Source organism: Eublepharis macularius, chromosome 8 (genome assembly GCF_028583425.1).
Source record: "Eublepharis macularius isolate TG4126 chromosome 8, MPM_Emac_v1.0, whole genome shotgun sequence".
Taxonomy (NCBI): Eukaryota; Metazoa; Chordata; class Lepidosauria; order Squamata; family Eublepharidae; genus Eublepharis; species Eublepharis macularius.
In genome coordinates, this window is record NC_072797.1 from 41012519 (window position 1) to 41073466 (window position 60948).

The 60948-nt window shown below is 41.7% G+C and overlaps 1 protein-coding gene across 2 annotated transcripts; it reads left to right on the forward strand.

The window, feature by feature from the left end:
• Positions 1–26287: 26287 nt before the first annotated feature.
• On the forward strand, positions 26288–59123 carry POC5 (POC5 centriolar protein). 2 transcript variants are annotated; one of them, XM_054987021.1, is made up of 13 exons: positions 26288–26347; positions 28711–28808; positions 29875–29977; positions 42927–43037; positions 43869–44062; positions 47649–47825; positions 49459–49575; positions 50862–51041; positions 51377–51539; positions 54667–54839; positions 55200–55310; positions 56621–56797; positions 58655–59123. In XM_054987021.1, the coding sequence occupies exons 2-13, from the start codon at positions 28725–28727 to the stop codon at positions 58799–58801; spliced, it is 1737 nt and encodes a 578-aa protein (XP_054842996.1). In that variant the 5' UTR covers positions 26288–26347; positions 28711–28724; the 3' UTR covers positions 58802–59123. The 2 variants fall into 2 exon arrangements, with proteins under 2 accessions (XP_054842996.1, XP_054842998.1); XM_054987023.1 differs by lacking the exon at positions 42927–43037.
• The last annotated feature ends 1825 nt before the right edge of the window (positions 59124–60948 follow it).

A 60948-nucleotide genomic window follows, 5' to 3' on the forward strand; every position in this document is an offset into this window, starting at 1 on the left:
TAAGGGAAAAGGGACAGAGGGTGGGAAAGCTGTTGGAAGTCAACAAAAGGGGGGGAAAGGGAGGGGGTTAGAAACGAAAAATTAGGGGAAAATTGACTGTAATGTAAAAATAAAAATGTTCTAACCCAATAAAAAATTTTTCAAAAAAAAAAAAAAAAAAGATTCCTTTAATTGCACACGTTCAGTGAGGTTTGCACAGGAGAACTTGGTACATTGTGCCTATTATTCCTTCTTGATCAGCCGTGGGAATGTGAGGAAAATGAAGAAAATACAAAATATTTAATGACATTTTATGTATCAATTCTGTTCCCCAAATATTTAATTCTTTTCCTTCTAGTGTGCACTGCCTTGGCAAATGAAAGGAGATTGTGGGCAGTGTCCAGGGACGTCATGGGTTGGGGAGGATGTGATATCACTTCCAGGTGATACCCTAAGCTACTTCCTATAGCTTCACTATGGCCATCTTCCATTCCTCAATTCCTTGGAGGCAGGAAATTGGGGCTAGGGGAAGGTAAAGTGGAGATTCCCCCTCCAAAACACTATTCTGTTTCTGTCTCCTTCAACACCCGTCCCTGTTTGTTACCTTCAGGGGCTCGCAGCAGTGGCTTGTGGGTCTAGGGAGGCTTGCAGCCATGGTGGCCGCACTACAAGGAGGCAAAGCACACTCCTTGCCCCCAGAAGCTGCTTGGCCAGTGGCTTTTGAAGCTGCCAGCAGCCAGGATGGGCCCTACTCCTCCAGCAACAGTGTACTACTTCTGATCCAGCCATTTGTAATTCCAGCCAGGTTGCTTTAAGCATTCTGTCATCACTTTGTTTCTGTGAGGCCATCTGGTCATCCTGTGTTCTGTGCACACACAGACATCAGGGAATTTGGAGGGGTGTGTGTGTAAAACTTCAATATCTTTTTTTGGTGCCCCAGGGTTGCAGAAATATCCCAAGTGTCCTCCAACGCACAGGATTAAGTATCTGCGCATCAGGGGCACTTGGTAAGTAGATATATGATTGGGCCTTTACTATTTATTTCCTGGGTAGCCATTTGTATTTCACTCAGTAAGTATAAACATATTAATAAATCTGCTGAAGATGGTTGCTCAGTGACGTCTCTGAACCACAATATCTCTACAATGATTTCTTATCAAAAGCACCTGCTTACAGCAAATGGTTGTGTGACAGTTACTCTGTGATTATCCATGATAAGCCAGATACAGGACACTGGCTCCTCCTCACCAACTGAAGAGATTCAGAAGAGGCTGAGCATCTGGACCACCCCAAAGGGAGACAGCTGAGGCACCCCTAGGAACTCCCTTCAGTGTCCAGGAGTCCAGGGAGATTGGATCAGCTCTCTTGTCCTGGCACACAGCCCTCCCTCCTTTTTTAGACCCTGACACCACCACCCCTGAGCTCACTGCCACCTCCAAGGTCTTCTCTAACTGACCTCTCAAGGCTATGAGGCCAAGAACCACCCCGTTGGAACATTCACCTCTGTAGCCACACACAGTGCCTTTAAGAACTAATTCCTAACTTGCTCCTACAAAGGTGGGGCTTGCATCCCCTTCTCCTTGCAGGAGTATTTAAGGCCTCAGTCCAACCTCAGCCTTTGCCGGAACATCATATATGATTTTTGCACTGTTGCCTCCAGCCCCGTTATTATAATACCTTCCTTTGCTCGTAAACCTCAGCTGTAAGCAGGACACCTTGGTCTAGAATTGCTATAATTCATTCATATGGTTATTAAAGAGAGTCAAAATGATGTTGCTGTCAAATGGTTGTTTTCTGTGTTAACCTCCTCTCTCCCCCCCCCCTCCCCCAGACTTGGCTTGTAGCTATTTTAATGGGCTTTGAAGGGAATTGCAGCACAAGCCTATGCAGAGCAAACTGTCAAGCTCTATTGATACATGTGGTAGGAGGAACATTCCAACTGAAACATGGCTGGTAATGGGCCACCATTTCCTGGTTGCATTGCCATTTTAAAATGGCACCTCCTGGCTTACTGCCTGTAGTTGCAAATAGGAAACAAGATCAGGACATGTTTAATTAAAAGTTGAATACTCTGTGAGACTAGTATGACACCGAGAGAGAGCATAAGCTCATAATTTCCCCCCTTGCAAGTGTAGACATTTTTAAAATTACTTTCAGTCCCATTAGTGCGTAACAATGAAATAGCACAATTGACAGATCATTTTTTTAAATGAAAAAGTGATGGGAGTGCAAAGAAGAAAAGAGATATGGAAATGATTAATTTAAGGATCAATTACACTAACAGTGCTGGGGAGTCATGGCTCAGTAGTTTTTCATGCAAGAGACCCCAAATTTATTCCTGGCATCTTCAGTTAAGATCAAATCAAGCCTGAATTTTCTCTCAAAGCTAAAATGACTAAATTGAGTCCATCGTACTTTGGTCACATCATGAGGAGATGAGGCTCACTGGAAAAGTCAATAATGCCGGGAAAAGTGGAAGGCAGCAGGAAAAGAGGAAGACCCAAAATGAGATGGCTTGACTCAATAAAAGAAGCCATGTCCTCCAGTATGCAAGATCTGAGCAAAGCTGTTAATGACAGGATGTTTTGGAGGCTGGTAATTGCTGAGGTTGCCATAAGTTGGAAGTGTCTTGACAGCACATATCTCCAGTTAAACCATCTCAGGGCCAAGCTACAAGTGACGAATGACACTTGAACAGCAAGTGGATTGAGTGGAAGGCAAGTGAACAGAGAAAAATACACTTGCTGTTCAAGTGTCATTCGTCACTTGTAGCTTGGCCCTCAGATAACAGGTGCTGAGACAGACCTGTCGTGGTAGACAAGAATGAGTTAAATGTTTGTAGGGAGGAGCTCGTAAATGTTTGGGACCATTGTTTGTAAGCAATGGGGGGATCCATCTTCCACAGTGGAGTTCTGAAGGGCACTGGTAGCTGTCCTCTGAGGGAAGGACCCAAAGACTCTGAAACAGAAGAGACTAAGGTCTTGGCACTACCCCAGGAGGCATCTCCTGGGCATCTCCAGAAGCCCCTTTCAATATCCAGGACATGTTGGCTCTCTCACCTGGGAGATAGCCATGCCATCCTCCTTGGGCTCAAGACTCCAAACCCATCACTCCACAACCAGCAGTAGCCCAAGGCCTCTTCTGAACTTCCCTCTCAATTCTTATGAAGGAAAGGAGCATTCCTGCCCTGCCACTGGAACCAAGCACAAAACCTTTAAAGTGTCAGTTCCACACCAGAGCACTGACACCTGAATACATGCCTCCCTGCAGGAGTAATTAATGCTTTGGTCACCCTTCAGCCATTGGTGAAACAACATCTATGTTTCTTGCTTGCTTGAATTCAGCCTCAGTGATCCCATCCTAGACCTGGGAGCTGGGATGGATGCCCTCTGCTGTGACTCTGCTGGTCCCTTCTGTAACCTCAGCCTAGAGCCGGACACTCTTGTCCCACAGGGTCTTGAAACAGAGCAAGAGGGCTCTGTTGCTTAAGCCCATGTCCTTGAGAATCCCATAGCTCTAAAAGGAAGTGGTGCGGGAGAGATTTTCCCAGGACTGGTTCAGTGGGTATAAATCTTGCAAGACACAATGGCAAATCAGAAAAAGAAGGCTGTCTGAAATGGGAAGAAAGAGACTATGGAACTGAGAATCGGCTTGGTTCCTCTGACTAACACACCAGGAAAGGGCACTGCTGCCAAGAAAACCAAGGACAGAGAAGGAAAAAGACCTGCATGAGCTGTGCAGACAGCTCCTGTAGAAAGGGCTGGGGAGACACCTGGCTAATTCTAATGCTTTCTCTGGCTAGCTGCCCCCCTGTCTAGGATGATGGAGTTTGCTTTGCTGCAGGGAGCAAGACAATAACATACAGTCTATGTGGATGTATGTGTACATCTCTCTTGGAAAAGATAGTTAAAGGATTACTGCTGGTGGCCATGAAGAAACAGTCCTGTCTCATTCAGTGGGATGTTTTCTTGAGTAAACATACTTAGGATTTCATTGTTTGAGGACAGGACATTATAGGTAGCCACTAAGTAGCCATTTTGTGGACCTAGTAAACTGTGCAGGATATAAATGTTTTAGATATTAAATATGGTGTGGTGGGCCATAGCCATGATTTTACTTCAGCTGACTGGATTTCTTTCAGAAGCAGGAAAGGAAGCAAGACAAAAGCAGATTTCTCAAATATCTACATAAAATAGAAGGCTAAGATGATGACCCCCTAGAATGCATCTCCAACTGAAACCAAGCCTAAGTTTGTACAACTGTATTTGTACATATTCATCTATCTTCACTTGAACTTCCAGAAAAAAACAACACAGGATGAAGCTCTGCAAAAACTGGGCTGCATTTTTTAAAACACAAGTATTAATAAAACAGGACAACCCAAATGATGATGGATTTGTCATATTCACAACTGCGTTAAAGTTTTTCCTGTTAAAATGTGAACAGGTATATTTTCTTTTCCCCAGAGTTTTCCTAATTTCTCAGCAACACCTACACTCCTTTACTCTTTTCATACTCTCTGCCAGCCTAACAGGCATTTCTAGCAGAAAGACTCATACAATTACCTAATGGTGCAGAACAAGCACGACGGCCCTCTCTGCTGCGTGCCCCATTTCAGCAAGGATATGTTCAGTATGACTCAGAATGAATCAGACCGTAGAAAGAGAACAGCAGTCTCACAAACAATGGATGACAGTCTACAATTTAGAGCCAGAATACCACACTGCCTAATCATCATTACCCGACCGCCAATTGTACTGTTCATTGTATGTCTGTAATAGAATTTGTGTGTATACCCATGGTTATGCCCAGAAAAATAAAAGCTGTTGATTAACAACACTGATGCCTAAATCGGCTATGATCGGTGGTTACAAAATTCTCTGCATTATTAAAATCTAATAGTCAGTGACATAATAGAACAAAATTCTTCAGGCGACCTTTTCAGGCACTGTATTGAGAGAGGACACACACATCTTTGCTCATATTTATCACAGTCTACACTAAACAAGCACCCTCCTAAAATCCATTTCCTGCTCCTACAAGATCATCACAAAGATGCACTAAGCTCAGTATTCTAGACCCTGATCCTAGACAGTTGAAAATGATCTGTAATCCACAACATCAGGTCTCCTAGCTGCTCAGAATTAGCAAGCAAACAAATTTGACCCACAAGCTTTTCTACTGCTCTCTAAGTATCCCCAAGGGTGCTCTGGTCCATTGGTTGGTGCAATGAATCTTACTGGACATCATAGTTAAGCCCTTGCAGTTCCTTCCCTTAGTGTGCAGTATGAACCCTTGCCTGATATGGAACAGTTAGCCAGTACAAGATTTACAGTAGGCTTAAGTCCTGACCCAGGGAGAGCAAAATATCAGAGGGACTTTTTTTAAGAAGAGGGAAAGCAAACATTAGTGCAAATATTGTGATAAGAAGAGTAGTAGTAGTAGTAGTAGTAGTAGTAGTAGTAGAAGAAGAAGAAGAAGAAGAAGAAGAAGAAGAAGAAGAAGAAGAAGAAACAGTGTTGCTTACCTGTAACTGTTGTTCATCTAGGTCTTCCGTACAGGTACACATGGGACTGCGCATGCGCAGGCCTGCCGATCTCAGAGGTTTTTTATAGCTCAGAGCCCTCAGAGCGCTAGGGGGCTCCCTCACCCTTCAGCACGACTGCACAGCCATTTTTTCCGCCGAAAACGGCTCCTAAAGGGCGGGGCACCCCCAACATACCCTCAGTCCTCTTTTGCCACCGTACTACAAAGGTAAGTACTAAGAGTATTAGCGGGGAAGGAGGGAGGGTGATTGTCCCCTTGCAACCTGCTGAGATGGTCCACCATCGTGTTGTCTACACCAGGAATGAACTGCTTGTAGCCATACCGAGTGATCTACAGCCCAGTTCCAGACCTTTATCGCCTCTCCGCCTAGAGTAACAGATGCAGTGCCCCCGTTTGTTTATATAAAACATGGTGGCTGTATTGTCTGTCAAAGTCTGGACTGTCCTGTTCTTCACGAGATCTGAAAAGGAAATCAAGGCATACAGCACTGTTCTCAGTTCAAGCAAATTGATATGTTCCTGATGCTCCAGTTTGTCCCACCTCCCATAAATGTAGGACTCATTGCAATGCTCACCCCAACCTAGGGTAGATGCATCTGTCATAACTGAGATCTTGGATTGTCTATACCCAAAAGGGATTCCCTTATACAAGTTGGAATCATTCATTCACCATTCTAAGGAAAGGAGGACTCTCCAAGGAATACTAAGCTTCCTGAGTCTCTTTCTCCAACAAATACAGAAATAAACCACAACTGTAAGGGGCCCATATGTAGTCTCACCAGGGGTACAACAGCAGTGGTAGATGCCATGTACCCCAGCAAGACCTGGATGAGCTCAGTGGGTTGGAATCTACACCTCTTAAATTTCTTAACCAGCGTTTTTATTTTCTGTGCTCAGTCAGTGGGCAGAAACCCTGCATTGTGCACCCGGTCCACGACAGCCCCTATAAATTGGGTAACTGTGGAAGGGCAAAGTTTCAACTTCTTAAAGTTAACAAACAAGCCCAGTCTTTGGCAAGTAGATAAACTGAGTGAGATCTGCCTGTTCACATCATCAGCAGAACTCCCCATAATCAACCAATCATCTAAATAGGGAAAAATACATTAGCCTTGAACCCTAAGGAAGGCAATGGCCACCACAACACACTTTGCAAAAACTCTCGGGGCCGTGGATAAACCAAAAGGGAGGACTCGGTACTGGAAATTTTGAGTACCATAAGTAAAATGAAGAAACTTTTTATGTTCATGAAAAATTGAGATATGAAAGTGTCTTTCAAATCCAAAACCCCAAACCATGACTGTGAGGGTAATAGAATCAGCACCATCTGTAAGGTTGTCATTTTAAACCTGCGGACCTTGACAGATTTGTTCAACTCGCGAAGGTCCAGGATGGGGCGGAGACCGCCATCCTTCTTCTCTATTACAAATAAATTAGAATAAAACCCCAAAGGTGAGGTTTTGTTTGTCACCTCTTCAATAGCACCCTTGTCTAAGGGGGCTGAGAGTTCATCTAGCACCCCAGGTTGACAACTTGGAGTAGAGAAAGTAGGGAGCTGGAGACAAGGAGACTGAAAAAATTCAACTTTATAACCATTTCTAACTATTTGTAAAACCCAAACATCAGAGGTGATATTGCACCGTTCATCAAAAAACAAACTCAGCCTGTTCCCAAAGAAAGAGTCAGGTCCCTGTAATTGTCAAAACTTGTGGGACTGGGGTTGTTCCTTGGCCTGTTGTTGATGACCTCCCTGCTTATTCTTGTGCCCTTGCTTCCATCTCGAAAAGGACGATTTTGGGCTGTGGTACAATCTCTGAGGCTGGTAACCATACCCTTGGTATGGGTGAAAACGTTGATTTCGGCTCCTCATAAAAGGCCTGTATTGAGGCCTATTAGAAGGTTGTTGGAACACTCCATATGAATGTGCTGTGAGTCTATCCTTGCGCTTCTTTGACAAATAGTTATCCGTCTTTTCAGAGAATAGAGTCTGTCCTTCAAAAGGGAGGTCCTCAGAATACAAGGGGTGGGAGCAAATCCAGTAGCGGAAAAGGGACAAGTACTTCAGAAAGAAATCCAAGATTCTGGGTGCACAGGGGAAGGCTACTTCCAAGTCTGTGATCTCCGCATTGACAGTGACATTCATAGGTTGGTTCGTGTGACTATAGAGTGTTATGGATGCCTGGACTGCTTGGTGAACAATGCTACAGAACTTTTTCCTCTTGCGAAGGTAGATGATGCGACGATCCAAGATTTTCTCAACTTCGTGCAGCTCAATGTTTTTGGAGTGTTTTTAGGATCAAAAGAAAAACTTAAATGGTAAAATGGAGGTTATGGAGTTCCCAACTGTTTGTTCTACAACTAAAGTAATGCGATGGACTCTCTGGGTGAGGATTCAAGTATGCCCTGCCCTACCTGCGGAGAACAAAAGGAAACATCATCAACATCGGCAGTCTTTATGTTGACCTTGGATTTCCAAATGCCGTGGTGTATGCCTCAACCAAAGTAATTCTGAGATGACAGGAAAACCAGCTATTAGGCTCTGCTTGTTCTAAACTTTGGTTTGCCGAACTTCCTGGAAGCTTCTGCGCCTGTGTCTTTAATGGCTGCTTCATCTGCGCATGAATCTTTTCACAGTAAAGAAAGAGGGACAAGTTTCCCCTGCAAATCTCTTCATCTTATGAAAAGCTTTACCTACTGATCCTTGTTTAGGAAGCTGTTAAAGGCAGCAGGCCCAATTGGCGATTCTTAAACCTGCCTGTAACAAATGTCCAGTACATGTTTAACACAATGTAAATTTCTTTCTCTTAACACCACTTGCCAATCAGTACAGTAAATGACACACATTTCCTAGAGGGGGGGGGGGAAGGAAGGTCCTCGACCTTATTCCTAGTCTCTGCCGGTAGAGCTGTGGTCCTCAGCCACACAAACCTACGGAGCACAACAGTAGAAAGTAGAGACCTGGCGGAGGTATCAGCCATGTTTCGGCCCACATTAATCTGGTGGCGGGATAGATGGGCAGCCTCCTCTTGAATCACTCGAAGGAAGACTCTCTGATCTTCTGTCAGTTGTGGAATGAATGTAGCAACCTTATTCCATAAAAGCAGTTGGTATGCAGACATCATTGCAGCATAATTAGCAATTTTAATTCCAAAGGCTGCAGAGGTATACATCTTACGTCTCATGTTGTCAATCTTCCTGCTCTCTTTGTCCAAGGGGACAGACAGGGACCCCTGCTCAGGCTTCGCTTGCATGTCCTCGATAACTAAAGAGGACGGAGGGGGATGAAGAGACAGGAACTGACACTGGTCATCTTTGACCCTGTAGCGATTTTCCACCTTCTTGTTCGTAGCCGGGGTGGAAGCAGGCTTCAAGTTCAAGCCCAGGAGAAGTTCAACTAAGCCCTCGATCATAGGAAAAGCAACCGCAGGAGTTGAACCAGAATATATGTGTTTTAAAATCTTGTCCTTAGAACGTGGTTCTGTAGAAGCCACTTCAATTTCAAGGGTCTTAGACATCCATTGAAGGAGCTCATTTTAAGCCCTAAAATCATGTGGGTGAAGCCTCCTCGGACAGACCGATCACACCCTTACGTAAGTCAGATGGAGGAGAATCATAGGACTTTGAGCATCGGAACCGATCCTCATTCTTAGCATCCAACAGCCTTGGGGATCGCCTTGAACCCGGGTACGAACGTGCATGTACTGATAGAGATCTAGAACGTTCTCTGTACCCATAATCAGAAAAGTAAGAACTCTCTATGATAGTGGTGCAGAGCCGGGTTGTCCCAAAAACAGTGACGATCATAAGACAGACTACCCCTTCCCTTGACAGAAGGGCTATCCAGACACCTCGATCGCCTCTTTTCCTCCCCGAGATGAGTGCAAGGTCCACGACTCCCAAAAAGGGAACTTGAAGCGTCCCGAAGGAGTGGGTGGCTTCTCTATCAGGACTACGTCCTCCTCTGTCAGGCTTTTAGAACACGTGGTACTGGAGGACAGATGGTCACCCGATTCTCTATGTCTCTTTGCAGGTGGGACGGAGTCAATGTCATTCCGAGGATCCCCTGATGGAGAAGAAGAGAGAACGCTCTCTAAAATCTCCTTATCCCATTTAGAAGGTTGATGCTTCTTCTTCTTTTCCAGAATGGGACCAGACGGTAACACTGCATCGGCTCTGAGAAGACTGCTGGTCCGAAGCCGTTCCACTCTGAGGCATCCTTGGTTCCAACGGTCTTGGAGTTGCGGAACCTTCCCATGGAGTTGGAGAGTGAGAAGCAGTTGCCATCAACATTGAGGGAGTACAAGGTGGTCTCGACTCCAGCACGCTCGGATCCGAAGAAGTAGGTAAAGTCCGTTCCGAAGGACTTCGCACCTCCAAAGTGGTTGGTTCCAACGGGCAGGACTTGGTGTGGGCCAGAGAGGAACACGAGCGAGGTGTCTTGGCCCCTGAAGAACTCGGCCCAGGCTGGGTAGACTTTCCAGAGGTGGTAGAAGGCACAGTGGGAGGATTGGTTGCTGGCATGGTGCGCTGCCATAAAGAAGCTTGCAGTCTACCCGCCCTTTCTGCTCTGGCCTTCGGAGTGAAGGTACAGCAGTGCTTTCAAGACTGCGTGTTGTGGGTCTCCCCCAAACAATACAGGCAATTAGAATGACCATCAGACTGGGTCATTTTTCTATTGCACAAAATGCACCGTTTGAATAAGGCTTTCTCTGACATTTTTACAGTGGAATAGGAACGTCATCAATGAAGAGCTACTACTAGAACCTCTAAGGTCAGCGTCAAAAGAGGAACTGAGGGTACGTCAGGGCTCCCCACCCTTTAGGAGCCGTTTTGGGCAGGGGAAACGGCTGCGTAGGCGCGCTGAATGGCGAGGGCGCCCCCTAGTGGCTCTGAGCTATAAAAAACCTCAGAGATTGGCAGGCCTGCGCGTGCGCAGTCCCATATGGGACTGCTTGTGACTTGTACCACTGATCTGTAACAATCACAATAAAGGGAGTTCTATATTTCATATGCTCACGATTTTCATCATGAGTGGCTCAGAATCTTATTGGCATCCCTTTGATTCCCCCCTGCCTTTTACTGTTATCATGATTTTAACACTTATGTTTGACAGTAGTACTAAGGAATCTTTATCACGTCTGTTCTAGTAAGACTCAGCTTAATAGCTGTTTCTCGTCACAGTTTCTTATGTATTCCAGTCACATCTGTCAGTTCACTGGTGCCTGAATAGTATGATGTGTTGCCACCTGCTGTAGATGCAATGAAAATTTCTTCAGCAAAAGAAAAGTACAACAGCTGGGTATGCCCAGCTCATTCAGTGGATTGAAATCATGTTTATAATGGGAGAAATGGTCTTTAAGTTGCAAATGCATTATTAAAAATGACTAGAATAAGTGAGAAGTTGAAAACGCAACTCGCAAGGCTGACAATAAACAGTGCTGATTATTGCATAGTCCATAATAAGAAAATTCAACTACATTTGTATCTGCTTTTAAATGGAGAACTAAGTTAACACTGAGGTGGAACCAGTCCCTATACTATAACTCCACTGAGCAAAGTTTATTATTTTTTAATTTATTAAAATATTTATACTTTACAACTCCTCCTCCCTTATTACCCTACCCTGAAAGCCCCCATAACCTGTCCCCTTTTCCAATTTCCTTTTCTTCTTCTTACTCAGCAACTAGTCTATCTTTATCTGCCTTCCCCCCATCCAGGTTTTCCTGCTTCCCGCCGCATGGCTGCCTCTCCCTGGGAAAACTCTGTGCAGTCCCAGCTGCTGCATGGTACTGGTTACCACTTACCAGCCATCGGGCCTGACCCAGCTGTGCAAGAGGGAGCCTTCACTTTCCCCTATATTCCCTTCCCCATGCCAAGAGTGTGCCACTGGCCCAAATACACCCAGTGAGCTTCCACAGTAGAGTGGAGATTTAAACCTAAGTTTCCCAAATCCTAATGTGAAACTCTAACCACTTTACCACACTGGTTATTATGGAATGGCTGCTGTTGAACAGTAGCAAACAGCCAGGACTGGAAGAATTATGTAGTTTATGAGTTGGAAACTGCCTGGTATTTGATGCCAAAGTGGGTCCCAATTAGTTCTCCCTCAAAAGCCCAAACACCCTTTTAAAGGCCTGGCACCCTCTCCCTGCCTTTGACTGACAGAAACCAAGGTCTGAAGGCTGGCAATACTGAGTACCACTGAAGGCACTCATTTCTTAAAGCTACATTTATTTCATTTCTTAAAGATATACATGCTGCTTCTATCATTTTGGAAGGTTTAAATCTCATAATGTTTTATTTTGAGGTTTGTACAAAGATCTGTCTTTTCTATCCATTCTCCAATCTTCAGATTTACATATCCACATATTTGGCCATAGTGAAAATTAGATATATTGATTTGATAAGCTAAGCAATTATTCATGTTCATGTAACAAATAGGCATCTATTGACTGAAGATTGGTAGGAAAAAATCTCAGATAAATGACCACATAACTATGTTTGTGCTATATGACTGGCATGCAATTATGTACATACATACTTGGCCTTTAAAGGAGCATTGCCTGCTATATAGATGAATGTACTGCTATATAGATGAATGTCTTTTGCACTATCTTTTGGTAAACATAAACAATTATAATTATTTCTGGAATGATTTGCATGTATTTTACCAAGTGGGAAGGAACGTAGATGATGTGTGATTTTCTACATATGTTGTAATATCTGTACACATTTTGTATAACTGAATTTGCTTAAAAGAGAGATATGGAACATCTGGGAAGGCTCAAGGCTACGTAACAAAGGCAGTGCTGCCTCAGTCCCTCTCTTAATAGTGTATCTTGATGCATGGAGATTCCCATCTGGCAGTTCTGCTGTTTCAGTCCCTCTATAACAGAATTATGGCCTTTGAAATGCAATCCTTACTGCTTTCTTTTTCTTACTCCTCATACTGGGAACAGAAGAACGTTTTCTAATGGATATGTTGCTCTGTTCTAGCTTCTTTGACATTATGAGGATAATCTTTGAAGAGGCTCTTTAAGTAGCATGGTAGAAGTGCTTGAAGCCTACCTCTAAAATAGTACATGAACTGCTGCAAGCAAGACAAGCAAAATAAAAGCAGATCTTTCTTTCATAAATAATTTTGAATAATAGATTTTAGCAGAAACTACAGTTCTATTCTGAAAGGTATTGATAATATGCATTTTATGGTTGTAGTGGAAATCTGTAGCGCTTGAGGCAAAATATGTCATCACAAATATATTCTTCATGCACACACAGCCATTAAGACAGTCTCCAGAGATGATGATCTTTTGATCTCACATCCAAAGTGATTTAGCTGATCACTAGTTGTCTTTTATTTTGAAAGCAACTTTTCTACAGAAGTACTCAACTGATAGCTGAACAGAGTTCTTTTTCTGTGGTGCAACTATATAAATGAGAAAAGCTTAACTGTTAAGAAACACTGAATTATTTCTAATGTTATTTTTTAAAATCTTCTACCCTATGTTTATTTTTGCTTATGTGCTAATTCAGAAATCAAGTTAGAGCTGAATGTTTCTTTGTGGATTAGCAAAACTATTTTTAAATATGTATTAATATCTGTCTGAAAGAAGCTTTAATGGATTTTCATTTTTCCAAGCTTAAGCTTATTTACATAGGGTACACAATGGGCTAATACTGTGAGGTGCCAGAAGCCCTAACAATAGCATTGAATGAGTTCAATGATCATGTACACCAATAACTCTGTTCTCAAGACCAGAAGCAAAAATACTGTCTGCACAAATGAACTTTTATAAGTTAATCTCTAGCAACTAATGCAAAGAGGAAAATAATGCTTAAGGTCATCTCACTGAAGGCACTCCATAGAAGCCATTTTCTCTCCTGTACATTTTAATATGTGCATTCTAAAATTACTGGTCCATAGCAGCAAAAGTTGAACACCTAAAAAAATAAGATCCTCTGCAACAGGTAAAAGAAGAGTGTTTTGTTCATAGGTCTACCCTAACTGGAGTATAAAAGTTCCAAAACAAACAAAACTGTATATATGAAATGAACGTATGAAGAACTATTTTCTTTAGACAACTACTGTGGTATATTGACTGTTCTGGATGGGTCTGCAGTACAGATGGGCACGAATCAAAATATGAACCAAATTTCATCACAAACCAGGCCGTTTTTTGGTTCATGAACCAGCAGTTCATCAGAGGGCATTTTTGACAAACTGTGAAGAATCACTATGATTTTTAGAGTGGTTCGTTTAGTTCATTTTTTGGTTTGTCACTGCAGACATCCTGGCACCGATCAATCAATTCCCTAGGCAATGGGGGCAGAATGGACTTCTGCAGACCTTCTGCAGCCCTCAGAACACCAATGTCAGCCCTCCAAAGCTTGATAGGCAGCTCTGGCTGCCAACCAGAGAGCTCCCATTCTGCTCTATGACAGCAGAAGGAGTATAACTTTTCTGGAAGCCCCCACTTTGGGGGTCTATAAGTCAGACATCTGAAATCCAATCTTCGCCAAACTTGGAGGGTGGCTGGAGGAGATCCTGCTGAAGATTCCCTGTGAGTTTGGCATCTCTCACTATCAAGGGGGCTATTCTACAGTCTCCAGAAGTGACAAACCATGAACCAAACAAACCGGTTCGTGAACCGGGCAATTTTGTGCCTGTTTGTGGTTTGTGGTTCGTGGAACATGACAAACAGCAAACCGCTATGAACCACCATTTTCCTGGTTTGTGCCTATCTCTAATCTGCAGGGATTCATTCTTTTATTCCACTTTATCTTCTTAAACTCAAAGTTGCTAATAAAGGAACAAGAAATTGGAAAACATATAAAACACAATAAAAACAAGATTTAAAAAAAAATCTAAACAGCTACTGCAACTACAATGTACCCTTCCCCAAATGCCTTTTGACATAAGACCATTTTACATGCTTTCCAGAATTAAAACAGTAAAGACAACACACCCATTCTGCTAAGCCATTTCAATGGATTGTTCCACCCACAGAAAAAGCCTATTAGCAAACAGACAGAAAAAGAGTAGCACAATGAGAAGCCTAACTAAAAAGCAAATCTGGTACATGGGAATTTATTGGGAGATGCAATTCAATAAATATGAAGACCTTAGCCTGTGAAAGGCATTTTGAACAGGACACAGAAGCAAATAGGTAACCAGTGCAGTTGACAGAGTGTTAGATTTATGCATTCCAAATGGCTGGTGCCCAGTGGAAGTCTTTCTGCTGTATTTTGTACCAATTGAAGCTTCTGAGATGCCTTTAAAGGCAAACCCAATTACAGTTGTCTAATATGGTGACTACAGGAACATGGATCAGAAAGGCTAGGATGGCAAAGTCTAAATGAGGAATCATCATGTGAGCTAAATGTAATGGAAAGAAGGCATTACTAGTAACAGCACTGACTTGCATATTCATCAATAATGCCCCTGGAACTCATAACGTGATGTACTAAAGAGTGCTTAAGCCCATCTAAGACAGGCAAATCAAAACCTGCTGAACATTCTGCCTTCCCATTTAGCATCACCTTCACTTTGTCAGTTTGATCACCCAAAGGCACTTGACCACAGCCTCAGGACACTGGTCCAGGGCCTTCATAACTGTTTTCAGGGGTTTAGATAATGATATAAAGCAGGTGAAGTTTGTTTCTGAATTGCAATTCAAAGTACCAGCCATGACCTATAAATGGTTTGGGGTCAAACTATCAGAAGGACCATTTTGTTCTTTAGGAGCCTGCATTCCCTTAAGATTTTCCTCCAAAGGCCATTTTCCAGATAAGTCCACCTGTATAAGGGAGGTGGGCATTGATCACAGATATAGATTTATAGTGGGGGGGGTGGAGCATCGCGATCTCCATGCCGGACGCATAGAAGCTTGTCTCCTGACAATCCCACTCTCTTTCTGCCTCTAAACTAATCAATATTATCCCAACATGCCCTCAAAAGATGGGTAAAACAACAGGAGGAAAGGGGAAGCAGCATCTACCAATTTTGCAGATGGTAAAAGCCTTCTTCTCGGCTGAAGAAAACGGCCATGGTACAAGCCTTGGAGCAACAACAACCCACAAGATAGCGCTGGAGGAAGAGCTGCTGCAAACGGCAAGACTGATTGTAAGAAAATCAGAACTTTTTGATTCTATAGCCTCTTTTGACGCCAGAATGCTGGATAAAATCAGCATTTTAATACAGCCCCTTTCCAACCAGCTGGGAGAGTAAAAGGAATGTTTAACTAAGGCAAAACAAACAGCAGAAACTGCAATGGAACTTGCTATAACATTGCAGGAAGAAGTAAGAGCATTGCAATATAAAGACTCTCTCAATACAGAAAAAATAATGAACCTTGAAAATCAAATGAAACACCAGAATCTTAAATTCAGTGGCATTGCAGAGGGCTCTGAAGAATCTACTGAGATCTGCATATTTTTGGCCACGTGGCTTGCTAAAGAACTTGAGTTGGAGGATGGCATGGCCCCCTTGATCGATATGGCCTATCATATTGGCCCAGTGAGGAAAACTCAGTCCAGGTCCTCTCCTAGAGACATTCTTGCCAAGTTCAGTAATTACAGAACAAAGGAAAGGATCCTATCTGTGGCCAGACTGAAAGGGGCTCTTAACTATTAAGGAAAAGAAGTCTTTGTGTTACAGGATCTCTCAGTGCAAACACTGAACAGACACAGAGAACTGAGGCCTATTATTACTACACTGATTAATGCAAAAATCAGATACAGATGGACATCTGCAAGCAACTTGTGGCTCTCACACCAAGGGAAGATATACCATGCAGATGATCTGGAAAGTGGTCAGAACCTTCTGCAAGAATTGAACTTAGAACCTCTGCAGGAACAACAACAGGAATTAAAGAAAGAAGCCAGCTATGGATCCCCTCCTTCACCACTGAAACGAACACATTATCTTCCTGTTTTCATTATGTTTGACTCAGCCTGAATGAGTCAAATGGTTATGCGGGATATGTCAAAGTGAGGCTTAAACATGTAATAAGCGAGGTGGGAGAGGGAGGGCAAAGCTTCTGAAGCTTCATTTCTGTTACCACACTCTGGTTTAAGGATATCCCCAAAGGGATATACCCCCACAGAACCTGTTTCCGCATAAAAGGAAATTTTCTTTGAGACTTAAGCAGGTCTCTCAGAGTGGGCCCTCTTCTGAGGGAGTTGAAGTAGGATGTTTAGGTTGTTGCCACTGTTTGGCTTTTTGCGGTTAAGTGGTTTAAATTTAGAGGTTGGAAATAACAATTGGTCTAATGCCAAAAGTGTTATATGTTTATTCTCTACTATGAAAATTTATTCAGCCCTGTTCTTGATAGGGTTCACACGATTATATTGGGTACATAATACAGTCCAGCTCACATTAGAAGTGAGTAAGGGTACAATTAATATTCCAGGAAGTGGATTTTACAAAGTCTATATTGCTGAGTTACGTGTGAATGCTGAGCTGAATAATGATAACTTTAAAGCAATACCCATTCCTTTTGAGTATCTAGGAATGGTTTCTAAGCTTACAAGTTGCCTTACTCATCAGATGAAATTTAAATGATGATGTCCTATTAAAATGTTTTCATTAAATTGTAGAGGAATTAACAACAGAATTAAAACTAAAAGGTTATCTACAGATGTAATATGTCAAAAAACCTGAAATAGTTTTCCTCCAGGAAACACATCTGAGAGGCAAACAGCAACAAGTTTTTTAATCATCCTCATTCCCTTTCCAGTATCAGGCTCCAGGTACATCAGAATCAAGAGAGGTAGGGATTTTGATTTTCAAATCGATCAGATTCTCCTTCACAGCATTGGTAATTGATCCTCAAGGAAGATATCTCTTTCTTAAATGTAGGCTTAACGGTAATTCATTTACTTTAGCTTCATTTTATGCACCAAATATTGGACAAGTAGAATTCATTAACCAAACATTAAGGAAATTGGTGGAGTTTCAGGAAGGTCCATGTATAAACGGAGGAGACCTTAACCTAATATCAGACTCAAAATTAGACAAATCAACTCTCAGAAATTATCAGCATAAAAAAATTAGAGCCAAATATCAGGGGAATAATTCCAAACTCTCCAATTTATTTGATCAATTTAATTGATGTGGCATCTGGAGACATCTTAATAAAAATGAAAAAGATTATACTTACTATTCTAGAATAGGATGAATTACATCCTTATTTCTAAATCATTGATAGAAAAAGTACCTCAGGCTAACATTGGATTAAAATTATGGTCTGACCATGCATGGACAGATTGTCTTTTGTTAGATACAGAAAAATCACAAAAATCATTTAATTGGACACTAAACAGAAATTTATTGATGAATCAATGGTAATGGCTATTGATAAAGAAATTTCAGAATATTTCAAGTATAATGTCAACTGTGGAGTATCTCAACACATCCGGTGGTATGCATTTAAGGCAGTCATATGGGGGAAATGTATCTCTCTCACTTCAATCTACAAAAATGAAAAAGAACAGACTATACAAGAAATGTTAGCCAAAATTGGGGAACTGAAATCAGCTCACAAAAAAACATGCAGCAGTAAAATATATAAAAAACTTCAGCTGGAAGGGAAAAAATTGGAAGCATTAGAGATCTCCCAAATTCAAAGAAAAATAATTTACTTAAAACAAAAATTCTGGTATAGAAGTCACAAAAATTTGAAAATGCTGGCTTGGAAACTCTGTAAAGAATTTTGATCCAGACATATTAATGAATTAAAAGATGATCAAGAAATAGCTCATTTTTCATCCGATAAAATCTGGGATGTTTTTGTTCAATTATACAAAAAAATTAACCAAATTGACAATCCCTCTCCATCTCTGATCAAAGAATTCCTGCAATCCAATATTATTACTTCAAGACTTTCACAAGATCATGTTTAGCTTTTAGACAAACCAATAATGACCCAAGAAGTTCTTAATACCATCAAAAAGTTGAAAAATGGCAAATCCCCTGGATGGGATGGGTTGCCAACAGAGTTTTATAAAAAAAATTGGTGTAATTATAGGGAATCACCTTGCAGATACATGCAATTATGTCTTACAAAGAGGCAAAAAGCCTGAATCATGGAACCAGGAAAGAATTATTACGATACCTAAATGTGGGGGTGATCTATTTAATACAAAATCATACAGACCTATATCATTATTAAACCAGGATCAGAAAATTTTTACAGCAATTCTGGCCAATAGACTTAAAACCATAATTGAATCTTATGTTTATTTGGACCAGACAGGAGTTATTCCTAACAGGGATTTCACTGATAACATTTATAAAACATTGGACATCATAAATTTTTGTAAAGATTTTCAGATCACTTCTTCACTTATCCTTTCGTTAGATATAGAAAAGGCTTTTGATAGGGTGGAGAATTCCTATTTCAGACTATTGCTAGATCATATGAGGTTCGGTTCCGGATTTAAGAGAGCAATACATGCACTTTACCTCTCCCCCATAGCCCAAGTTTCAAGAAACGGCTTAAACTCAGAAGATTTTATTTTGTCAAGAGGCACCAGACAAGGTGACCCACTTTCTCCCATTTTATTTGCTTTAGCTATAGAAACTTTGGCACAAACCCTTAGAAACCACCCGAAAGTACAGGTGTTCCCATAAATGGTAAACAGATTAAACTGAGCTTATTTGCAGACGATATAGTGATTTATGTAACAAACCCTAAAAGCTCCCTAAGGGCAGTAGAAGTAGTTTTGAAATCATTTGGCTTAGTATCAGCTTGCAAATTAATTGTTCAAAATCAATGATATATCCTATTGTACTTTCAGAGGGCCTTACCAAATACATCAAGTATACTCTACCATATGACGGGGCTGGAAAAACGTGGTGATATCTGGGGATCCAGGTTCTTTTAGACTTGAGAGATTTGCTTAAAGTTAACCATATGGAACTAAACAAAATAATAAGGGATACGCTACACATGTGGAACAACAAAAACTTAACATGGTTGGAAAGAATCCATGTAATTAAGTCCTTTGTTTTTCCAAAATTCCTGTTCTACTTCAGGGCAATTCCAATCTCAGTTCTAGAAAAACTTTGGAAGGTTTGGCAAAAAAAATCTGATGAATTTTTTATGGAACTATAAGAAACCAAGAATGAAACAACATACTGTGTATGCCGACTAAATTAGGAGGGGCTGTGTGCCCAGACTTAAAATGCTATGCTGAAACGATCACTTTATCTAAATTGACCAAGCCTTATAGTTTAAAGAATGGTGGTGCTTGGAAGGAAATAGAGGAATGTTATCTGGGAAAGGCATCACTTAGAGTATCAATGTGGAGAAAACCAAAGGTACGCCCAGACACTGCCAAACTGAACATGAGCAGATCCACAAGTGACAAAAGGCACAGATTGGACACTTGTCAGCTTCCCTCAAGTTTTGATGGGAAATGTAGGCATCCTGGTCTTGCAGCTTCGCTCTCTGACTGCTGTCCAATGGACTTTTCAACTGTCACTTGTCCAACATTCCGCCAAGCTGCCTACATTTCCCATCAAAACTTGAGGGAAGCTGACAAGTGTCCAATCTGTGCCTTTTGTTACTTGTGGTTCTGCTCCATGTTAGATAACACATTAAGGGTCTGGGACAGGAAATGGAAAGATCTAGCTCGTAACCTCTCTCCGCTAACCAGCTTCGTGGGCCAAAGTTGGTTTTCACCAGGTGTTTCAAAAACTTCTTTTCACATCTGGAAGTCGACAAATATAATCAGATTCTTTGACCTAATCAAAGAATTGCTAACTAAATTGGAACTAGAGGAAAAGATCGGTTTGAATCTTCCCTGGTTTGAGTATTACCAAATCAATCACTTAGTGGAAAAACCTGAGATAAAGACTCAAATAACTAGGCCTCTAACAGAATTTAAATTTTTTTTGCAAAATGAACTAAAAGCTCATACAGGAAAAATCTCTCAGGTTTATAAAATCATAATTTCCTCCAGTAAACCTTTAATGAATAGGTATAAAAAATGTGGAATAAAGACTGTCAAACAGAAATATCAGAAGGGCAGTGGAACAAGGTGTGGAGCGCTGAGATTTTTACAGCTAAATCACTCAACATCCAAATGCAAGCACATAAAGTTCTATTTAGATGGTACTTAACTCCAGTTCAATTGCACTACACAAATCCTGAACTGTCACCTTTATGCTTGAAATCTTCTGGAGAACTAGAGTTGTTTCTGCACTACTGGTAGTCCTACCCAAAAGTAAAACTGTTTTGGCAAAAGATATTCCATCAGATCTATGTTATTACAGGGTACAAGGTACCAGAAAACCCTATGACGGTTTTGTTAAATTACTGGTCTGATTCCAACATACCCCTGATTAGACAAGAACTGATAGCTAGCCTTCTTTCGGTAGCTAAGACAATGTTAGCATCCAAATGAAAAAGTCCTGATCTCCCATCTCTATATCAGTGGTACAATGGGATATGGGAATATTTAATCTTTGACAAAATCTCTGAGACAATTAATCCAGTAATCAATACTGGTTCGCATTCCAAACTGTATGAGAAATGGTGCTCTTTAATAGAAAGCATATCAAATAAGGTCACTGATCCTGAGTATTGCAAGCGTACTGGCGTAGCACCCCACAGGCCAGGGGCCGGAGTGCAGAGGCCAGTCATGACCTGGGTTGTGAATGGCCTCAGAGTCCAGTCCAAGGGTCAGTGTTCCAGAGAAGCCACAGGTCAGGTTCAGTCCAGGGTCAGAGTTCCAGAGAAGCCACAAGTCAGGTCCAGTCCATGGGTCAGAGTACCAGACTTTGAGCAATGGCAAGGCCAATGGAGCAGCTGTAAAAGTGTACTAGTTGCTTTCACAAACTGCTGCTCCTTCCAGCTGTTTTTATGGCACAGTCTTAATGAGCTAAACTGTCAGCCACTTACTAGGCAGACCTCCTGACCTCACTCATTCATCCTGGTCATTTGACAGTTGCTGCTGACTTGTAAGTCATGCACTCCTCCTGCGTTCTTGCAGCTCTACCCACCTCTAACTGCACCGACGCTGCAATGGTGTTGGTGAAGAGGGAGGGGAGGAGTGGCCTTCTGCAGCTGAGTCTGTTACAGCTGAAGGCTCTGCTGATTGATTAGCCGACAATTGCTGTTCATCAGACTCAATGTCAGCTGCAGCTGGGTCAGTGTGGGTGTGAACTGCAGGCAGCTCTTTGTCTGATGACTCTGCACTGAGCACAGGGCAAGGTTGACTTACAGCACCAAGAGTCTTGAGGCTTATGAGTTTTTGTTATACTATTGAAAGCTAATCAGTTAATATTTTGTATGGTACAATTAAACATTTTGAACTATGTTAAACTGAACAGTTTTATGTAGACTATGAGGTTTGTCTTATGTTGGCATTTGGTTATATCAATTTTTGTATGTTTATATGTTTTATTGGTTTAAATAAAAATTTTTAAAAAAAGATTTATAGTGGTGGCTCCACATCTCTGGAATACTCTTATCTTGTGATTCACCTGGTGGTTTCATTTAAGTGCCAAGTGAGGCCTCTTTTAAAATTGTTTTTAGATTAGTATTTTGAGAATTTGATGCCCTATAATGCTCGGCTTGTGAAGTAGATCAGGGATCCTTAAGTTTCTGTCTCTAATTCCAGGTGTCCCCAACCTCATTAGCTTCTGTGCTCACAGCATCTCTCTTTATTTCCTTTACAGCCACTTCTAGTTCCAGGTTCTCCCCTTCATCTTTTGATTGCATCCCTTTTGCAGTTTGTCAGACAGACATATCTTCTGGCAGGACCACTCTGTCCAGGTAAGTGCTGGCCCTGTTGCTGAGGCATGTCCCTCATCACCAGCCTCCACTCCGTCAGATGCTCTCGTTCTCCCAGGTTCCATTCAAGGCGATTCATGTGGCCATGTCATAAGTCTTTTCTTAACTTCCAGTCCCCCTGTACAGGACCCCTTTTATGATCCTCCAAGCCTCAGGAATAGCTTTAATGCAGCCAACATAGCATCACTTCCAACCCAGCTTTGTTTATATCTAGCTGGACTTTCTGAGGTATAAAACTATAACCTGGACTGTTACCCAAATAGGAGGTTTCCTTAATTGGTTGGCAGAATTAGCAGTAAAGAGGCAAGCGAGAGGGAGTAACTAGGAATCTCCACCAATGGTTATGGGGATTATTCCCTTACAGAACTCTCAAATAAGTCAGGCAGATGTTCAATCAGAAAGGTTTTTTTTTTAATTAAAGGGAAATAAAAAGCAAATGTACAGAAAACAACATACACCACACATACAAAGTTAACTAAGAAAACCAGGAGAAAGCAGTTTCAGGAAGGGCGATAGTTACCAGTCTCGAAGAACAGAGGTCCATGGAGGCAACAAAACAACCAGCATTTCATGAAGAGAAGTGCAAATGGATTTGGGGGCATGTAGATGGATCCAGAACACACACTCACATACAGCATATGGCTGGGAAGCCCAGTTATAGGGTGAAATACTCCCTGGGGCAAGCTGCCATCTTTGCCCCCCAAACAATGGCTTAATGGCTGTCTCCAGAGCTGGACAATGGAATTGGGAGATGTTTCCCAAGATAGACTATAGGTATGAAAGGTGCTTGATGGCCCTTTTAGCATCTGTAGGAAATCTACAAGGTTTGTTGAATAGCTTGAGTGTTGCTTGATTAGAGTGGATAGGTGAGGGGAAGCAAGGTTGGGTGTTGACGGGATGAGTCAGGAGTTTCTTGGGAGCCTCATTGTTCTAAGTTATACATCTCTCTGGGGCAAGGAGGGGAGGGGGGCGTTGGTCGGCTAGCTGCTCTGATTCACCTCCTGGTAATTTTCCAGGCTCTTGTCGGGTTGGTATCCATTCTGCCTTGGGCCAGGCAGCGTCTTGTGCTTATGGAATATGAGGAAGGGGGTTTATGATATTTCATCTATTAACTGCTGAGTGGGGAGAGGTCTAACTGCTAACTGGACCTGTGGGGCCATCCTGCAACTCACAGAGAGAGATGTTTTTATTTACCATCTACTGCAGTTCTAAAATTTATCTGTATTAGCTTAAATTTCTTTAAGTTTTATCTTTTAATATAAACTGTTTCAATAATTATTGGAACAGAGGGGTAATAAAGCAGGGTAATAAGCTGCCTTATTATCTGAACACTGGTACATCTACTTTAAGAACCCAGGCAGAGAACAGTCTTTTTCAGCACCTGTTACCTGGAAAAGAATTATCTCCAAAAACCGCAACATAACATAATCACCTCCGACAACATTTCATGTGCAGCGGCAGGGAGAGGGAAATTTGAACCCCAGCAGGCTGTACTCAGCCACTTGTCAGGGAAACCCCCAACAAGCAGCTGAGTTGGGGGTGAAATGCCCCTCTCCCTGCTGCTGTGCATCACATCAGTGTTGGACAATAAGTTTTGAAAGTTTATATAGTTACTTTCTTGTATTATTCTTACATTGTCTCCTAGTCTTGGCATTTAAAACTGCTTCGATTCCTTTAGATAGATCTATTAAGAACTGATCATGCCTTTTTGTTTGTTATCACATACTAAATTATTCCTAGACAGAGCAGGGGAGAAAGACCTAGCTTAGTGTTGTCTTTTCACTTTATCCTTCCTTCCTTATTTCTTCCTTTCATCTGGTTCATACTTCCTCAACGGCTATTTAATTCTCTGACTTCGTAAGTTGTTGTTCTAGTTTAAAGTTGAAGATTGGCTTAAAAGAAATAGCACAACAGGATGAGTATTTATTTGCTGGATGTGTATTTAGTTGTTGAAGCCAAAACGGTAACTTTATATGATAAGAATATAACAGCTGCCATGCTAGATCACATTAAGCAATGGTCCATCTACCTCAGTGTTCTGTTTCCAGATGTCTTCACAAAATTCAGACTGAGTTTACAAAGCAAAAAGCCTGAGGCACTTCTGTAGGAGTTATCACAGTGCACTTTTCTTCTTGCAAGGTTCACCTGTATTTTTTAAAAAATACATCTCCTCCTCAAGCAAACTACACTCAGCAAGGATATATGGAGAGATCCTGGAGCTTTTCTTGCACCTGCTGTCCACTAGTCAAGTAGATGAAAAGTAAGCCTTGCTCCTGTCATGTTCACAGGAATAAATGCTAGAGTTAATATGTTACTAGTAATGTGTTACCTTTTTTCCTATACTGTTTCTCACATTAAGTACTCTCCCAGCATGTCCAAGAACACAAAGAAATTAACATATATTTGTTAAACTGAAGTAACTTTCTGAAAGCAGCCTAAGTTTAAAGGTGAGATGTGGTGGCACGGTTTCAAATCCTCAGCCTAATGCTACCTGAAAAATTCTAATATGTTCTAGATATACAAAGCCCGCACAAATGAGTATTCTACAAAACAAACCTAACCTTTGTTAGAATGATACCAATGACCAAAGTACCCTAAGTAATATGCACCTCTGCTTGGGCTCATTATCAATAGTAACATGGAAGAATTGGAGGAGGAAAAAAGGAAAATATAGGTTTCAATACCCTAACAACTTCCAGGATCGCCACACAAAAATCACAGCATCCCCATTCAGTCAACTGGGATATTTATTACATTATAGCTTTAAGAGGCAGAAGTTGGATTAATAAAAGACTCAATATTGAACATACATTTTAAAGAAAGACTGTTTGGACAAAGAAGCCAAAGCTTATAATAGAAACCACAGTCCTGCATTATCCTGCTCTATGACGCAAATAATAAATGATAAATGTTTTCAGGACACATACAGAAATAGTATTTCCTCTTAATTTGTATTACACATTTGGAAGGCTAACTCAAATATTAGTAAGATTCCAAGGTAAACTCTCAACAGCCTTGGCTCAAATTTAAATCCAAATTCTTCCTCTCTGCCTTGCCTCATATTGAAGTCTAATCAAGCAGTTTCTCAAGGTTTTTTTTTTTAAAAAAAAACTGTAAATGTGAAGGGAGCCTAAAAGGGGAGTTTGGTAAAAATAGGATTCTGCAAGACTTGAGACAGGCTTTCCTTCTCTGAAACAGACAGCAAGCATACTGCTCAGTGTGAGGTGATTTCTTCCAACGGAGGCCACTTTTATTATAGCTCAGGCTACAATATGGTTGTCGCCATAAATCAGCTATGAATTAATGGCAGTCTCCACCGCAATCCAATGTATTCCTGAGAATAATGACAGGACTTTTTGGAGAGCATTCATTCATAGGTTCACCATTAGTCGTAGGGTTGTCAATGCTGGGCTGGGAAATTCCTGGAGATTTGGAGGGGAGTCCACCCTCCAGAGCAGCCATTTTCTCCAGGGGAACTGATCTCTGTAGCGAGATCAGCTGAAATTCCAGATCTCCAGGCCCCAGCTGAAGGTTGGCGACCATAATATTTGACAGCACATAACACATACGGGGAGGAGAGAGCGAGAGCGCACTCAACTAAACAGAGCAAAACAAACAGCCCTAAGGGCAGATAAGAAACAATGTAGGAAGCGGAATCCTCCTCGCCCTCGCTAACTGCCTTTTTTCTACCCGCCTCTCAGGCCCGGGCTCCCACCAACGAACCAATCAGCATGGGAGACGAGCCTAGCCTCTGACGTCAGAGCGCCAACTCTCGTCGATCTTCGCAAAAGCCTGACCAAAAACTCTGCGAATTCCCAGGTTTTCCATTGGGAGCCGTCAGCCGCCCAAGTCCCGCCTCTGAACGGGCGACCGGCGTGCGGATTGGTAGCTAAACGGCCCGGGGGAAGGATTGTCCTGTCAACGATTGTTTAACAAAAGGAGCGGGACCAATCGCGGCGGCTTTTTAAATTTCGGTACTGGCGGTTTGAAACTGTCAGGGTTTCTTTTTGCAAAGGGGAGAAGGTGAGTTAGGGGTTAGGGACGGAGGCGGCTTCCAAAATGGGGGTGCGTTTGCAGTTGTTTGAGGGCGAGCAGCAGGCTGAAGGTAGTTGCTGAAGGGCAACCCCGGGAGGCGCTCTTTGCCTGTCCCCTTGGCTCCTTTGCAGCACGCAACCGGTTGAAGCACTCGGGAAGGATCCCCGCCAGCTCCTTGCCTGCTACTTCGCTCCGCTGGTGGCTTTGCTACTTCTTCTTCTCCATTTCAGCTTCCCCCTAAATGCACTCTTACTGATGAATTGCCCCGTGGTGCTTGCAGCCCTGTTGATTATTGTCTCATAAAACTGGCGTTTCATTGCTCTCTCTAGCCAGCTTGCTTGCGATATGAATGCTGCATTTGGTCTGAGGATAAGAGAAGCATGCATAGTTCTTAATAGTGTGCCAATGTGTGGCATGTATGGGTGTGTTTGCCAGTCCTGTAATTCTATTTCATAGTAATCCCAAACCCACCCTGATCTGCCTCTGGTACCGCTGTTATCCGTGCATACTTCAGGATAGTGTTGCCAACCTCCAGGTGCTAGCTGCAGACCTCCCGAAATTGCAAGAGGTCTGCAGGCCACTGAGGTCAGTTCCTCTGAAGAAAATGGTTGCTTTGCAGGGTGGACTCTGTGGCATTATATCCTGCTGAAGTCCGCCCCAAACGCTGCCCTCCACAGGCTCCACCCCTGAAATTTCCCAATCTGGAGCTGGTAACCTACTTCAGGATATGGCTATAGACAATAAACTCTGTGATACTTACTTCAGGGAAGTGTGCTTTATGCTGCCCTTCTCCATTTTTATTTTACAAATCAGCATGGTAGGTTACACTTGAGAGAGCGTGAGTGGCCCAAGGTCAACGACAAGTATCCATGGCAGAGGGGATTCAAACCTGAGCTGCCCAGAACCTAATCTGATGCTCTAACCACTACACAACACTACTATATCGGTTACCGTACATCCCTCTGGCTAGGTGTTAAAATAGCAATGCTCACTTATGTCCCTGCAGATAAATGGCTTTGGGGCTGAGAGTTGCTTTAAGTTCCACACCTTTTCCCAAGACTTACTACTCATTCTTTTGTTCCCATCTCTATGTATTGAGATTGGTTATGCAGCGTATTCTCCTGTGATGGCTGAACTTCTAAACTGGGAAGTGGACAAAATCTTTTCTTTACCTATGAGCTGGCTCACTTGCTTTAGGCAGCTCCCATACAGCATCATTCATGTAGGTTACATAGTATGCAGGCACTAAGGTGCTACATAAGTGTTCATTGTTACTAGTTTTACATTTTTTTCATGATGCTGATGGAAGGATGTGTAAAATTTATTCTACTGTCTCCCTATGCTTGCATCTATTTTGGCTTAGTTTTAAAGTAAGAGCTGATTAAGACAAAATATTGATCTAAAGAGGAGCTGGAGTTAGTACATACTACTAATGCCTGTGCTTGAGTAATGCTTCCCCAAGAGCAGCAAACTACTCTATTTGTCTTAATCAAGATTTGTGATTTCTGCTTCTGTTACCTTGAATTAGAAGATTCTTTTCACAATAATATGTTTTCAGCCCACAGGCTGTAGCTGTGATGGAATCTTCTAGAGGGCTGCATATTCTATCAGGTTGTGTGTATGGAGGACAGGATTTGGGAAATGTACTAGTATTCAGAAGCTGGTCTTTAAGAAACCACCAAGGTTATATCAGTTGCAGCAGCAAACTTGTTTCTATGTGATGTGTATTGGAGAGTGTAGGTAAAATGTATTTAATGCTTATATATAAATTGTATTTAAACAGACTATGTTGTGGTAAAGAATTATGCTGTGATTTATAAAGATTTTTGACTGGTTTTTTTCCGTTTCATTTTTATTTTATACTGTAGTGCAAAAAAAGTCAATGTCTGACAAAACCGGAAGCCATTTAGATGCCTAAGAAAGCCTCAGTTTGCAGAAAAATCTGAAATCTAATATATGAGTTTTTTTTAAAAAACCCAAATGATAGAAGCAGCACCTCTAATTTACAAAATGAAAACCCTTGGACAGTTCATCCCTAGAAGGAGGAGGCCACCACAGAGAATGCACACGAATAGGCAATTGCTGGTCTTGCGCATTTGTAGGGCGGCACCTTCAGAAGGCTTTGCTCAGATGAGTAAAGCTGTCACAGGGAAGCATAGAGTTAGGGAGCATCCTGTAGGTCCACGGGTACAATACTGAACTACAGCTGTTTACTGAAAGATTTGAGTTGCTTAAGTATACTAATTTGAACTCTACTGGATAATCATTAGTATATAGAACTAGAGTGTTGGCAGTCACAACAACTGGGCTTAGATGGAAGACTAAATTTACCTTCTGGATTTTTTTAATAGCATCTTAATGCAGAATGTCATCATCTGAGGAGAGAAGCACAAGTCCTGTTTTGCCAAAAGACTCTGACAGAGGCAGTTCCGTCTCCTCAGATCTTCAGGTAGGCCAGAAATAGCCTCTCATGAAACTTGTAAAGCGTTGTATGAAAAATGATCTTTTCATAGGTAATGAATGTGACTCATTCATTAAGTTAGAAAAGAGTCCAGTAGCACCTTTAGCACCATTCATTAAGTTATGAATCTAGAAAAATAATAGAAAGTAACACAAAATAGAAGAGGGACCTTTTTACAAACAAATGTAGTATGCTGACCTTTTATAATGGCCAGACTTACTCTATTGTTCAAAATTCAGATTTCTGCTACCTATCTTTATTTAGGGGTAGAGAGCATATTAATTATGATGGCCTGAAAGAAGATTGGAAGCGAGCATCTGGTGGCTGTTCTGTGCTTGCCTGAGCAAAGCTTTCCGTTGGGAGTTGTGCAAGCACATGCAGGTGTATGCTCACTGGAGGAGGGAGGAGTTCTGTTCCAGCAGTTACTGTGCAGGCCCAGGACAATATATTTTTTATTGGTTTAGACTAGGTCACCTCCCCAGGTGGTTCTTGGCTTCCTTCCCAAGTAAGAAGAAGCCATCTCCCATCCTAGCCTGACACCTTAATTACAACACTACACTTCCACTCGTCATCACAAACTGTGTTAAGGTACTAGTAAACTGGGATAACATTTCCTGTTTTCCACTCCAATTCTGGAACTCTATTCCAAATTCATGCCTTGGGTTTTGCTTGGCTGGGGGGGATGGAAATAACACTTCAGAGCAAAAAAAAAGATGCCCAGACTGTTCAATCCCTGCTGAGCCAGCTAAGAGGGTAAAGGAGAAGAGCATGGGGCAATGCAAAACAAATGGCTTGTGTTAGACCAGTTGGCCACAGACAAGCTCTGCCCATTCCTGATGGATTCTGGGAGGTCATTAGGATGCAGATATACTCCCTTAAACTTTTTCTAAAACATAAAATATGAAGATTCTCTCTTCTCTTGGAAGTTTTAAAAAAAACCCTAGTTGTAAATTCAGTTACAATGTATAATATTTTAAAAATTACCAAAAAATCATTTTTTTCATTCCATAGTTTGTCTTGGTGACAGATTTTTATAGCTTTGATTTTGCAATAGGATGAATATGAAGAGCTGCTTCGTTATGCTGTAGTGACACCAAAGTTTGAACCAAGTGTATTACGGCAGTCTGATCATGTAGAAGTTTGCCAGAAGACTACAGGTAATGTGTAAGAACTGGATATTTGTTAAGGTACGTGGGTACAAAAGGAAGGAAGACCCAATTAGAAGTGGCCAAAATAGTAGAAGCCAGTGCAAGAGCAGGGGTTTTCCATTGAACATAAAGAAAAACCCCTCCCAGTTTCTGTCTTGAAGAATGGGCTTCTCTGGACACTGTTCACACGAGTGAATAACAATCACTATAGCTATGCATTAGCTTTATATCCTTGTGTCTAGCCGGTGTACTATTTGGAAGAAGCAATCTGCCTCATAAAACTGTTGATAGTTTTAAGTGGGTAGGTATATTGGTTTGCAATAGAACAGTAGGATTAGAGTCCAGTAGAACCTTAGAGACAAACAAGATTTTCAGGGTGTTAGCTTTCAAGAGTCACAGCTTCCTTCTTCAGACACAAGATTCGTGTCTAAGGTGCCACTGGACTCAAATCCTGATAAAATAGTTGAGGATTGCTATGTGTTGTGTCACTTTAAAATACACTCAACAACAGTTTTGCCTGTTCTTCACTATCTTAAGTTTTTCCTGCTTTTCCATAGCCATGATAGCTAATGCAAGAAGGTATGTTAATTTATAAGCTATATTTCAATGAGATTTCATACACAGATGTGTTTGTCACCTTGTGCTATATATATATATATATATATATTAGGGAATGGGTAAATATTGGGGAAATATATATATTGGTAAATATATATATTGGGGAATATATATATATATTGGGGAATGGGTAAATATATATATATATTTACCCATTCCCCAATCAGTCTTTATTAAAACAGTCCTGGACCAGCATAAAATGTAACAGCACTCATATATTTATCTCAAAGGTAAAAATTATTATAGTACACAAAACAAAGAAATACAGTGTTGGTATTTCATCAAGTATTTTTATACCTTTCTTAGCTGGCGAATTTTATAAGCTGCTGCAAAGAACTTGGCATTACATAGTGTAATGATTGGGTTTTCATCTATTATCAAAATTCTGGTATACACTGATTCTGAAGAACTGTTCCCTAATCAGAGTAAACTAGTTCTTGCCAAACTATGCATATATTTTCTCACGTCTGGTCCTTGCATTCCTAAAGGTGTTGTGTGGCACATGTAAAAGATACTAAATAATTTGCTCTAGTCCTTCTTTAGTTAGCAACCTTGCTGGGGCACTTCCAAAAATAATACTTGAATGAAATGTGAACATGGTTACAGTCAGGGGTCGTTTTGTAGAAAAAGAGCTGGAGGAACTCATTAGCATATGCCACACCCCCTGACATCACCTATCTGGCTGTTTTGAACATGATCCTGGCCATTCAGGGCCAAAATTGGGCCCAAAATGGCAAAAAGGGGCTGAAAATGGCCGAAAAGGGGCCCAAAATGGTCAGGATCGGGCCACTGCTGAGCGGGAGAGTGATCCACCACCCATCAGAGGCCCGATTTGGGCCGTTTTGGCCCCAATACAGGCCAAAATGGGCCCCAAGTGGCCAAGAGTCAGGTGGGTGGGGTCACATGTCACGTGACCTCTTTGGGGAACTGCCGGAACTGTGTTCCTGCGCATTCCCCCTCAAAATGAGCCCTGGTTACAGTGCAATCCTAAGAAGAATTACTCTAGTCTAAGCCAATTGATTTAAGTGGTCTTAGATTGGAGTAATTTTTCTTAGGATTGCACTGTTAATTTATCTTAAGACCTCTAATTCTTCCAAACATTCTGAAACTGCAGCATGCCTATAGTTTCAGTGCATTTTATTTCGTTCAAACTTGCCTATGGTTGGTTAATTAACAGCATATAAAAATTTTATATGCCTAGAAGGATTCAACAAGATGCTTTATTATTTGTTAGGTTTTTTCCCTCCTGCCAAGGTTATTTATAGAACTTTCCTCATGCAGACAGTTTTGCCTCCAAAGGGCTTACAGTCTAAAAAAAAAAAAGACTAAGGGAGCCATCCTAAGCAGGTCTGCTTAGAAGTAAGGCACATTTTATTCAGTGGGGCTTCCTCCTAGGAAAGTGTTCTTAAGCAGCAATCCTAATTACACTTTTTAGTGAGAGCCATTGAGTTCAGTGGAACTTACCTCTGAGTAGACACTTAGAACTGCACTGAGAAGGCCTTTTTAGATACTACATTGCCTCCCAGATTCTGCTGCAGTGATATAGGAAACAAGCCTCAGATTCATATGCCACTTTCCCCCTTCTTCCTCCTCTACATCAGCATGGGCAGGATGAGTACCCAGTTTCCTGGCCGTAAAGTGGAGATGACTGGAGAGGGCAATGGCAAACCACCCCTTAAAAAGTCTGCCAAGAAAACGTTGTGGTACAATGTCCCTCCATGGGTCAGTAATGACTTGGTGCTTGCACCCTTTACCCTTTACCCTTTTTTTTATGCAGCCTTTATTTGGAAGGGAAAAAACCTCTTTTTTCTTTAGTCCAAGTAATTGAAGTTAAAACGTTCAAGTAAAAATACAGATCTTCATATGTAACTAAGTTTCATCACTGTCATATACTGAGTGAAAGACAATCCGCCTGGAGTTAATTTTGTCATAGACCAAATGTGGGTCAGAATAACCACATACACAGAGACGCCTTATTCAGCGGTCAATATGTAAAATAACAACACTAAGATTCAAATAATTCCAAAACTCTAGAATTTGAAAACAATTCTAAGAACAATTGCAAGACTATCTGCTGTTGGAGACACGTGGTCTAACTGGAAATTAACGGGTTTTCAAAGGTCAGCTCTGATTTGCTGCAGCATTAAATTCCCAGCTCATGTGACAAAACACAGTTAAGAATTTCTCTGCGTTTCACAAATCTTACAGACGTTCAGCTACTGAACTGTAGCTGTAATGTACTGGATATCATAATAGCTTAACTGTTGCTAAACTGACATTAGTCTACCAACTGTCTATTTGGTAAGCCCAGCTCAGTCTTTGTTGGCAGTAGGTAGAATCTTTTTTGGTTCTTGTTAAATGGCAGTAGGGAAGTTACAGGGGTATTCAGTGATTATCCTTTGCATTATATGTCCATTTTTAAAGTAGAAGTGGAAAAAAACATGTATCATTTAATGATGCTAAGACAGTTTTTGTTTGACTAAAGTTTGACTTGTTTGTTTGACTTGTTTAACATGCTTGAGTATCTGCACAATTTTTTCTTCTTCTTTAAGTATGTATTTGTGTTCCTCATGTTAAGAGCCTTCTGGTACCCTTTTTGTGGATCCAGGTGACTGACTTACAGTGCAATCCTAAGAAGAATTACTCCAGTCTAAGACGAATAAAATCCGTTTGCTTAGATTGAAGTAACTCACTTGGCTTAGGGTTGTACTGTTAGTCACAAACATGCAAGTGCTAGTCCTCAGACTGTGAAGACAAAGTTAAAATAAATGTAACATTCCCTTATCTCAGGACTTCTGAAAGTGGGGTGTCTCATGTGCTTGTACTGGAACAGTTGCTCAGAGGAAGTGAGTGAAAAGAGTAAAATGTATGTGAACTGGTAGGGAGATAAGATGAGTTGAAAGTTATGTTTTGGAAGCAGGTGGACAGTGCTGCAGGTCAGATGATCCATTGTACTTGAGAATTTAAATAGGAACTAGATCAGAATGATTTGGGAAATCCTGACATATTACAGTTATTTGAATGAAAATTTATCAGCATGATTTATTCGGTACTATTTAACTTTTTATTAGTTATGGATTGTCATAATATCATGTGCAGAATTATTGGAGCATTTGCATCTAGGGCATCTGAGGCTGAATTGAGAAAAACTATTCTGTGGATTAGATCTAATACATCTTCTTATGAGAACTCTGGTTACTAATAACAGGCCTCCCTTTTGAATAACAGATCTAGTGATACAATTATCTTCAAAAGACGCTTCCAGTCTTCTCAGGAAAAAAAATAGATTAGAACTGCTAAAGCTACCATTTTGATGTTTTTAACATTAAAATTTAATTTCCTGTCCAGCATTATCAGATTAGCTCATTAGACCTGAAAACTTGTACGACTGGCCTATACGGTTGAAGTAGATCTGGTAGTGGTGACTCATCTTCAGCTAAGTGATGCTTCTTCCTAAAACACCAGGATTCCAGTTTGCACCACTGTAGCTGAATGAGTTGACTTGCAGCTCTTAAACAATGCAAATTTCTTGCTGTGCTGTTGGCTTTAGCAGCTATTGGTGCTTATTCTAAAGATTTATTATTTATTTATTTATTTATTTATTTATTTATTTATTTATGTGTTTGTTTCATTACATTTCTATTCAGCCCTACCTGCGAATGGGCTCAGGGTGAATTACATCAGTTAAAATACAGCAAAGATTTACAAAGTCATGAAAGCATGTTAAAATCACAGTTTACATATAAATAGTTAAAAAGGTATCAAGAGGGCGGCAACCACAATATAACTTATCTTCACTCAATAAAACAGAATTCTGAAACAGAATGGTGGTAACACATCTGGTGTGGGGAGTTTTAAGCATTCATTGACTCCCTCCCCCCATATGGTCGGTGGAGGCCAGGCCCGGCCTCAACCATATGCCTGATGGAACATCTCTGTCTTATAGGCCCAGCGGAAGGACAACAGATCCTGCTGGGCTCTGGTTTCAAGAGAGAGAGTTCCACCAGGCCGGAGCCAGGACTGAAAAGGCCCTGGCTCTGGTCGAGGCCAGACGGGCCTCCTTGGAGCCAGGGACCACCAATAACTGTTTGTCTGATTATCAAAGTGTCCTCTGGGGCTTATATAGGGAGAGGCGGTCCCACAGATATGCAGGTCCCAGCCTAATTAGAGCTTTATAGGTTAGTACCAAAACCCTGAATCTGATCTGGTATTCCACTGGCAGCCAATGCAGCTGATGTAGTATAGGTGTTATATGTTCTCCGATTGGCACCCCAGTAATAACATGAGCAGCTGCATTTTGAACCAGTTGTAACCTCCAGAACAGACTCAAGGGAAGCCCTGTGTAGAGAGTTACAGTAGTCTAGCCTAGAGGTGACCGTTGCCTGGATCACTGTAGTTAAGGGACAAGCTGCCTGGTCTATCAAAAATGAAAAAAGAAGACTTGACAACTGCTGCGACCTGTGCCTCCATTGTCAAGGAGAAATCCAGACTCACCCCCAGGCTCTTAACCCTCGGAACGGGTGCTATTGGCGCCCCATCAAGGGTTGGGAGCTGGAGTGCCAAATCCAATCACCCATGGCTTAAGAACAGGACCTCCGTCTTCATGGGATTTAGCCTCAGTCTACTCTGTTTTAACCAAACATGTCGTGGCCTCAAAAGCATGCTCCAGGACATCCGGGGCCAAGTCAGGCTGGTCGTCCATCAGCAGATACAACTGGGTGTCATCTGCATATTGATGACACCCCAGTCCGAAACTCCACACCAGCTGGGCAAGGGGCGCATATAGATATTAAACAATAGCTTATTGATTGACATGTATTTTATTTTCATGCATGAAGTACTGCATTCAGAGAAATCTCCAGGAACTGCCCAGATCAGTGTTATTGGACCGGAAAAAATATAAAGTGCTAATTCAGATTTTGAAGGACATGAAAATCAGGTACAGATGGGAGTTACCGGAAGGAGTGTCCTTTGAGTTTGGAGGGGCCAAAAAACGCATCAGATCTGAGCGAGAGATGGAGCGATTTATTAAGGACAATGAAAAAGACTTACCAACAAGATCATGAATATGGAGTGTAAAGTATTATCTTGGAATGTAAATGGACTAAACTCACCGAATAAGAGGAAAAATATTTTTCACTGGCTACTAAAACAAAAATGTGATATTGTTTGTTTATAAGAGACCCATATTAGAAAACAGGATGTAAAATATTTAAAATCCGGAAAACTGGGCAAAGAATTTGTAGCGGCCTCCAACAAGAAAAAAAGAGGAGTGGTGTTGTACATAAAAGAGGAGCTGCAGCCAAAATTTGTTATGAGAGATGTGGAAGCCAGATTTGTAGCAGTGGAATGTATTTGGAATTTAAAGAGAGTGTTGGTAGTCGGACTTTATGCACCTAACGGTGCAAAAGAAAGCTTCTTTGAGGATTTAAGGAAGCATTTACACGATCTTGCATATGACCAGATAATTCTTGCTGGAGACTTCAATGGAGTGACAGACTTGGAACTAGACAAAAAGACTACAACGGCACAAAAGAAAAGAGGACTATTACCAAAGCTTTTTTTTTGAGTTGATTCAACAAGAGACTCTTGAAGATGTATGGAGGAGAGAATATCCTAAAAGCAGACAGTTTACTTTCTATTCTGCAAGGCATTTTGCATTATCAAGAATTGATATGATCTGGGCCTCAAAAGACTTAGCGTTATGGACTAAGGAGGTAGAAATAATGCCGATGGTAGGCTCAGATCACAACCCAATTATGTGGAAATTTGGAAAGAGGAGAAAAAGGAAAGCATGGAGAATAAATGAGGACTTGTTACAGGAAAGAGAGAATATGGAAATATTGAGAAGAGAGATAAAGTTTTTTATACAATACAACGTGAATAAAGAAGTACCAACCAATAAAGTTTGGGATGCTTACAAGGCGGTTGTAAGGGGCATACTAATGGATTTAAATGGTAGAGCAAGAAAGAAGAAAGAGGAGAAAAGACGAGAGATTGAGGAGAAAATAAAAGCCAAAGAAATACAGCTAAAAAAGAGACCAGGGAAAAAGAAGGTATACCAGGAAATTAAAATACTTCAAGAACAGTTAACAGCAATGAGCAACAAAGAATTGGAGTGGAATCTTAAAAGACTGAACCAAAAAGCGTTTGAGGGTGCTAATAAACCTGGGAAGTACCTGGCATGGCAATTGAAGAAGAAAAGGGAAAAGAAAATAATAAATAAAATTTGTGAAGATAACAAAACGTATTTGGAGCAGACTACCATTAGTAGAGCCTTTTATAAATTCTACGCTAAGTTGTATAATAAAAAAGAAGTAAACAAAGAATCAATAGCGTTATACTTGGAGAAAACCAAACTTCCAGAAATCTCGGAAGCTTGGAGAAATAAGTTGAACAGTGAAGTAACTGACGAGGAAATAAGTAATGCAATACAATCTGCAAATCTAGGAAAGGCGCCAGGGCCAGATGGACTTACGGCTAAATTCTATAAGACAATGGCTAATGAACTGGCACCATTCCTAAAAGAGGTGATGAATGGGGTTTTAAGGGATCAAAGGATTCCAGACACTTGGAGTGAAGCGAACATATCATTGATCCCAAAAGAGGGCCAAGACCTGACTAACGTGAAAAATTATAGACCTATATCGCTACTCAATAATGACTATAAAATTTTTGCGAAGATATTGGCGAAGAGATTGAAGGGGTGGCTTTCGGAAGTTATAGAGGAGGAACAAGCAGGCTTTTTGCCAGACAGACAAATAAGAGACAATTTAAGGACAGTGATCAATGCTATTGAATATTATGACAAGCGTTGTGACAAAGAGGTTGGTTTCTTCTTTATAGACGCTGAAAAAGCGTTTGACAATTTAAACTGGGACTTTATGTTTGCCACTATGGAAAAGCTACAATTGGGAGAAAGATTCATCAGAGCAATTAAGGAAATTTACAGAGACCAGACTGCAGCAATCGTGGTGAATGATGAATTGACCAAGAAATTGACGATAAGTAAAGGAACAAGACAAGGTTGCCCGTTATCTCCATTGTTGTTCATTTTAGTATTGGAGATTCTGATGATACAAATATGATACAAATATGAGGAAATTCGTGGAATAAAAATAAAGGACTATTCATATAAGGTCAGAGCATTTGCGGATGACATAATGTTAATTGTAGAGGACCCATTGGAGAACATGCCAAGAGTGATAGATAAGATCAAGGAGTTTGGAGACTTGGCAGGTTTTTATATTAACAAAAAGAAGTCAAAGATATTATGTAAAAATATGACTAAGCAGAAACAACAATTATTAACGGAAACAACGGACTGTGAAGTAACAAGTAAAGTGAAATATTTGGGAGTTGAATTAACTGCAAAGAACATAGATCTATTCAAAAACAATTATGAAAAACTATGGACTCAGATAGAGAGAGACTTGATTAAATGGAATAGACTGAATTTGTCATGGTTGGGTAGGATTGCAGCAGTTAAGATGAATGTGTTACCAAGAGTAATGTTTTTGCTACAGACAATACCAATCATCAGAGACTCTAAACAATTTGAAAAATGGCAGAGGAAAATATCAGATTTTGTTTGGGCAGGCAAGAAGCTTCGAGTGAAAGTGAAAGTTTTACAGGATGCAAAGGAAAGAGGCGGAATGCAACTGCCCAATCTGAGACTTTATCATGATGCAATCTGCCTAGTTTGGTTGAAAGAATGGATGACATTAAAGAACAAGAAACTACTAGCCCTAGAGGGATATAAAAAAATATTTGGATGGCACGCATATTTATGGCATGACAAAGTAAAGGTCAACTCGATGTTCCTGCATCACTTTGTACGGAGAAGTCTATACACAATCTGGAAGAAGTACAGAATTTATCTACAAGAAGGAACCCCCTTGTGGGTGGTTCCGTATGAGGTGATAGACCCGAGAGCTGTTGATAATGAACAACAATGTTTAACGTACAAAGAAATAACTAAAACTGAAGCATCCAAACTCAGAATAAAGACACAAGAGGAACTATCACCTAACTACGACTGGTTCCAGTATAGACAGATCAGAGACTTATACAATTCGGACTCTGTAAAGGGAGGTATACGAATAGAGAACTCGGAACTAGAGCAGACCCTTCTTAAAGAAGATAAGAAAAGAATATCCAAGGTATACCAAGTACTGCTGAAGTGGTATACCGAGGATGAGATAGTTAAAACACAAATGGTGAAATGGGCTATAAACTTTAATAAAGAAGTAACAATGGAGGCATGGGAATACTTGTGGAAAACTACAATGAAGACAATGACATGTACTAATATCAAAGAGAACATCTACAAAATGATCTATCGTTGGTACATGACACCAAAGAAGATTGCGCTAGGGAATTCGAATATTTCTAATAAATGCTGGAAATGTAAGAAGCATGAGGGCTCCCTCTATCATATGTGGTGGTCGTGTGAGGTAGCTAGGCAGTACTGGGGGGAAATAATAAGAGAAATGAGTGAAATTTTACAATTTCAAATTAATAAGAACCCAGAACTCCTGCTACTGAACTTGGGAATGGAGGGAATTCCAGCCCAATACAGGACGTTGATATTCTATATGACAGCAGCAGCTAGACTTTTGTATGCGCAAAAATGGAAAGTACAAGAAGTGCCAACTGTTGAAGATTGGATTTACAAATTGCTGTATATGGCTGAAATGGATAAGATGACAAGAAAACTGAGAGATCTGGACTCAGGGCAGTTCAACACAGACTGGGAGAAGCTGAAACAACACCTGTAGAAGAAATGGGAGGTGGGAGGAAAACTGTGGCAGTTTGAGAACTACTGAAGTACTGAAGTAGAGGGGGGAGACTTTACCGGGGGGAGAAGAGATAAATGTGAATTAATAAGCAGTCAGATTAATAGATTGATATATATATAGATATATACAGGTTAACAAACAGAACATAGATAGAAAATAATTAACTATAAGGATTAAATATAAGGATTGATTAACTAACAATATTTTCTTTCTTTTTGGTAAGTTTTGTACCAAACTGAATGTCTGAAGATATAGATGAGTCAAATTGATTGACTACGTGAGGAGAGATATATAGAATTATTACAAAAAGATAGAATGAGTAATATATAGAGAATAAGTCAAATTGTTTGATATAAATGAATGTATGATCTATATGGTTTATGATATATAGAAATATTTGAAATTGAAAAATGGGATAAATTGTTTATTTAAGATGGAAACAAAGACTTACAGTTTGGGCATACAATGTTAAAAATAGTTAAGGATGTACTGCTTAGAATAACGGAGAATATATATTTGTTTTAGATAGAGGAAGCTAATAAAAGTAAGGGAAAGGGGACAAAGGGTTGGAAAGCTGTTGGAAGTCAACAAAAAGGGGGGGAAAGGGAGGGGGTTAGAGATGAAAAAATTGGGGAAAATTGAATGTAAATGTAAAAATAATGGATTCTAACCCAATAAAAATTTTTTCAAAAAAAAAAAGAGAGAGAAATCTCCCATTCCCCAGGAATTACTATGGAGAGTAGGTTAGGTAGGATATGATCATAGGGAAAGTGTGTAGCTTATTCTTATGCCCTATATCAAAGCCTATGTACAACAGAGTTGATTGATAGAAATGAAACTTAGTAATTGTGTTTAGGGTGGCATCCTATCTGCAACTCTTACTAGTTTTTCCCACTTATATCCATACCCCTTCCTTATTCTGACAGCAGATAAGAGGGTACAAGCAGGAGACCCACAAGGACTCAGAGGCATCTCATTTCCTCTCCCCACACTTGTCCTTTCCCTTCGCTGTGGTCAGGGCCGGTGCCAGAGGTTCTGGTGCCCGAGGCGGCGTGCGCACGCGCACGCGCACGCCACGGACTGCGTGATGACATCATCGCAAATGTCATCACGCGCCACGGGGGGGGCTGGGCAGCTCGCGGAGCCCCGAGCACAGAAGCTTCAAGCTGCTGCTGCGGCGGTGCACAGAGGCTGCTCCGTGCGCCGCCCCAGCAACAGCTCATGGCTTCTGCGCCTGGCTGGGGCAGAGGAGCGCGCAGCGGAGCTGGCGTGGCTGGCTGCAGCAGCAGTTGCAGCCAGCTAGCCAGCCCCGTGCCGCCGCCGCCACATGCCCCAGCCGAGCGCAGAAGCTGCGAGCCACTGCTGGGCGGCGCGCGGAGACTGCTCTGTGTGCCACCCCAGCAACAGCTCACGGCTTCTGCGACCGGCTGGGGTGGAGGAGCACGCAGCAGAGCTGCCGTGGCCGGCTGCAGCTGCTGCTGCAGCCAGCCACCTCCGTGCCGCCACCGCCACGCACCCCAGCTGGGCGCACAAGCCGCGAGCCGCTGCTGGGGCAGCGCCCGGAGGCTGCACCTTGCTGAGGTGTGTGGCGGCGGTGGCGGCGGCAGCGCGGAGCTGGCTGGCTACAGCAGTAGCTGCAGCCCAGTCATGCCAGCTTCGCTGCGCGCGCCTGCACCTCCACCCCCGACACCCCCTCCGGTGCCCCTCCAATGCCCGCGTGCCCGAGGCCACCGCCTACCTGGCTTCCATGGGCGCGCCGGCCCTGGCTGCGGTCCCCATAGCCTCTCCCCTTTTCCTAGTTCCCTCTCTCTTTCCAGCCTACCAGCCTCCCTGTCTTCAGTTTTTCTTTCTTCCCTCTTCTGACAGGCTTTTTCCAGGAAAACTATGGCTCAGTTGTTCAGTGATGGCTACTGGACTCATTTTTGTGGTGAGATAGGGTTGCTAGGTTCCTAGAGTCCATGGCACTTACTTCGTGCCGGGCATGATGTCCTTCATGCACATGCGAAACGTGCGTGCCCCAGGACTGACGGGATGATGTCATTTTTGGACTGTACGTATTATTTATTTCATGCATATCCTTCCTTTCTCCACAATGTGGAGAAAACACACAATGGGGACCCAAAGCAGCTTACATCATTCTTTTCCATTAAATCTTCCTCAGAGTCCGAAATAACCCTGGAAAGGGCCCTGTCCTCCCCACCCAGCCTGTTACTGACAAAAACCAAGCCATGAAGTTTTACAATATTGTTATAGTTACCTAGCAAAGACCACTGAGGGCACACGTTTCTTAAAGTTACAGGGACTGCTTGTATATTTTTACCCTGTCCCCCATCCCCTCTGTGTGTGTTTTTTAGATTTCAGGTTTTTCTGGAAACCTGAGGCCATTTCTGGTTTGAAGAAACATCTGTCCTGTCTGTTAATGGATCTAGTCTATGGATTTATATATGTAAAAATTGGGCCATGTTGAGAATTTGATACATTGACAAGTGGAAACTTGTGAAACTTGCTATGGCAGAGTGGAAATCCCACACACACCCAGTTGCCAACTGGACCAGTCAGTTGCCAGGCAGCCCACCCCACTCACCCACCCAGCAGCATGCTCCCTCTCACCTCTTGCCGATTTAGGGTATGTGGCACCCATCAGGAGACCTGCTGGGTACTTCAGTGGCCTGGAGGCAGCTGGCTGGTGGGCCTGCTGTGGCAAGCCTCCAGATTTACTGTTGCCTCATAGTAGCTCCTCCCTGTGCCCAGACGGAGCCCTTGAAGGATCCATTGAGGCTGCAACCAGTTGTGCCCCACACCAACGGCTGGGCTGATTCCATGGCCCATACCGCCATCCAGGCACTCAGCCAGGCACTTTCTTGTTGGTTGGTGCTCAGGGCAACTCTCCAGGCCTACTGCCGCGGCTTTCTGTATTAGCAAGTTGGTGTGGCAGAGGACAGAGCCAGGTGCCCACTGGGGACAGGCCGATGATGCACATGCAAGAGGTATACACTTCAGTCTGTACACTTCAGTCTGATCACAGCCACAGTGGTGTCAGTGACTGCTCTCTGGCAAGCCTCAGAGGAGGTTGACCAGGCAGAGTTCATCAGTCTCAATGTGAAGCGAATCTCCTCACCATATGCCCAGCTCCTCCCTGCTCTGTCCAGTCTTCTTCTCCCTTTTGTTGTCCAGCCACCTATCTGGCCTTTGGCCAGCCATTATTGGGGAGCGGTAGTGGTGGTGGGAAGGTGACAACCCCTGCCTTTAGCAGCAGCTCCTCCTCTTACAGCAGCTCCTACAAGCAGCGAGGCTGGTGAATACTGCTGGGTGGGGGCACAGTGTAGTTACTCAAGCACAGGTGATGTTCTTCAGGGGGGATTTAACCCCCTTTTCATTTTTTCCAAATTTTAAGATTTTTCTGCAACCTGTCTAATTCCCCAAGTTTGCAGAACTACCTCTTTTATAAGAAGTTTTGATAAATAGCATGAAAAACACAGAATGCTGGCTTACTGTATAGTAGCCTCTTTAAACCTAGTTATTCCTCATGTTTGAAATAGGGAAAAGTCCAGTAATGGATGAACACAGGCAAAGAACTGTAGCAACAGGCCAGAGGAAGTCTGGAAGGAGTTCTGATTTTGCAACATCTACTCGGACAACAAGGATAGAAGGTATAATTCTATTGAAATTGGGAATAGGCAATTAGTTTATATTTTTTATTTCCTAAAACCTGAAAAAGGGGTTCAGCTTAATTTACAAATCAGTCACAGTAGGGATTACTTGCGCTTTTTACCAGTTAATTCCTGTGGCACAGGTTAGGCCAAGATTCAGTGAGAGCAGCTTAGGGTCACCCAGTGACCTTCAAGAGCTCATGGGAATTTAAAGCCCAGTCTCTAATTACAACACTGCAATGCCCCAATTTTAAATGGGATGTCATGCATATGATATATGGCGCTTATATATTGTGTGCAATGTGAACTACCTGATAAAGAAGTATGAGCAATTCTTCCATCTCTTGTTTTTTTTCATGCTCCATAGCCCCTGTGTAGAATCTCCAGGTACTTTTCCCCCTTAAAAACAATAGAGAGGAGCAGAAAGAAAAGCCTCACTATGGAAACCTCCTTGGTGTGAATTCTCCAGTTGGCACATCTTCTACGTATATAATAAGTGTTTTTGTGCAGATATAAACAAAGAGAAAAACAGCTATTTTTACTCTACTCAGTGGAGTAGCTCCATAACACTATGAAGTGCACTGAAATTTCTGACTTGGCACAACTGCTAGTACAAAAGCCTTACAATTAAAAGGAACAAGGCTTTGTTTTTGCATCCTTTTCCCCTCTAGGAATTGCTAATGAGGTTTAAATTATTAATTCCTTTATGTAACAACTTTACATTACATTAACACGTAATTAAATAGTTGGCCTTCCAAATGTTCAGCTTGTGATTGTTCAGATTCAATATCATGGTGTCAGAGAGCTAAATTGTTCTTTACTGTCTTTCAGTTTCAACATCTGTAAAGGAGCCAGCTCGAGGGGGCATGGAGGGACTTTGCCCAGTCCATTCAGAAGAGACTTCTTCTGAAGAGTCGTCCAGTCAGAGAGAGATCCAAGAGTCGAACGTGACAGATTTATGCCTTTCTGATGAAAGAGTGACCCAGATAGAGAGCATACTTGATCTCTGGAGTGGGAGCCTGAAGGCATGTATTTTCTGCTAATTCTAAAAAAGAACTTTATAGATAACGTTGCAATTTTTAAAAAAGAGTTGCTGGCAAAATGGGACTGGGGTAACCTGAGAAATAATACTAAGTGTATTGCTAAACGCAAAAATACTTTGGGAGCAGTCCTATATTATTATGAGAAAAGAAGTTTTATATCATGTTTGTTTCTCTCAGTGACACTTAAAGTCCTTACAGTATAGTGTCAAAGAATTATCCTTAACTGACTGGTGCCTGTATTTTTTAAAATTATCTTTTGTCTTTATAGTTAATATAATTATACATGGCTCAGGGAAGAAAGTGAGATTTACACACATCCTGTAATTAACCATGTATGCGAGAACTCCTGCGTCATTTTTTAAGTACCAAGCAACTTTAGGAGAGATGAATTTAGAGTGGAGAATCTTGGGGCGGGGAGACTTTTTCAGGGAAAGGCATGCTTAATGTGTGGTGCCTGGAGGTGAGCTATGGTTCAGCTTCCTGTCTTTCCTTGTGGGAGGCACCATTTTCCAAATTAATTTTTTGTCTAGTAAAAGTGTAAGTACTTTTGCTTGGGATCTGTATGATGATGATGATGATTATGATGATGATGATGATGATGAAGGTACTCAGGACACGATTTTTTCCACAGCTTTTCTTTCTCTGTCTTTCAGTTGTTTAGCTTCCCTTGTATCTCTTTTCTCCCTGTTTGATTCAGGAGAAAACATTTTCTCTCACACACACATGCGCATGCACACTTTCTTCTTGTTCTCTTCTTTGCTATCTGGCAGCTTGTTCCCACCTCAGCTGAGGCAATGGCAATGTGGCTTTTGGAAGAGACCTTAAAAGGCGGCCTTTCTTTCCTTGAAGAGGAGTTGCCATCTGCCCTCCTGTGGCCAAAGAAGGCGCTTACTCCACTGTAATACTAAGAAGCAAGGCTGTTTCTGGTCCCAAGTAAAGACCATGAGCTGCAACATAACAACCTTGGAGGCCAAAGCAGTGTATGAGGAAAGCTTTGTGGCAAACATGGAAGACCACTGGAGGCGTCTCCTCCAGTGTATGGCCAGTGTTCCAACTGCAACTTGATTGAACAGCAGCTGCTTCAGGCAGGTGGTTTAAGACCCCAAAAGTATGCCGATTTCCCTAATTTGCCTCCCCTTATATCTGGAAGTTTGATCAAGATGGTGCAAAAGCTTAATTATATAGATTCTTCTGGGAATTGATAGGTTGGAAACAATCGTTGCACCAGGAAATATTCTTCTTACTCCAATCCTGAGAGATCTAAACAGTACTGCAGGCAGTAGAAGTATCATAAGAAAGGGGGATCTTGTTCATTATTTTCCACCAGAGACAACCAGGACATGGATGTTGCACTCCTGCCACCAGACCTATCTCTAGAACCGCGTGCCTGTCAAAGCAACCAAGAAACTGGCTCTGCCCAATAGGGACCCTGCTAAAATGTGACCTTCATGAAAACTCCAAGCGCAGAGAAGAGAGCAAAGAGCAGAGCCCTGAAACTGACAGCACCCGTTCTGATGGCAAATCTGAGAAACCCTTGATGAATATGCTTCAGTTATGCTGGCTGAAGTAGTTGAATTTGTACCCCAGGAGAATATCAGTTATTGTCATTGTCTCAGTTATTGTCTTATCATTGTCATTCAGAACTCCACTTGTGCTCTCCAGTCCAGGTTCATTTTGGGAATATTGAATGTGCCCCTTGAGACAGTACAGACTCAGTTGCGCTTATTGTGAGAAAATGGCTGCTGGCACCTGCTGCCCATTGTTATTTGCATGAGTGACAGGATCTGGGGATGATGATAAACCTGTTGGAGGAAAACTGCCCAAACTCTAAGCATCGCCTGTGTTCCTCTCTTACCCATCTGTGGAGGCACTGTACAACATTTGTTGGAAAGCTGGTAGCCATCCAGAACTCCCAAGGAGAGGAAACTGTTTCTAATACTTACCATATATTCGAATTGAAACAGATACCAACCTTCACAAGTGAGGCAACCAGTGCCAGAATGGAGATTTCAGTAATATACCTTATATACAGAGAACCTTTGCCACCAGGAAATCAGATGTGCTGTTTGCAACTCTTCATCTGACAATCAGAGGGTGAAAAGTCTCTGGGCTGCCCTGAGTAAAGTAGTTAGTCAAAAACATCATTCAAGCACACAAGACTCAAGGTCAGCAAGTTCTGGGAAGGATCATGGCTCATTAATTTACAGTACACCTACATTAGCAGTGTCTGATACAAATGCAAGGTTGTTGCAAATATCTTTTAATATGGGCTTCTGTTCCCGCCTTGGTCAGCTGTTACATCCAATTCAGCTTTGGGTGGTGGTTGCTTCAGAAGGTAGAGTCACCCAGAAGGTCAACAGCGAATCCTGCCCTGATTAAGAAATACTGCTATTTGACATCCTGTTAATCAGGATGGCTTCCTTCAAGTAAGAATGCAACATTCTTCTCCTGAGAATGTTCCTTCTAAGTAAGTGGGGCATCCTGCCTCACCCGGAGTTAGAGGGGAGAATGTTCGCTGTCAGTATATCCAGTCCAGATATCTATCTTACCATTCTTTTCTGTCAGATTGATTCTGCAAGTTGTCAAATGTACCCAATTATCCTTGTGCAGTTTGGGGGATGGAGTTGTTCCTTGAATGTTGATTTTTTTTTTTAACGGAGAGGGAAGGATAGAATACCTCAGCTGTTGCAGTCTCAAGATGAAGAAAGCAGGAGGACTTCCATCGTTCAAAAAAAAAGCTCCTCCCAGTGGGAGGAGTTATCCACCAGTAGTGCATCCTCCTTACCTCCAAGTAGAAGGGAACACTCATAGTCAGTCCAGTATCCCGTTCTCAACCCACCACTTCCCTGTTCCGAATTGCCTACCTTAAGTTCCCCTTTTCTTTTTGGAGCTTCTAAGGTACATTAATAAAGGTATCCTCACATTCTACATTTTCTCACCATCCTGAAAAGGCTTTTGTATTGACAAAATGTTGCAGCCTTAATAGGCACATTTGCTTTTCATGTACAGTTAGAAGCTAAGGCCTCAGTCAGGTGTGCTTTACCTGAGACCATGCCCCATTGAACAAGATGAAACATATCTAAGCTGCATGTTGAAAAGTATGGAAATGGGTTTTTCTCTCATGAGTCAAGTTGGTCTCACTTTGAACTCTGAATAAAAGTTATAAAAGACTCCTAGCGTCTCATAACTAGATTGAATGAACTATTTAAATTTGGTTTGGTATTACGCAACGCCACAAGGTGGAACCTGGAGTTGGATTTTATTGTGGTCACACTGCGTGACACACACACACGCATGCACACATACACGCATGCACAGTTACTGGAGTGTGATGCCTTTTGCATCCCTTTCTTCCTCTCCTGTTCTGATTCAGCTCTGTGTCTTGGCACAGCATTCATTTTCAACAGACATCTCTTTGCCAGAGAATGCAGAGTTGTTTGTAAACACTGTGGTATTACAAACAAGCTTCAGAATGTGTTTGGTAAGCTTGATAAATTAGATTTTCACCAATGAAAAACTACAGACTGATGCACGTTTCTTCATTAAAGCTGCTCCTTCATTTCTTCAGACAAATGTTCTGACTGAACTGCGAAAATGGAAGCTTCACTTTATTGAACATCACAGGCTAGAAATGAGTCAGGAGAGAGAGAAACATGCGGCACACGTGAGGCGACTGACAAATCAGCTGGAGAACCTGAAGGAACTGCTCCATACGTATGAAATTTCAATAGGGAGAAAGGATGAGGTAATGTATTTGTACTATTGGCTGCAAAAAACTATTAGAGCAGAATTATGTGTTACATTTAATTCTGTGATTCTGCTTTTTTTGGAGGGGGAGAAAAGAGATGGTGGGAGAAATGTACTTAACTTTTTTTTCTTTCCTACTATTTTCCTTCTGAAAAAATGCTACCTATGGCCAGTTTTATCCCCACAGAAGAAAAGTTAAAGGTACCAGTATTTTATTTTTCCACTCCATTGGGAGTAAAAGCAGCTTGGAAGTCGCATTTGTACAAGAGGAAAACAGGGAAGGAAATTATTAAATCTCCTTTCCCTCCTTCCCCTTTGAAAAAAGTGGTCATAGTGGCAGCATTTGGAAGGGGGGGAAAGGTCCTTTGAAATTATTATGGATCTTAAAGGGAATGTACAGTTCCATCTTTATTTCTTAATGTCAAAAACCAGCAGCAGCTATCAGTTGTGTCTGTGCCCCCCACCCCATATATCTGTGGCTGGAAGCTAATGGTCTGGGCAGCCTATGGATAACTATCACATTTTTCTTAAAACTTTCCTATACCAGCAAATGAATCTTAGAGCTGAAGTTTGGCGTGATGCCTGCTCCAAGATCGAACTGCAGGAAATAAATAAGAACTTTCCATGTTTTTGATGTAGTTTCCTCTGTTAAGTATTTTAATATAAGTTTTTAAATCTGTTTTTAAAGTTGACTATTAATTTATTGTTTTTTAATTATGATGTGAGCCGCCCTGAGCCCATTCGTGGGGACAGCGGGATATAAGTCTAAATAAATAAATAAATAAAATTTATTTTACTGGCTGTAAAATCATTAGAGAACGCCCGGAATCTATCTTTGAGGAAGTGTTACATATTGTTTCCTGGAGCTTCCCCTTTTCCTCATCCCAGAACAAACATTGTACTCATCATGTTTTTTGAGCCAAGTCAGCTTAGGAGAAAAAAGGAAATAGAATGAGTAAGTCTCCTTTCAACATCAGCACACAAGTTTGCCTACTACCATATTAGGCAGTCATGAATTTCTCAAGTGGAAAGACAGGTAATTGCAAGTAGCCCCTGCACTAAATCAGCTTGCCATAGCCTATATTTTGTTTCCTCTTGCACAAGATAATTTTCAGTGTAAGATAATTTTCAGAAAACCCTTCCATCATATTCTTTGGATCAAATCATATTGCACATCCAAATATACTGTTACACAGCAACACAGATCAGAAACAAAAAAAAAATAAGCAGCTGTTCTCAAAGTTGCCTTGTGCATGCCATATTATTACATGATGGGATCCAGCCTATTATTTGGCATTACCTGCCAACCTTTGAATTGTGCCATTCTATGGTTTGTTCATATAGACGGGAAAAATCTCAAAAAAACCACAACACAAAACAAAAGGGAAATAGCTTATGTATGTGTTCATGATTTGCAATCCTGGTTTGATACAAATATAACAATTGAAGAGGATTCATTTCGTTCTCCTGACTAGCTTTACACTCTTCTAGTTTTCCTGGCATGTATTTAGTATGTCTAATCGCTTTAATTTTTCAAATATTAGTGAATTTTAATTATGCATTTTTAAATTATAGTGGTCAAATGTAATTCATTTTTCAAATGAAAGTATATGTCTTGTTATTTCTTTTAGGTCATTGCCAGTTTGACACATGCAATTGAGAAACAAAAGGACAGGATAGAATTAATGAAGAAATTCACCAAGTGGCGCCTTCAGCATTTCATGGGTAAACAAGAGGCCAGACAGGAGGTATATATGGACATTTCAGTTGTGCTTTAAACAGAAAGGAGTACAGCATTTAAAAAAAACCATTTTTTTAAAAAAGAGCTTAATTGACCAAGTCAGCAATTTAAAGGTATTCATAGAGAAAACTGAATTAGACAGAAAATTCAGTGTGCCACAATTGGGATGAATACAGAGGTAATAATATTTTGTATTATCATGATGCTGTCACCCCATGAGGACTTACATGGAAATATTGAAAACATATAAGGCTGGATTCAGTGGAGGAGTTCTGCAGATGGAGGGAGATTTTTGTCAATTACCCTCTTCACTGCAGACCTTTTACTCCCCCATCATGATTCTACTTCGCCTATTCCTCAGGAGAAATGTCTTGGGGGAGGCAGGGCTGGATTGAGGGGGGGGCGGAGGGAGTAGTCTGCCCCCAGCGCCGCCAAGGACAGGGCACTGGGCGCAGCTGCCAGCCGCCAGGAGCGTGCGGGTGGCAGCGCGGGCAGCCTCCCAGCCCCCCCGCGTTGCCTTTTGCCTGCCCCGCAGGACAGGGGGCGGCTGGCTTGCTGCGCACCCCCTGTCCTGCGGGGCAGGCAAAAAGCAGCGCAGGGGACTGGGAGGCCACCTGCGCCATTCGCCTGCCCTGTAGGACAGGCGAATGGCGCGGGTGGCTTCCCAGCCCTCCGCGCTGCCTCCACCAACTTCGCGGCGCACCGGGGCACCCAGCTTGCTGTGCGGGCGGCATGCTCCACCTGCGTGATGACATCACGAAAGTGACATCACACAGCACTGGGAGAGCGCGCGTGCTGTGTGCACGCACAAGGGTCTGGACTTGGGTTGCCCTGGGCGCCGGCAACCCTAGATCTGGCCCTGGGGGGAGGGGAGTGAAAAAGTCATGCTCTTTGACAGAAATCCTTTCCATCAGCAGAAACCTCTTGTGTAGCCGAGTCATTCAATATTTTGGCCAATTAGTATCTTCTTCTTGCAGTGTCAATGAGGCATGCCTGTTTTGAATTTTAAGGTGACCTACATGAAAGAAAACCTTTTTGGTCAGTTTAACACGGGCAGCATGCACAGCTTCATTTAATCCTCCTTGTATAACACATGCTGTGTTGCCCTAGGTTTTAGAAAAACAGCAGTATGCTCCCATACTCTTTGTCCTGCTCCATCAACATTGGACTAGTGTTGATAGTAGGTGTAATCCTAGCATAATGCTCTGTAATATTATAAAATATGTTTAATAACTTGAATGGCTGTATCCAGGGTACAAGAAACTCTGTCCTGACAATGATAATCTGTTGCAGGTATACACAGATATACTAGCTAATCGGCTGTATGAAATAGGTTTGTTGAAGAAAGCCTGGGGAATTTGGCGCTCTGCTAGCAGTACAAAATGGAAAGAGACTATGGAAAGGGCTTGTCAGTCAAGTGCCGAATCTGTACGTGTTGAGCTAGCCAGTGACTATGAAGCCAAAATTCAAGAGGTAAGGAGGTTTCACGAAGAATGAAGCTTTAATAAACGTTTCAGAAAAGGCATTTGCTTCCACTAGAGTAAGAAATTATGTCTGGTCCCCACTGTATTGGTATTATGTTACCTTTGAGACTTGTTTCTGATAAAGTGGCATGATGAATTTCAGTATTGGCCTAGGTTCAAATGGTTGGCTGGTACAGTTGAATTTAGCAAGGGCTGCTGGAACCAGAAATGATGCTACATTGTATTACTTTTTAAAAGAGGGCAGTGAATGTTAGGACTCTTGATGTGTGTTTGGGTACTCAGCCCTCATTAATGGGAAAGTGTTCTTTTTTATCTTCTTGGTAGCTAAATGATGCATTGGAGGAGGCAAGAAGTAAGATCCTAGAAATGCAGAACAAAAGGCAGGATTATGAAGATGCCATGAAGAAGGCCTTCATGCGTGGTGTCTGCGCACTGAACCTAGAAGCAATGACCATATTTCAGGGCAAAGAAATCAAATTGGACCATGGTTAGTGTTACACAGGATGGTGATTAGAACCAGCCAGCAGCCTGTTAATCTCAATTGACTTGTTTATGTTGTACTTTATTAAAAGTATTTTGGCCACAAAAGGCATTTTGCTCAGATTAGCGAGGAGGGGGAAAAAACCCAATATAAACCCATCACTGTCCAAGTTCAGTGACTTAATATGAGGAGTGCTGCAATAAAGACGGTGAAGCTGAAGCTTACAGGAGCTCCATTTGTTTTGGGCTACAACTATGTAAACACTCTACCTCAGAACTGATACTTCAATTTTTTAAAAATTTTATTTGCACTATTTATAGTCTGCCTTTCTCATTGAGACTCAAGGCAGATTACATAATATACAATCAATAGCTGATGCGTTCAATAAACAATATGCCTATCCATATTTCTTTTCCTCTTTTTCACCAATACCATCCACTCAGTCTTGTGTCTTTTGAGATGTAGTTTATTGTTCACAAAAGCTAATTTTTGTCCCTTGACCTGATCTTCAAAATGAATTTGTCAAAACTACTTGCTTGAGAAAGCAAGCTAACATATAGCACAAAGGATGGTAAGAGAATATTGCTAAACAGCTATCAAGTTCTGTTAAGGTAAGAATCCCTGCAGCCTCTCTCTACTGTTACCAATAAAATATGAAAGGGGGGATAGTGAGAGCGAAATTCGCACGTAGAAGCAAATTTCTAAGCCCTGCTCACCAGGGCCCTTTGAGCACCTAGTGACATAATGAAATTTATTATGGAGTTTAGATTCACAATCCAGTTTTTTCAGATTAATAATAAATTCTAATCATGATTTCAAAATACAAGATTACCCAGTTATTAGGAATGTAGAATATTTGCCAGCTGAATCTGTTCCATGTTATAGAGTTAGGGGCATTGTGCTCTTCATTTCCCAGTGGTTGACTTGTATGATTCTAATCACCAGCAGGGTAATTCATTATTTTGGGCATGTGCTTTAAACCTGTATGTACAATAGCTGATATTCTCAGAAGCCAAAGGTGGTCTGATAAGATGTTTCCAGCAACTGAAGTGGTGAAGCTTCAGTGTCCTGTCTGGTTCTTTAACCAGTTTTGTTACACAAAACAGACAAATAACCAATGTTATGTAATTTGTACAAGCTACAAGATTCAGTTTTGTTTGGTTTGTTTGGGGCAGGACTGTTCTTGTCAATTTACACTTCTCATTCTGTCACTTGTTGCTAAATTTTCTTATAAGTGGGGATTTTTTTTCTTTCAAGGATAGCCCATCAGAATAGCAAGGATAGTTAAATAATTGTAGACCAAGACAGCATTTTATACATTTTAGACTGATACAGCCAACAGCCACATGGTGGCACAGTAATCATACACCAAGACTTAATGATAAGCGTTCTAGCTGTAAGGGGAAACCTCGTGTTTGCTTGGTAAGGGTGTGTCTTGCACAGTTATTTCATTTTGGTTTTGTCTCTTCTTTCTCAGGGATGTTTCTAGATTATGCAGCCATGTGGAGACTTTCCTGTTTGTACTGCACATACTGGGGGCGGGTGGGTGGCGGCAGGGGAGCCACCAAGGAACAAATGCCAAGCCAGGATACCTACTAGGAAGTTTTGGGGAGGCTGCAGAGATTGATGCTTGAAGGCATTGCATGAAAAGGATGTTCCAGAGTTATTGAAATACAGAGAGCAATGTTGTGGGAATGTGAATCACACTCTGATTTTCCTGGGGGAGGAAGTGCTACTCAGAGGCACCATGTGGGATGCGGTGCTGTGTTTGAGGAAATATACTGCATGAAGAACAGCTGTCAAGCACAAGCTCCCATAGACTAGAGCAATTCACCCTTGCTAACGTTGCAGCTCAGTTTCCAGTGGTGAGGTTAATGTTGGCAACAGCTGGAGGTCTTTTGATCCCAACTGGTTCTGGTGTAGATTAAGAAAGGGTCTTGTTATTGGAAAGGGTGACTGTGGGTTGAATGTGCTGACAATTGTGGCGTTCTGTTCTTCAGCTGCACAACAGACTCCTCCCAGTTCTTCATTGAAAACTGTCATGCTGGGAACTCCAGCCGAGCTGTTGCATTGTGCTCCTTCTTCCTTGAAATCCCTCCTCAGAACTGACCTTGTGAAGGTTTTTGTCCTCGCTTAGTCCACCCTCCACCCCACAGTAAAATGTGTGTAATGTGTATGTACTTCCCTTGTTAACTCAGCCTTCCTTCTTTTCTCTCTGTCTGTCTCCGTCTCTGTGTGTTGAAGTTTAAATTGTATGCTCCTCAAGCCAGAGAACTTTTTAAAATTTAGATTGTTTTGGGAAGAGCCATATATAAATTATGTGCTGCACATATTATGTGGTGTTACATGGATTGTGCTCTTTAGCTACCTTAAGAGCTGTCTCATAGAAGAGGGCAAAGGCTTGTTTTCTATTGTACAAGAGGGCAAGGCTAGATCAAATGGACTTAATTTACAGGAGGATAGATCTCAGTTGAGCAGGAGGAAACTTTCCTGTGGTAACAGTGACTAGGATTACTTAGGGGCTGGTGAGCTCTAAGGTGTCTAAACAGAGGCTGGACAGCTGCCTTTAGGGGATTATTCTAGTTTAGGATTTCCTGCATTTGGGCCCTTTCCAACTCTAGAGCTCTGAAATACATCTTTCTAGAAGATTTTTCACTATGCCACATCACCGCTAGAGTGGTGTGGATGGGGAATGAGTATGGCTGATGCTATTTCTTTATTACTGAAAACATTTTTAGGCTGCTTTTCCTAAGCACCCAGTGAGGCTTACATTTAAAAACAAAAATAATATCCTGTAACAAATTGAAGTAGCTCATAAAAGTAATAGCTAAGCACTCTGTACTATTTGCAGTGTTTCTAAATGAGCACTGAGTAATGTAGTATTAAAAGAAACCACCTCTTTTATATCTTTCCCCTTTTCCACTGCGGAGCTCAGGTTCCTAAGAGGTGCCAAACAGGCCCAGATCTGCTTAGATTCAGCAATGAGGTTGTAACTCATGTCTTCTTACCTCACTCGAAGCCCCATAAACTTTTAAATTGCTGCTATGACTTAAACAAAAAAATTAAATTGCTGTGAGTGTGGCTTACTAGAGTTCCAAGCAGTGGCCTTTTTTATTTTGTGATTTGTTCATAGTGTTCGATTTCTCAAATAAGAATGCAGAGCCTGGTGCTGGGGCTTCAGCAGCAGCAAAACTCCCTCCATCGCAATTTGATCGTCCTTTACCACCTCCACCGCCGCCACCCTCCTCACCGCCGCCGCCACCTCCTCCAACAGCATGTCCCCCCTCTGTTCCTGCTGAGGATCTGGTGAGTAAGGAGCCATTAAAAGTAACTGTTTATGGGAGCAAGCTCTCCATTTCAACAGCCTTATGCATTCACACAAAAATAACAATGCATTTTTAAACATTCTTTAATCCCTGGTGGGAAATTTAAAAATAATTTTATGAGAGTTTACCTGTAGAGACTTGGAACAGAATAGCAAATTAATGGCCATTGCCATACCAGCTAAAATGGTCACTGGGCATTCCAACTATTGTGCCGCTACATGCAGCAAATATTTCTCCTGCAAAAGCAGGCTAATATGTTGGTGATAGTGGTGAGGATTTGGCAACATAATGTGACTATTAGATCTGATTATTAAAGGTTTTTTTTCCTGTCGCTTTACAGTTTTCTTCCCATCAGAGCCATGCAGTTACTTCTCAGACCAGATTAGACTCGGCCGGTGCATTAATAGCCCCTGGTGTTGCAGGATCAGGCATTGCAACAGTTTCAAAGCTGGTAACAACAAGCTAATTCGTTTATCTGTCTTGAAGTCTATGGACAGTATCCACTGATAATGTTTCCCATGCAAGCCTCTTTGGAACAAATGGGAATGGTACTAAAATGTGTCCTTGATTTTGCAGTGGAAAAGGTTCCAGGCGCCTTACATCCCTTGTCTAATTTTTTGTCCCTCCTCCCTATTTATGAATATTTAGGAATATGTCTATACAACTGTGAGAAGAGCTTTTAGAAAGCTAAATGGGTACTGTGTAACTGTGCAGACCATAAATAGGGAGGTCAATTATATTTTATCAAGGGAGCCAAAACATCCATCCATTCTGTCTTCCTTTTCTCTGTGTTCCACCATGCTTAGCTCATTAACAGGCATCTTACATCTGAAAGGGTCACATGATCATTTCTTGTAAAGTGTATTAAAATACCACTTACCAAAAAGCAGCCATGTTGGCACAGTATCCTTATAAACGTTACAAGAAATTAACCTTTGAGGATCTTTCTGAATGTGTGACTGGGAAGCCGGGAGAAGCAGCAGGTTGTAGAACCCCCCCAGCTATAGCAGTGGGTAAGGTCATATGTGATGCCATTCCAAGTTTGTCCTAGAATTAATTGGTCAACAAAATTACATTTTTCCGTTCTAGAATGTGCATAATTAAAAATAAGCCTTTATACCTATTATATTGAAATAAGTTCCCTTTTATTTTTCTAAATTTGTGTGTTACCCTTTAACAGTGATTTCAGAGCCATTCACAGCTCAAAGGGTAAAAAGAGTAATTGTAATTTTTAAAAGTCCAGTTGGAGTAGCAGAGCTGTAAAGACAAATGGCAGCAATAAAGACAGTTCATTGCTTTACAGTTTTTTACCCTAATTCACCCAAATGCCTGTCTGAAAAGAAGAATCTTTACCTGCCTCTGAAATGACATCAATGAGGGAACCTGGCAAACACTGCAGGGGAGGAGGGCATTCTGTGACATTTCAATGTGTTTCTCTGCTCTTTTGTGTTCTAAGTATATCATTGATAGAATGATGTGGGTAGCTATGCTTGTTTGTAATCTTTGATCAAGTGGCCTGCAGTTTCTTTCCTTATGGCCACAAGATCTGTAAGCCCTGGTAGCTGTGCTATCAGGATATGCTTTGCCAAGTAAGCGATTAAATAATCCAAACAACATTTTGCACAAGAAAAATGGCCATGGGAAAAGTTAGCTCCATAAAGAACACTAAACCTTGTGTTTTTATAAGTGATAGCAGCTGAATGTGAAAAGCATTTTATATATAAATTAAATACTAATTGCATTGCTTTTTGTTTGTCATAGCCTTTGACAAGGGTTGTGACGTCAGCGCAACAGAAGGCTGGAAGGACGATCACTGCTAGAATTACTGGCAGATCTGATTTTGGACCAAAGAATCGATTTGGTAATAACTTAGCTGTATTTGGCGTCTCTCCTCCCATGAACTCTGTTGTTGTAGAAAAACATCACCCAGTAACTCAAGTAAGTCATCCAGCATTCATATAAAGGTGTACCTTTTCCTTTCATTACACAATGGCTTCTTTAATTTCTCTTTTAAGGCAGCCTTATACTAAATTAGTGATTTCTGAATCATTTCTAATTCAAGTTCTTTCTGAGCAAATTAAATCTTTGCCACTCTCAATAAAGACTATTGAAAAACCCCACAGCTTGCTTTTCCTGCTCATTCCCTTGGTAGATTTCAAGACTGTGCACTTACTGACCTTGAGTCCAGGGTTCTTTTGGAAGTTATCCCTTTAAAGGAGTTAGTGTAGTGCTCGCTACTTCCCTCAGCCAGTCTATGTAGTAGACTTTTGGCTGAAATTCTTGGGGTTTGACAATAGACTCTGATGAACAGGAGACAGTATCTGACCAAACCAAGTACACGAGGGGACTAAATCTAGCTAAAGAGTGATCTTATGTGGGGTCGTAGTTCACATAGATTTGGATAGACAAAGCAATACAAAGGTGAAAACCAAACTGCTCTCCTCAGACAGGACATACCTACAGAGACATGGTGGAGAGAATTTAGGGGGCTTTGAAGGAAAAGGCAAATCATACCCTTTGGAACCTTGCAAAACAGTGCCTAAGGGGGCCCATCAAAAGAGACGTAGGGGCCTGTGTCTCCTTTGCCTACTTTAATTTGAGAAGTTTTTTAAACAATTGAAAGAGCTGGCTCTCAGAGCAAGTAAGGAGGCAAATCTGTTTCTTTTCCTTTAAAATGTCAGGTGTGGACCTATATGAAATTAGCATGTCATAGAGGATAGGTTAGAAACATGCTAGTTTTATATATACAGGGAAACTTTATATGGAGGAGTGTTTAGTTGTGTGCAAGCCAAGCACTGCTTTACTGCCTCCTCTGTGGTTTTGTGAGATCTAGCTCTGTCTGCCTTTCTAGAATTTTGCAAGGCAATTACTTTTTAAGTGTGGTGATTTTTTAAATGCACATACAGAGAAGGAAATCAGAAAAATTAAGAGGTAAGGAAGACAGAAAGGAGAAAAGACCTTCAGAGGTTAGTATTCCTTAGAGATATTCAGAGTACAGCCTTATAAGGTTAGGAAGGCAGATTTTTTCAAAGAATTCCAGAGACATGTTGAGTGTCTTTTGACTGATAGAACATGAGAAATTACGATGACCTCAGAAAATACTTTTTGGAGTTTTGTGTTTGTTCTGTATTCTTTTTACCCCCCTTCTTGCCTCTCAGTATATATATAGATCTATATGTCACTTAGATTCATGGGTTTTTTTCCCTTTACCTACCACTACAGCAGAAGTCATCTAAAGTGTTTTTTTTTAAGCAGTGTTTCTTGTCAATCACAGTGCACTGGTTCGAGCAGGGTCAAAGGCAATAAGATTGGAGCTGACAGGAAGATGATGTATCTTTCCTGGGGATAAGTTGTCAGTCAAAGTGGCTGACAAAATAGCTTAAGATTAACATGGTCATGTTTTGGCAAAATAAGATTTCATGTTTATTGGGTATAACTGGGGAAATAAGTATGCATGTATGAGTTCCAAAGGCCACAGGGCTCAGGTGCAATGGTAAGTATGGAAAGATTGCCTTGTTACAGAACTTTAGAGTGAGAGGCAGTTTATTTCTATAATTAAACTAGACCCACAAAAGCCTTTCTATAACATTTTCTTGCATTAAATGCTTAAATTACTTGTTGGACCAGTCTCTTCATACTCCATTGGGTTGATATTTTTATGGAACCATTTTAATTGAAGTATATTTCTTCAAAGTTCTTTGTCATTTTTGTGAGTTTTGATGTTAACATTTTAAAATTTTGAATTTGTAGGATAAGGCAGAAAATGCATAGCTGCTTCTTGTTTTTATGTTTCAGCAAACTGTATCTCAAGCAACTGCTGCTAAGTATCCACGAACTTTGCACCATTTCCCCAGTGCTGCCAGCACAAGGCCTCCAGGACACAGTGGGAAAACTCCTCCGCAGCCCCACAGCATCATCCAGTCCATAAAGGTTGTTGACTAGATTGACAGGTAGAAATGCTTATATTTTACCTTAAGCAGGTAAAGAAGATTTTCTGAGTTGCAGTTTAAAGTGCTCCCTAATGTTTCCAAATTGACACGGCCATGTCCTAAGGATGTATCATGTTTTTTTTCCTTTCACAAATATGATCCATGTAAAAATGTTTTGAGACATAAGAATAAGCCCTCTGAGTTTGTGTGAGGTAGTTCTATGTGACAACAAATAAGGTCTATTTAAAATTATTATTTTCTTAACCTATTTTAGTTAATGTATGTGCTTATCAAAGGAATCACCTGAATGTTTTTAATAAAAGTATGAACTTTTTGAATAATCTTAAGACTCATAAATATTTATACAGTTCTAGATCAATAGTGGCTATTATGAATAATTTTTACTTTGTTCTGAAATAGGTTCTAAACAACTGATACAGTGGTCAGAGTTGAAACCAGGAATACATTTTGAGGAAAACAGGGTTAACATACCTGTAACTTATGTTCATCGAGTTCTTCTGTGCTGACACACACATGGGACTGCGCAGGCGCAGGCCAGCCGCCGGAGAATTTTCTACAGCTTCTATAGCTCCGAAGGGGCCGTTTGTCACGCGCCTCAGCGACCATTTTCCCGCCCAAACGGTCACATGCTCCTCCAGCAACCAACGGCCCCTTCCCTCAGTTCTCCTTTGCCGCCGCTTGACCAATACACTTAGCCATAACAGCGTAAAAACACCAACTCTCGTTACAGCCCTCACATTGTCGTGCATTGGAATTCACAGCGGGGTAGGAGGGAGGGTTGTGTGTCAGCACAGAAGAACTCGATGAACATAAGTTACAGGTATGTTAACCCTGTTTTCATCTTTGTTCTTCTGTGCCTCCACACATGGGAGTGTACCAAGCTTCACACAATAAGGAAGGTGGGGTGAAATCCAACACAATTTTATTAAAGAACAAGAACAACAACACTATAGATATACATATATACATCTATACAACCTGTGTAGTGATAAATAAGTACTCAATATTTACATATATATACACATATATACACCCCTTTCACTCAAGGGTACCCAGCAGGTACGCAAAGAAACCTTTCCCAAGACTCCCTTAGGAAAAAAGGGAGTGTAGGACAGCCTTGGCCACCGAAACATCCTGCTCCGCATTGACATCTATGGCATAATGCCTTACAAAGGTGTCTGCAGAGGACCATGTGGCCGCTTTGCAAATGTTAGCCAGGGGCACACCCCTGAGGAGTGCCGAGGAGGATGCCTGGGACCGCGTAGAATGGGCCCTGACATGAAGCGGGCAAGCCACCCCAGCTAGGGAATAGGCCTTGCTAATGGCCGTTACAATCCACCTAGACAGGGTCTGTGAAGAAGCCCTGTTACCCTTGTCCTTGGCCCCAAAGCACACAAACAGGTGAGGACTCGATCGGAAGCCTTTCGTCCTATCCAAATAGTAGGCTATGGCCCTCTTTAAGTCTAGAGAATGGAGGGCCTTCTCCCCTTTCGAGGAAGGGTGAGGGAAAAACGCAGGCAAAGCAATATCCTGCGAGAGATGGAAAGCGGACACCACCTTAGGCAGGAAACCTAGGCAGGGACGCAGGACCACCTTGTTTGGATGAAATACCAGGAAGGGGGGGTCAGACCGCAACGCAGACAGCTCACTGACCCTCCTAGCAGAAGTCACGGCCACCAAGAATGCCACCTTGTACGATAACATGTCCAAGGGGCAGGTTGCCAGCAGTTCGAATGGAGGCAACATAAGACGTGAAAGCACCAGGGACAGCGACCATTGAGGCACCGGTGCGCACACAGGTGGGTAAAGGTTGAACATGCCCTTAAGGAATTGACGGGATTTTGGGTGAGAAAAAACTGTACCACCATCAACTCGGGTGTGAGCAGCAGAGATAGCCGCAAGGTGGACCTTGAGAGAGGAAACCTTCAAGCCCAGGTCCCGCAGGTGGCACAAGTAATTGAATATAACCCCTAGGGGGCTGCAGGCAGGCACCACCCCTTTGGCAAGTGCCCATACTTCAAACCTGCGCCACTTGGCCGCATAAGAGCGCCTAGTGGATGGTCTGCGAGCATTCAGGAGGACCCTCTGTACCTCATCCGAAAAACCTACAGGGGAGGAACGATCCGCCAAGCCGTCAGG

Bases quoted from the DNA above. Each gene is read 5' to 3' on its own strand.
- POC5 (XM_054987021.1), top strand. From the start codon at position 28,725: ATGTCATCATCTGAGGAGAGAAGCACAAGTCCTGTTTTGCCAAAAGAC. The intron at 43,038-43,868 runs GTATAATTCTAT...ACTGTCTTTCAG, and splicing joins TCGGACAACAAGGATAGAAG to TTTCAACATCTGTAAAGGAG. The intron at 47,826-49,458 runs GTAATGTATTTG...TATTTCTTTTAG, and splicing joins CAATAGGGAGAAAGGATGAG to GTCATTGCCAGTTTGACACA.